Below are 72,089 nucleotides of genomic sequence, written 5' to 3'. Positions count from 1 at the left end.
GGAAAGTGGTCAGGAGGCTAGGAGGAACTGGGGTGTCAGTGTTGAGAGCGCTGAGTCTTGATATAGGGGGGGGGGGAGAATGTGGCACGGGGAGTAGCTTATATCATGGTGGATTTCGTGTACATATCGTGGGGAATGAGAGGGGTGGATAATGGGGAGACGAGGAAACGAGTTTTGGCGAGTTTTTTTTGTAGGACAATGAATAGGAATCGGGAAATTTATGGGAGGGAGATTTCACTGAGGGTTATAGGTCCATCACTGTTGGGGAGTTGCTAGAGTTGTGAGGGGGGGGAAGTGGGTTTAAATTATGTAAAGCATTCGATAAAAGGGGGGGGGGTACCAAACGGGCTTGCCAAACGAAAGATGTTGGTTTGGTGTGCATGTGCGTGGGTGAGTGATAAGTGCAAGAGAGAAGGATTTTTTTTATATTTTATTAAAAAAGCACAATACATATTCATATGTATACTATGCATACGTTACATAAACTAAGACATGTTATCCATTAAATATGAAACAACAATTCCACATTCCCTATCCCAGCTCTTAACCTATACTTAATAGTCACACTTCAATTTAACATGATTACCATCCCCAAAAATTCAATCATACATGTGACTACACAAAAGGCAACCCACACCCAAACATACAGTAAGGTTTAATAAATTCAAATACAGTTTCTTACTCACAAAAGACTATATAATCCAAAGAAAATCACACGTAGTACATTATACATAAAAGGCTATATACAAAGTCATACCCATATAATCGGTTCCTTACCCCCTCATTTTAACAACGAATACAAGAACGTATAAGTGATTAATAAAAAGAACTATACTGAATATTATCAAAATTCCTCTACCACACATTCCAGAACTTAAATAACACGTTACCCTTAGGTGAATTACCACCATTTACAAACCCCTTTTTAACAAATTAATAAACCAGTGCATACAAAAAATATTTTCATGCACCGTTTTGACAAAAAAAAAACCCTCAAGTAACCTAACAATCAAAATACATAATAACACAGATATGTACATTATGTTACTACACGGACACACTTGTATAATTGGAAGAATATACATCCACAATATTCCATAACAATAATAAAAAAAAAACAACAACCATGAAAATCAGAACATCATTGTATAACATGTGTTTTACACATAAATTAGAGGATACACTTCTTTAAACAACCTATGTACATATTTAATATAAACCATATCAAATGGGTTCTCACAAGGACGGGGCAAACTTGTTAATGACTAAACAAAATTCTAATCTCCCTATCTGAAACACAATTAAACCTCCTTGACTAAGTCATATTCTTCACATTCTCTTGTGCCAAGGTATTACAATCCTTCTTTTATAAAGAAGTACCGTTATAAAGGAAATACTTGTATACTAATTATCTAAAGAAAAACTAATCAAGGGTAATATGGAAAGTACTTGCAGCTACACGTTAAAACTACTAAAAAAACTTGACTACAGTTGTTACTTGCTTTATTTTATATTTTAAAACCCCTTCTCAACGTTAATAAAAACACATACTATAATTCACTGGTAAATCATTTTTTCACGTGTTCAGTACTACTTGGCCTAAAAAGCCATAACAGCCACTTAAACCACCTCTCCTCGATAGTGAGTGCAATAATATACCCAACCAATATGTACTGCCAGGCATTCCAATTATGACAATGTATCCAAGGTACTGATCGCCAATATCAAATATCTCTACAGGAACATAGCCATTTCATAAATATATGCCCTCACTATCTCACCCTCACACCACCTTCCACACTGCTATCCTAACCTTACACCCCCCCCTCACAAAAAAGACCCTACCCTTACCCCCCCCCCTGTTCCCTTAGAAGCTGTGCTACAGAAAAATTACGATAACCTATCGAAAAACTTGAATCCCATCTCCCCCCATATATTAACCTATTCCTACACCTTGTCCTATAAAACCTCGCTGCTAACGCTTTTATCCTCAACTGCCCTACAATCTGCCTCATACCCCAAGAAACATGCAAATAATCTGCCATGACATACATCAAAGCCCTACCCACCTCACTTGCTACCCCACTAACATCCATTGACAACGATCTAAGAAAAGACCAACTCCCCCCCCCAACAGCCTAATAACCCCCGCCATCCAGACTCTCACCACTTCCAAAGATGAACAAAAATATACCACATGATATGCCGTCTCCTCCTCCCCACAGAATAAACATGTTGCCTCTCTAACAAACCCCATCTTATGCAACATATACTTAGATGCCACCACACCCATTAGAAAACGATACACCAACTCCCTAACCCTTGCTGGTATCCGAAGCGTCCTGAACTCCCTCCATATGACCCTCCAGTTATACATGGGGTAAACTGTGACCCCCTGCAATGCACCCCTTCCCCACACCACACCCACCACTGCTTTTACCTTCAACCTTTTTACCTGCCCCACTGCCAACATGAATCTTATTACATCTTCACACTTTCTCAAATCCCTACCACTCCACCAGTTTCTAGCATCCCTCATCACCCTATCCACCCTAACACCCCTCTCCCCCCCCCACCCTTAAATACCTCTGCTTAATATATAAAACCATTACCCTAGACCCTAAGTCCAACAAACCTAGACCCCCCCTTTTCACCTCCGTCATGACCACATCTTTGGACAACCAGGCCCTCCCAAACCCCCACACAAACCTCAACACCCTCCTCTGTATTTCCTGTATATCCTGCACCCTCAAAGGGAACACCTCCGCTACACCCCAGACCTTGCTATACACCACCGAATTAATTACCAACACCCTCTGCTGTAACGCCACTTCACTGGCCCTCAAACCTTTTAACTTGCCTATAACCCTACTCGTGACTGCTTCTGAGTTAATCCTCCTACATTCCTGCAATTGCTTCATATACCATATCCCACACACCTTAATTCTATCACAAACCGTCCATCCCATCTCCTCCCCCAATCTCCCCCCAACCCATGTTCCTACTTCTAATAACCTAGACTTTGCTAAATTAACTACCATTCCTGAAACATACCCAAAGCTCCTAATGACCTCTCCCACCCTACGTAAAGCCTCCCCACTCGTAACTAACACAGTTGTATCATCCACATAACCTACTATGCCCCCCATACTTCCCCCCCCACCTCCCCCAATTCCTCGTCCACAGCCTCAAAGAAAGGATGTTGCACGCATGCAAAAAGCAACTGTGACAGCGGGCAACCCTGCCTTAATCCCTGTTCCATCATCACCGCCCCTCCCAGCTTACCATTAACTTGCACCCTCATTACAGCCCCCTCATACAGCGTGCGCACCCACCTCACTACCCCCCCTCCAAAACCCAATTTCTCCAAACATCCCCACAAAAAGTCCCTCTTCACACAGTCATATGCCTGAGCCCAATCCAAGCCAAGGACGCCCCCTCCCTGACAGTTCTCTATAAAATCCCTTATCGCACTATGCCCATTCTTCATGGTCCTTCCCGGAATCCCATACTGTCCCTCATGTACTCTACTCCCAATTACCTTCTTTAACCTGTTCCCCAATACCTTCGCAAAAATTTTGTAATCCGTACACATTAACGACAACGGACGATAATCTCCCAAACCCTTCTCCTCTCCTCCCTTCTTTGGCACCAAGACAACGACCCCAGTTCTCTGTGTTTGCGCCATTCTGCCCCATTTCAACATATAATTCAGAACCTCCACTAGGCACTCCCTCAGAACCTCCCAGTGCGCTTTGTAAAAATCATTAGATAACCCATCTATTCCCGGTGCCTTCCCCTGACTCAACCCATTCACCACTTCCCCCACCTCCTCCCCCGTAATGCCTCCCTCCAACTCCCTATCCCTCTTCCCCATACCCTGCGGTACCCTAATCCCACTAAATGTTTCTATCCCACCTACCCCTCCCCTTCTCTTCCATTTCTCCGTAAACCAATCATCAGCATACCTACTGATAGAATAAGTGTCAGTGAGACCCTGTCCCCTCACATAACCCTCCCCACCCTCCACAACAATATGCGCCACGGTAGTCCTCAACTGTCTGTCCTTGAATTTTCTGAGAACATACCCGGTTGGCTTATCACCCTTTAGTACGTCCTCCAATCCTGCCCTGACCCTGAGTGCATCAAAACGTTCATTATGCATCTCTACTAAACGACTCCTAAGTTCCCCCATAACTCCTTCCCCTCCCTCCCTACTCCCCCCCGCATAACAATCATTCAACTGACCCTCTAAATAATTCTGCAATCCAAACCTCCAACGTGCCCTTTCCCTGCCCCTCTTCCTAAAAAATTCTACAATTTTCACCTTTGCCTGCAACTCCCACCAATCTAACAAATCCACCTCCTCATCCCTAGCCTCCCAAAAGCCCTTCCACCATGACTGAAAAGACCGACCTTGATCCTCCTCCTGTAAAAGCCTCACATTTAATTTCCAATAGCCCTGATATATTCTCGGAATACCATCCACCCTAAGATCAGCCAACACTGCTCTGTGGTCTGAAAAACCCACGTCTACTGTTCTAACTCTCTCCACTCCTATCCCCTGCCTCACATAAATCCTATCCAACCTTGCCTCATAACTCCCCTGTACATAGGTATACTCAACCTGATACCCCCCCCTGCCAACCACATCTACCACCCCGACATCACCCAATGCATCCCTTAAAACACCCAACACACACCCCGCCCCCCTAGGAACTACGTCTACATGCCTAATCAAACAATTCCAATCACCTCCAATTATCGCTATGGCAGGTAAACCCCTGAGATGATATAACAAAACGTCACGAACAAAATCTGATTTTATCCTTACGTTACCAATCGCAGGCATATAAACTCCCACAAAACATACCCTACTCTCCCCCCACCACCCATCCACCCGAACAACCCTCCCCCCACCCCCCTCCTCCCACCCCATGACTCGCAAGGGACTGGTCTCCTTTACTAAAACAGCCACTCCGCCCTTTAAAAGCGTTGCCATGCTCACAAACAACTTATATCCTCTCAATCTCAACTCACTACCTGACTTATAGTTATGCTCCTGTAGGAAACCAACATCAACATCGTACCTTTTAAGGAACCACTCCAACCACACCCTTTTAACCTCAGTTTTTAAGCCATTAGCATTTATCGTTACACACCTGAATGGTCAAGGAGAGGTGGCTTACCCCTATGCCGCTGTGGCTTGCTCACACTTCCCTTCAAGCTGCTTACACTTTCCTTATTACTCTTTTTAATAGAACTTCCTACCCCCCCTTGTCTCTCCCCCGATTTTCCCTGTACTCCCCCCCCTGTAGGGGAATTGCGGACCACCTCCGCCCAATTATTATTATTATTATAATCAAAAAGAAGCGCTAAGCCACAAGGGCTATACAGCGCTGCAGGGTAGGGAAGGAAGCAAGGGAATTGGATGGCAGGAGGGAGGGGGGATGATCAGCAGGTTACAGAAAACAGCGGGGCAGGGGATAGTACGGGGGTAGAGGGTAGCAAGAGATACAAGTAGAAAGGGCTGAAAGTATCAGAATTTGTGAAGTAAGTCAGTCGTTGTCAAAAAGTCAATAAGAGAGTCCGGATGAAAGGTGGGTCCATCAGCGAGAAGGGAAGGTAAAGAGAGAGCAGCGGGGCGAAGACGACGACAGAGGTAAATTCTGCGTGCTCGTTGATAAAGTGGGCAGTCCAACAGAATGTGGCTGACTGATAATGGAGCTTGGCAATTCTCACAGAGAGGAGCAAGACGCCTCTCCATGAGATATCCATGAGTAAGACGAGTATGGCCAATGCGAAGACGGGAGAGAGTAGTCTCCCAACCTCGACACTGGTGATAAGAAGACGGCCAGTAACCTATACTCGGTTTAATAGACTGAAGTTTGTTGCCGAGCATAGTAGACCAACGTTGTTGCCAACGGGTGTGAAGGTGGGAAGATATTACAGCAAAATAGTCCGTACATGGAATACCTCTATAAGAAACTGGTAGGTCATGTACTGCTGACCGCGCAGCAGTGTCTGCCTGTTCATTGCCCTGTACGTCAACATGACCAGGGACCCAACAAAAAACAATATCTTTATGCTTAGTAAAGATGCGGCGTAGCCAAAGTTGGATACGGAGGACTAAGGGGTGAGGTGTATCAAATTTTTGTATAGCCTGTAAAGCACTAAGGGAGTCTGAGACAACCACAAATGATGACACAGGCATAGATGCAATACGGATAAGTGCTGTAAGGATGGCATATAATTCAGCAGTAAAAATACTAGCTGAAGATAGTAAATGCCCTTGTACGACGCTGTCCGGAAACACTGCTGCGAATCCTACGCCGTCAGAAGACTTAGAGCCATCTGTGTACACAGCAATGGCATGAGAATGAGAGTGAAAGTGGTCAAGAAAAAGAGAGCGGGAAGCGACCGTAGACAGTTGGGCTTTCGAGCAAGGGAGGGAGAAAGAACAGACTCGAACAGCTGGAACTTCCCAGGGGGGTAGGGAAAAGTGAGATGCTACATGTACATAGAAAGGTGGTAGTTGAAGAGAAGACAAGAGCGAATGAAGGCGAAGAGAGAAGGGACGGAGTAAGCAGGGGCGGCGAACAAATAAAGAATGTCTACTAATATCAGTGACCATTCTATAAATGGAAGGATTGCGGAGATCATGAGAGCGTACATAGTAGCGCAGGCAATGGGCATCACGGCGATCGGACAAGGATGGAACGTTCGCTTCTGCATAGAGGCTTTCGACAGGGGAAGAGCGAAAAGCACCAAGGCATAAACGTAATCCTTGGTGATGAATGGGGTTAAGGCTAGAGAGAGTAGCAGGAGATGCCGCTGAATAGATCTGGTCACCATAATCAAGTTTCGATAAAATAAGGGTGGAATGTAGGTGAAGGAGGGTTCGACGATCAGCTCCCCACGAAAGATGAGCAAGGGTTTTAAGAAGGTTCAGCCGGCTGTGACAAGTTGCCTTCAGAGAGGTAATGTGAGGTTTCCAGGATAACCTACGATCAAAGAGGAGGCCCAGAAACTTGACTGTATCACGTTCAGGGATACGTGAGCCATAGAGGTACAAAGGATGATCAGAGATGACAGAGCGTCTAGTGAAAGTGATTTGGTGGGTTTTAGTGCTGGAAAATTTAAACCCATGTGTGGTGGCCCAATTGGAAACACGGTCGACTGCATGCTGGAGAGAAACTGTAAGGAGGTGACAGTCAGCGCCTGCACAGGCAATAGCGAAGTCATCAACATAGAGTGATGACCAAATATTTGATGGAAGACTAGAGGCCAAATCATTAATAGCAAGGAGAAAAAGTGTTGTGCTCAGAACACATCCCTGGGGGACACCTTCAGCTTGGACAAAGTCCGGGGAGAGCACATTATTAACCCGAACACGGAAATGCCTGTCAGTTAAAAAGTTCTTAAGGAAGGATGGTAGATTGCCTCGAAGGCCTAAGGAGTGGACTTGGGCTAAAATATTATACCTCCAAGTTGTGTCATATGCCTTCTCAAGGTCAAAAAATATGGCAATAACTGAGTGGTTATTCGCAAAGGCATTACGAACATATGTATCCAAGCGCAGTAAGGGGTCTATGGTAGAACGTCCCTTACGAAAGCCCTATTGACGAGTGGAGAGACTGTTGTGTGTCTCTAAATACCACACTAAACGTCTATTTACTAGACGTTCCATTACTTTGCAAACTGCACTGGTAAGAGCAATGGGACGATAGTGGGAGGTTTCATGTCCCGTAGTGCCTGGTTTGCGGAAAGGGAGAACAATGGCGGATTTCCACAGCTGTGGAAGAACTCCTTGTGACCAAATAAGATTGTAAAGGCGTAATAAGACTGCAAGGGCTGACTGATGTAAATGTTGTAGCATACGAATATGAATGTCGTCGGGCCCAGCTGCCGATGATCGACAAGCTGAGAGTGTTGCCTCCAGTTCTTGAAGTGTAAAAGGCACATTATACTGTTCTTCTCTGAGAGAAGAAAAGTCCAAGGGTGCTAACTCTCTGGCAGACTTTGAGGAAAGAAATGAGGGGCATAGATGGAGTCCCTGAGAAATACGGACCAGATGATTGCCAATTTCATTGGCAACATCTAGTGGGTTTGCTATATCAACACCGGCAACTCGCAGAACAGGAGCCGGGTCAGGAGAATATTTACCACTCAGTTTTCGTACTTTTTTCCAGACTGCACTCATAGAGGAAGCAGAGGTGATGGTGGAGACATAATCTCGCCAGCAAGTGCGTTTAGCGTCACGGATGACACGGCGAGCGATCGCACGCTTCTGTTTAAAATCAAGGAGTCGCTCTGTGGTTCTATTGTACCGGTACCTGCCCCATGCAGCGCGTTTCAAACGTACTGCACGAGCACAAGCAGGAGACCACCAAGGCACGCATTTCTGAGAATGCCTGCCCGAAGTTTGGGGTATAGAATGAGAAGCTGCGGTGAAAACGGAGGACGAGAAGAGGTGTAAAAGCTCATCGATGGAGGACGAAGAAGGAACCTCTTTAAAAACAGTCAGGTGTGAGTAAAGGTTCCAATTTGCCCGATTAAATTGCCAGCGTGGGGTGCGAAGAGGTGGCGAATATGAAGGGGAAGAAAGAATGATTGGGAAATGATCACTGTCATGTAAGTCCGGGAGAACAGACCAAGTAAAGTCTAATGCGGCGGAGGAAGAGCAAACTGAGAGATCGATGCAAGAGAGAGTATGAGTCCGAGGATCAAAATGGGTGTGAGTACCTGTATTTAAAACATGGAGGGGGTGGGTGGCAAGAAAAGCCTCTAACTGAATTCCACGGGAATCACAGTGAGACCCTCCCCAGAGGAAATGGTGGGCATTAAAATCACCAAGTAACAGAATCGGTGGCGGTAATGACGAAACAAGGAAGGCAAAATCCGGAATAGATAATGCCCGAGAAGGAGAGAGATATAAAGAACAGAGCGTATACCACCTATGTAAGTGGATACGGGCTGCTGTGTAATGCAGCGAAGTATGAATAAATAGCTGATGGTACGGAATATCAGTGCGGAGAAGAAGGGCACTTTCATTAAAGGTCCCATCAGGAAAAGGATCTGAAGAATACAATAAATTATAGCCTGAGATGTGAGAAATAACAGCAGAGTGTAATTTTGGTTCCTGTAAGCAAACACCAACAGGGGCAAACTGGGAGAGTAACATCTGAAGCTCACCCCGATTACCCCTGAGGCCGCGTATATTCCACTGTAAAAAGGCCATGATTGGCAATGATAAAGATACTTGAAATCCGCAGGTAAGGGTTCCTACGGACTAGAAGGGTTAGAAAAGTCCACATGCGGAGGCAGTGGAAAATGTTCAAGCAGCGAAGGAACGGTGCGCTGTGAAGAAAGGAGTTGCGCAGATGGAGCAGAGGAGAGAGAAAGAGCGGAAGGTGGATCAGTGTCCATTGACGGTTTGGTCTCTGCAATATATTCAGAGATTGCTTCAAGTGTTTCAGAATTCAGAGATGTCGTATGGGAGACAATATTGGGAATGGTAGGGGGAGGATGAGTAAAGATTGGAACTGTATTGGACTGTACCAAGGTAGGGGGGGGGGCGAAAGGGTGGAGGGAACTGGAGAAGCGTGGCAGGGGACAGAAGAGACAGGAACCTGGGAGGTGGCAGAAGAGGAAGAAACTTGGGAGGGAACAGGGGAGGAAGGTACATTACGAGGAGGAGGGTGAACCTCTGCACTTGTAACTGAGCCAGTGAGAGGGGAAGAACTAGGGACAGAGACAGGGAGGGTAAAATGAGGAGGTGGAAGATGGGTAGGAGGTGTTACCGGACCTTTTTTTGACTTTTGAGAAGTAGAGGGACGATTGGGAAGAGGTGTCGTACGAGGTCTCGTCGATACTGAGGCTTGTAAGAGAGAACTCGAAGAAGCGAGATTAGACTGAGGCGTTGAAGTAGGGACGTCTGAGCCGAGGACAGCAAAAGGATTAGATACAGGAGTGATTATGGGAGAGGTAACCACAGAGGTGGGTGTAGAAGATGGGATACCAGAAGTGGGGGGACGTTTTGAAACACGGGAATAAGAAACACGTGGGAGTCTCCCTTGGAGGCGGAGATGAGAAACTGCCATGGCATAAGGGAGACCTTCTGTCTCTTTGAGGTAACGGATTTCCCGCTCGTTTAAATAGACCTGACAACGGCGAGAGTACGAAGGGTGAGCCTCATGACAGTTAAGGCAAGAGGGAGATCGATTGCAAGACGTATTAGAATGGTCATCGGCACCACAGACTGGGCATTCGGCGATAGATCTGCAATATTTCGCTGGATGGCCAAATCGCCAGCAATTTCTACACTGTTGTGGTGTAGGGATCACCTTTCGAACTTGTAACCGATGTCCTGCTATATAAACGGAGGATGGGAGTTCTCGGCTGTCAAAAGTTAAACGAGCCACATTGCTAGGGTATCGTCTCCGCCCACGGGCAGGAAGAACGTAAGTGTCTACCTTGAGGATTGGGAGATCTTGGAGTTCCAGCTGTTCTAGAATGTCGGTGCCACATGTCTGGAAATTTTGTTGAACTATGGTATGGGGCAGAATAACGGTACCACTACAAGAATTGAGGGAATGATGTTTTTCAAGGGTGACAGGAACAGTATCTATATGGGAAAGACGAGAGAGCTCACGAGCCTGGGTAGCATTCTGTACGGTAATGATGCGCGTACCGCTCTTAAGAGCATGAAAAGAAATATCTTTACCAACATGGCGTAGGAGTGCCTTGCCAATACTATGGTCAGAAAGATAGGCAGTAGAGGAAGTTGGTCGTAAAGTGAAGAATTTAGTCCACTGTTCAGTCTGAAACTGAGCGTGGAAAGGTAGTGAAGGACGTGTCGATCGTTTCTGAGAAGAACGAGAAGGTGAAGGTGGAGAAGTATCATCAGCAGGTAATTGTCGTTGACGTTTAGGCGTGGGACCAGAGTTGGTCCAACGTGGAATGGGTCGGCGATTTGAAAATTGCCGCACCGTAGAGGGAGAGGCCGGAAGCATAGTCAGAGGAGAGCGAAGGTCTGATAAATCGAAGGAGTCAGTCGAGGCCTCAGTACCTGAAGCGGGTGAGGAAACAGCACCGGCAATAGGTACAGAGGCATGAGGAATGTCTGAAGAGTGGTCCAAAGACGAGGCGGGGTCAGAACGGGGTGCGGTATCAAGAAGGGGCCCCGGGGGTACCAGGTTCATGGACTAGGGCTGCCATGGTTAGGTTACTTCTTTCTTTTTGTTTTTAAGAAAAAAAAAGAAAGAAGAAAAGAAAATAAAAATAAAAAAAAGAAAAAAAAGGGGGGACCGGGGAGGGATAGTTCCTAGGAGGAATGAAAGGGCCAGAAATCTCCCTCCGCACCCAAGAGGACTCGACACCGCTAGTAGCGCAGATGCAGCATGGAACCCGTGCCATACCCTACCCTTCATGCCAGTAAACCAGCAATCTGGGATAGCAACCTCACATCTGCCGAGCTACCTCGGTGGACAAAAGAGAGGGCGGCCGGATATCCGCCACAAAGCATACCTCCTTCAGCCACCACCCCCGGAATCCGAAAGGTGGCTTCCAGAGATACACCCGTCGCCCAAAAGACACCCAAAGCTACTCCGGGATACCGGAGAGGGATCGGGACATCCCTAGGCAATCCAGATACTACGCCACCGCCAAGAAACCTCAACGGAATGGGATGGACCCCGGTGTCCTTTCCCCTACCTAGGAACTAGCGCGCCTGTGGGAGAAATCACGAAGGCTAAAAAGAGGAAGGGCAAAAGGGAGGGGTGAGGAGGAGGAGGAGGAATGGAAAAAAGGGAGGATGGGGAGGATGGGATAGGGGAGGGGAGAATGGGGGGTAATTAGGTTCGGTCTGAGGAAGAAGACCGACAGGGCTAATTCCTCAGACCAAGAGCCTCTTCACCACACCAAGGAGCCCCCCTTGAAGAGGACCTCCGCCCAAACCTTCTTACCTGGTCTTTGCCCAGGTGTTAAAACATCATCTAATTCAGTCAGCCCCGCTGGTCTCTTCCTAGAGCTGCCTCCCAAAGCCACCTCTTCCTCAGGTACATCCTCCCTGTGTACCTCTGCCACTACAAGTGTATCCTTTCCAGTGTTCCCTACTACTTCCGACTTCTCACTCAGGCCTTGCAATTGCTGCTTTTCACTGATCCGTTCATCCATGTCCCCTCCTACCAAGGCCTCCTCCAAGAATTCCTGGAGCACTGACTCCAAGGACACCTCCTGTGTCGTCTCCACCACTTCCTCCACCACCTCAGATGTTGGAGAAGGAACTTCCTCCTCCACCGGGAGTGTGACACACGTCCCCATCTGTTCACCCTCCTTCTCCACCTCCTCACTCCATAGAGTAGTCCCATTCTTCGCCGCCGCCACCACATTCGCCTGCTGGATGTCCTCCACCGGGACTGACACCCCCGGGGCAACTCTACGTGCACATTGTGCCGCTATATGGTCAAAAGAGCCACAAAGACGACACGTTCTCCTCTGCCCCACATACGACACATATACCTGATTTCTGGTGCCTGGCAACATTACATACGAAGGTATAGGCGTCTTTAAAGTCATCTTGATATTGTATGACCCTTCCGGGAGGCCCACATATGGTCCATCCCGCCAAACCCCACCTCTGGCTTCATGAATGACACCATACTTGCGAAAAACTTCCTGTATACCAAACTGCGTTGCCTCGAAGGGTACATTCCTCACTCGTACCCACGTGTAGAATGTAGATACGTCATGCAAGCACACATCCATCGTCGAGTTGAGACACATTCGCCGTTCCTGATACTCCTCCACCACACTGCTGTAGTAGCTATTCCTCAGGAACTTTACAAATACTCGTTTCATCCCATTAAGGGCCACACCATACAGTTCCTCATTAGGGATACCATATAAATCCCTAATAATTGCAGGTAGAAAGACGTTCATAGTAGCAGGGCTCAGAGAACCCCTCAACAGCTCAATGCAAACTGTATTTATCCTCCTGCCGGTGTACTCCGCCATGTCTGAACAGTGAAAACTGCGCAGAAACCAGTTGTAGTGGGAGCTACTGCACAGTGCGTCCGCACGGCCCAACAGCGATGCGAACAATGAAGGATTGTGTGTAATTGGGATGTGCATGGGAGTGCTGAGTTCATGCGTTCTTAGTGTTATTTAATATTTGTTAATTAATGCCTTCTGCAGAAGGCCTTCGTAGTAGCGTATAATAGTAGAAGTCTGAGAATGCTGCATGGGACAGCAATAAAGATAGGATTTGACTCCCATTGTAAACTAATTCAGGTATGATATCATGGTACTCGGGGTTATGTTAATTTTATGGAAAGTCCAAACATCTTGTGATCCTGGCTTGTGCAACAATTGCGGGGATGTCCAGAGGGAAGGGTATAGCAGGGAGGGGGAGGGGAGGGAGTAACATGATTGAGGTCATGTTGAGAGGGAAAAATTAAGTAATATGCAAGGTGAGGGCTTGGGTACATGTCGGGTTTATAATGGTATGACTGGGTATGCATTTGTGTTCTTGTGGTATAACATACCCATGTTTTAGGTGTTGTGGGGTATGTATGAAATAGCCGTTGTGTCGTTTTGGCATAGTGTGTAGGAGGGGAAATAATCAATTATTAGGTAAGAGTTTGTAATCTGTTTAGGTCAGTGGGAAAGGTAGGTGTAAGTCACTATACAGCATGATGTTCTTTTCTTTGTTTTAACAGATGCACGCATGTATGTACATATTAAATTGCTCTAGTTAAACATATGTTTATGTCCTGATGTAGTGTCAGGCCAAGTTACTGGTTAGTACCACATACACTGTCCCTTTTTTGTGCACCTAGCCATATAGGTACACGTTTAGTAAGTGCTGTTCAAAGGCAAAGTTCATAATATGGTCAGGGATGTGTATATTAATGTATTGTATTTTTGGTGTAGGCGATTCTTTTATAACCTATGTTCAGTTATATGTATTCCTAGTGTGTATCCGTTAGCTTTTGTCTGTCATATGTAATGGGTTATAGGTATACTGTGTAGGCCGGTATGGTGCAATATTGTATGTTCTATGTTTTAATTATTTTTTACCCTTGGTTACGGGGTTCATTGTTGTAATGAAGTGTATTTTCAATAAAATATAAAAAAAAAAATGGGTGAACAAGGACAGCAGGTGTCTTACGGAAACACGTCCCTAATGTTTTCCAGCCGTACCGGAGGAGATTCGAAACCCGGACCTCAGTGCTGAAGTAATTAGATTTATAATAATGAGGTAGTACGAAACGCATCACAATAAGTAAATTTATTGATGGGAATTAGTCTAGGCATGAGAGACTGTTTCTATTAAAGCTTGTATATTGGGAGAGTTTCTTAGGCTAAGGGCGAACTTAAGATTTATTAGGCAGTAGATATATTAGGAATTTTATGTTTACAGTCATTTGGACAAGTTTATTCGGGTACAACATAAATACAGCTACATAAATAATCATACATATCATATGTAGATTACCCAGGATAACCCAAAAAAATCAGACCGATTTATTTCCATTTGGGTCCTTTTAATACCTTATTATACTATAAAAGGAGATAATATCTTAATATACTATAAAGGAACAAGGTAAAATGAGTTATTTATATTTACACGTGTTAGCCATTATAAAGAAATAAATAATTATCCATTTCTGAAACTACATTTATTAGGTACCTTTAGCTGGTCTTCAATGGCCGCCTGACATGTGCAGGCTTCCCACTAAAACCGTTAAGGAATTATCCAATTATCCGCAGAATAGACAAATGGAGCTGGCTGAAATTAAGCCGATGACAGGTGCCCCTACTGCAGTGTGACCAGCAGGCAAAGTAGACTTAAGACAAACGTCCCATAGAGAACGGAGGAAAATTGTCAGGGGGATACAGCCACGCTCGACGAAGGTTGGCGCAGTCGTCACACGTTGTTAGATTTGTAAAGGCCAATAGCTGCTTTCTTCTTATCGAGCTTCCCCCCCCCCCCAAGGGAGGTTCCTTGATGGTGAGGGGCTCTTGATCTAGGGAATTGGATCTGTGCTCCGGTTCCCTGAATTGAGCCTGAATACCTTCCATCCCCCCCATATGCACTGTATAATCCTACGGGTTTAGCGCTTCGCTGTGATTATAATAATTCTTATCGAGCCTTGCTCACCGGTGTAAATTTATTTCGGTACTGGTGTACATACAAACAAACCCCCTCAAATAAAAAGTTAGGCCGTGTAATAAAAGAACACCAGTCTTCTTTCTTAAACAGAAACAAACCAAAAGTTCCTCAGTTTACCCGAAATGCACCGCATGCTAGTGGTTTTTTTGTGCTTCATTACATGTAAACCACACTTTTTATACTGCAGAAAAGAAAATGATGTATTGCAAGGTGGACCATCCTTCCTCTCGCCAAGCCCCAGCAGAGCGGGACGGCTCCCGCCCCCTCACACAGACCAAGTGTAATCGACAAATGCCTATGATAAAATGGTAACCAACACTTGCCCTAGGTCAGCAACCGGCTTCCCACCAAAACCATTTAAGAATTATCCACAGAGCGGAGAAATAGAACTGCTTAAAATTGAGCCGATGACAGGTGCCCCACCTGTAACGTGCCCAGCAGGCAAATTAAGACGAGGACAAGCGTCCCAGAGAGATTATTATTATAATCAAAAAGAAGCGCTAAGCCACAAGGGCTATACGTCCCAGAGAGAACGGGGAAACATTTGTGCCTGATGCTCAGACGAGAGCGAGACGTCCACACTGCTTAGGCATGGCACTTATGTCTCGCAAAACAGTTACCACAGAGCTTACGTACAGCTATACTATTTAATAACCATGATTAAGCTCTAGAATCTTAAATCCAATGGCTAATAAAAAAAAAAACTTTAGGAAGGTGCCTTTATGCAGGTGATGTGCTCTTGATACAAGGAATTTTAGCTATCCTGCCTTTCCCTTTAATCTGAAAGAGCCCTACGCAGCTAGAGCTCCTCCCACAAAATATATGCATAAGCTATGGCGCTTTTGCTCGCTATCTGTCAATCAGCTGATGGGATCAAGACTGCAAACTCCGCAACCTTGCTTCATGTCCAGTGAAGAAGTACTGCCAGAAAATGTTTACTGAAAGTGAACACAGTTCCTTTTAACAAATGGAGAAACAAGTATCCATTTAGGTTAGGCTAGATGGATCCCCTTGCCTAAGCTACAGCGTGACTTTCTCCACCAGTTAGTTAATGGCTTTCTTCTAAAACATCCAGAGCAGAAGAAAATGGAGCTATGCAATGGTGTCCTGACCTTTCATGTACACAGCAGGCACTTATGCCCAAGGGTTATATTTAGCGGAAATAAGCATGTAGGAATGAGTGGTCACAGCGCCTGCAGAGATTCAGGTTCTGTCCAAGGAAAACCAATCTATGAAGCAAGAGAATCTCACAAGCGTCAAGGACCCTCCCTTCAGGATACCAACTCAAACCAGCAGAATCAATAAGAGATGAACGGGACCATCTATCAGAATGAAGTTAGAAGAGTCCTCTGGGTGAAGGTGAAGAATGATTTTCAGGACAGAAAGCCTAGTGCAAGACAAATTTAGTTTTATTCTTAAACTGTTTGGGACTTAAAGGGGACCAAACGGATCGACGTCAGGCTGAGGGACTGATTACCTCACTCCTAGTCTTTCACCGGACTGCAAAACCCGCTGGGTTCTGCAGTCCACAGGATGAGCGTGAAGATTAGTGCAATGCAGCAGAATAAGAATGAAAAAAAAATCAGTTTAATTTGAAGCTTTAATAAGGTTACAACCAATTTCCATAGCCATACTCTAGCAACGTTGATAACTAAGTTAAATACATTTGATTGCAATAATTAAGTATTTTAGATTATTCTTCGATATGCCTCTTGGGAACTAGGCTGCCATTCGACTTTAGAGACCACGCCATCTTGGAGTTACAGCAATTACTTTGATAAACGAACTCATTCGGCATCTCAATTGCCGGATCCTATTTCAAGTCTGATATGGTGTCTTGCGAACGTCTACAACTTCCTATTCTTCCTTCTCCCAGGATGGCTAGAGTACAGGAACAAATTAAATGAAATCAATAGCCCTACAGTGCTGGGCTACGAGGAATCAGCTTACAATAAGCAGGACGGTGCTTTGACCATAGACAAATTCTGAAAACTAATCTTCAATTTGAAATATTTAGTGCTGATAATAAAACCTTCATATATACCCAGATTATTATTATTATTATAATCAAGGGGGAAGCGCTAAACCCGGAGGATTATACAGCGCCTGGGGGGGGGGGATGTGGAAGGCATTCAGGCTTAATTCGGGGAACTGGAGCACAGATCCAATTCTCTAAATCAAGAGCCCCTCACCAACATCAAGGAACCTTCCTTGAGGGGGTATATACCCAGAACATAAGAAATAAGTCTTTACTTGTGTGTGCAAGACCAAGACTGACTTTCACCAAGGTCCCGGCAATCTTAGAGGTGGAGGGAAGTTTGAGTAGCTCACCAACATTTAATATTCCCCGCATAGTGACTGATATATGGCGTGTAGTGTGGAGGGCCAGGCTCAGACTTAATCTAGTTATGGTCACGTCCTCCGGAGGAACGTATTTCACAGGAACTGTACACCAGTTTCTAACAGAAGCAGCAGCTAAGGAAATCTGAAAAGAAAAATATTTTCATTATCTCTAATACACATATGCAGGGCGGGGGAAATACTTCCCCCTCCCCCCACACAAAAAAAAAACTTACTATATGGGCTAAGGAGAGCTCCGCAGAGGAAACATGAGGATAGAGCCAGTTGTGTGCAATACGGTAGAAGCGACGACTAGTCTTCAGTGCCAGAGCTGAGGTTTTCACAGCTAAACTGCCATCAGAACCATCTGTACGAAATTTTTTTACGTAATTAAAACTTACAAATGCAGTAAAATATTCATATTCCAAAAAAATAATTGCTTAGTTTCACTGTCAGTCTGGAGGAAAGGTGTTAAAAATACCACCATTTTGACCAAAGTTATTAATGAGGAAGACACCCTGGGAGGCTAACCTCACAGGGGTCCCTAATCTTTGGCACAATATTAACAGCATTAAGGACTAGCCTTCACTAAACGCCAATATTTTAATGCAGTACTTGCCAAATTGTTTCAAGTCATCTTCGGTTGGGGGAAGGAGATCGTCAACCAAGCCGTGGGCTTTGTCTAACAGAACACTAGCAAAGTTCACAGCAGTACGACCACCTTTATAATCTTTTAACAGTGAAACCTAAGTAAGAGAAAGAATTTATCAGAAACTATAATTTCGTAAGTGTTAGGAAAATGCTATCTTCCCCCCTTAATTTTATTTACCGTGTGTTGTGCTCTGGCAGCAACATTATTATTATTATTATAATCAAGGGGGAAGCGCTAAACCCGGAGGATTATACAGCGCCTGGGGGGGGGGATGTGGAAGGCATTCAGGCTTAATTCGGGGAACTGGAGCTCAGATCCAATTCCCTAAATCAAGAGCCCCTCACCAACATCAAGGAACCTTCCTTGAGGGGCTGGCAGCAACAGCTCCCGTCAGAGAACCAGTGGCAACATCGTCCCCAGCCACAAACTCTAGGACCTTCCCTTTAATTTCACCTACCACCTGAAATTAAAACCCTCCGGGTTAATGAGCTGAATAAATCCTTGACAGCTTCAATGTATTAATTCACTGAGCTTCACCACTTACTTCTGCAGTAGGTTTATTGACAATTGGCGCTATAGTTTGTAGCTTGTCTAGAGCCTTACATGCCCACAGGTCCACTGTTCGCCAGCCACCCACAGGACGCAACAGCGGGGTAGCCAAGGGTAACATCACTGTTGCTGCCAGCACACTGCCTTCTGCTACTCTGAGTGCCAAGCCCACACCTCTGTACCCCTGCAGAAAATTAGGGTTTATCTTTCCTAAAAAGGACAGCTATTACAGTAAACTGAAAGTTTTAAATCAAAGCTCGTAACTCTTAGCGAAATAGCAGTAAGCATTTGATCTGAGAAAGAAAGCAACTCATTAAGAGAATTTAGTCAACTAGCAACATTACGTTAGTCTGTGTTGCAAAGGTGAACTATTAGGAAAAGTTTGGTAAAGTGATGAATCAGGTTTACTTAATATTTTTTAAATTTTTTTTTCACTAGCATGGGTTCAAAGAAATTTTACCCAGATTTTAAGTTAGGCTTATGGGTCACTTGCAGTTTTAACCTGTCCAAGTCTGGTTTGAAAAAAAAAAAAGGAACCAAGTATTTTTTTTTGGATTTTCATTGTGCAGAGGATAGAACGTCCTGGTTGAATGCATGGAAAAGGTCGTCAATCTTAACTATCAGGTAATGAGGGACGTTCCACATTTTTATACACAAATTTAATGACAGTTTTTCCAAGTAATATTAGAGAATAGTGAAGATTCAGTAAAAAAAAAAAAAAGCATGAAGAAAACTTAAACATTAAAACACTTTCCATTTTAATTTTCTATTCAGATTTGGAGGGGGAAAAAAAGGTAAATTAGACAGACCTGCGTCTTTTTATAGACATCTGTAGCTGTATTTAAAATGTCTTTCACAATTGGCAACTTCCTCAATCTTGCCAGGATAGAGTTGTGAGGATCTTCTGCACTTACACTGTGAGCCATGTTTGTATCCCGAGCCAGTGTGTCCTGAGGGGGGGGGGAAACAATTAACTTCTTTAACCGGTAAAAAAAATCTACCAGCAGTGTTAATTTAACCCAAGTGGAAGTTTATAAGTTATAGCTAGTTACAATATTAAAAACTGGCGAGATATAAAATGAAGTTACAGTGGTATTTATCAGCCAGTGAATACTTGTGTATAAATGCTAAAATATTTTGTGTGTAAGGATTGGCTTTCGAGGGTACAAGTCCTGTGTCGATGGTACTTAACACCGAGGAAAAAAAAAGTATTCCCTGGAGTATTTATCTGTTTCGGGGTGAGCGCCCCCGTGGCCCGGTCCATGATCAGGCCTCGCGGTGAATCAGGGCTTTATCAACCAGGCTGTACTGCTGGTATCATGCAAATTTGTATGCGAACCACAACCCGGGTGGTCAGGTACTGACTTAAGGTATCTGTCCAGCTCCCTCTTAAAGAGCCAGGGGTCCATTGGTAATCCCCTTTATGTATGCTGGGAGGCAGTTGAACAATCTTGGGGCCTCTGACACTTATTGTATTTTCTCTTATGGCGCCCCTGCTTTCCATTAATGTTAAAAAAAATTATACGACAGAAACTGAAACAGATCCTAATAAAATGAAAAGACGGAATTTTGGCAAGAAATTCCAGACAAGTACCAGTACCTCGGGTTATTTTTTTTATACATTACAATCGTGGGAACAATAAATCCATAAGGTTTAACGTTCCTACGAACGTGGGAATACGAGGCATTCAGGTTCGATCCAAGGGGAAGAAAAGCCCGTTTCCTTCGATCAAGAGCCCCTCACCGGCATCAAGGAACATCCCTTGAGGGAGGTTCCTTGATGCTGATGGTAGGGAGTGTCACATTATTATTATAATCAAGGGGGAAGCGCTAAACCCGGAAGATTATACAGCGCCTGGGGGGGGGATGTGGAAGGCATTCAGGCTTAATTCGGGGAACTGGAGCACAGATCCAATTCCCTAAATCAAGAGCCCCTCACCAACATCAAGGATTATTATTATAATCAAAAAGAAGCGCTAAGCCACAAGGGCTATACAGCGCTGCAGGGTAGGGAAGGAAGCAAGGGAATTGGATGGCAGAAGGGAGGGGGGATGATCAGCAGGTTACAGAAAACAGCGGGGCAGGGGATAGTACGGGGGTAGAGGGTAGCAAGAGATACAAGTAGAAAGGGCTGAAAGTATCAAAATTTGTGGAGTAAGTCAGTCGTTGTCAAAAAGTCAATGAGAGAGTCCGGATGAAAGGTGGGTCCATCAGCGAGAAGGGAAGGTAAAGAGAGAGCAGCGGGGCGAAGACGACGACAGAGGTAAATTCTGCGTGCTCGTTGATAAAGTGGGCAGTCCAACAGAATGTGGCTGACTGATAATGGAGCTTGGCAATTCTCACAGAGAGGAGCAAGACGCCTCTCCATGAGATATCCATGAGTAAGACGAGTATGGCCAATGCGAAGACGGGAGAGAGTAGTCTCCCAACCTCGACACTGGTGATAAGAAGACGGCCAGTAACCTATACTCGGTTTAATAGACTGAAGTTTGTTGCCGAGCATAGTAGACCAACGTTGTTGCCAACGGGTGTGAAGGTGGGAAGATATTACAGCAAAATAGTCCGTACATGGAATACCTCTATAAGAAACTGGTAGGTCATGTACTGCTGACCGCGCAGCAGTGTCTGCCTGTTCATTGCCCTGTACGTCAACATGACCAGGGACCCAACAAAAAACAATATCTTTATGCTTAGTAAAGATGCGGCGTAGCCAAAGTTGGATACGGAGGACTAAGGGGTGAGGTGTATCAAATTTTTGTATAGCCTGTAAAGCACTAAGGGAGTCTGAGACAACCACAAATGATGACACAGGCATAGATGCAATACGGATAAGTGCTGTAAGGATGGCATATAATTCAGCAGTAAAAATACTAGCTGAAGATAGTAAATGCCCTTGTACGACGCTGTCCGGAAACACTGCTGCGAATCCTACGCCGTCAGAAGACTTAGAGCCATCTGTGTACACAGCAATGGCATGAGAATGAGAGTGAAAGTGGTCAAGAAAAAGAGAGCGGGAAGCGACCGTAGACAGTTGGGCTTTCGAGCAAGGGAGGGAGAAAGAACAGACTCGAACAGCTGGAACTTCCCAGGGGGGTAGGGAAAAGTGTGATGCTACATGTACATAGAAAGGTGGTAGTTGAAGAGAAGACAAGAGCGAATGAAGGCGAAGAGAGAAGGGACGGAGTAAGCAGGGGCGGCGAACAAATAAAGAATGTCTACTAATATCAGTGACCATTCTATAAATGGAAGGATTGCGGAGATCATGAGAGCGTACATAGTAGCGCAGGCAATGGGCATCACGGCGATCGGATAAGGATGGAACGTTCGCTTCTGCATAGAGGCTTTCGACAGGGGAAGAGCGAAAAGCACCAAGGCATAAACGTAATCCTTGGTGATGAATGGGGTTAAGGCTAGAGAGAGTAGCAGGAGATGCCGCTGAATAGATCTGGTCACCATAATCAAGTTTCGATAAAATAAGGGTGGAATGTAGGTGAAGGAGGGTTCGACGATCAGCTCCCCACGAAAGATGAGCAAGGGTTTTAAGAAGGTTCAGCCGGCTGTGACAAGTTGCCTTCAGAGAGGTAATGTGAGGTTTCCAGGATAACCTACGATCAAAGAGGAGGCCCAGAAACTTGACTGTATCACGTTCAGGGATACGTGAGCCATAGAGGTACAAAGGATGATCAGAGATGACAGAGCGTCTAGTGAAAGTGATTTGGTGGGTTTTAGTGCTGGAAAATTTAAACCCATGTGTGGTGGCCCAATTGGAAACACGGTCGACTGCATGCTGGAGAGAAACTGTAAGGAGGTGACAGTCAGCGCCTGCACAGGCAATAGCGAAGTCATCAACATAGAGTGATGACCAAATATTTGATGGAAGACTAGAGGCCAAATCATTAATAGCAAGGAGAAAAAGTGTTGTGCTCAGAACACATCCCTGGGGGACACCTTCAGCTTGGATAAAGTCCGGGGAGAGCACATTATTAACCCGAACACGGAAATGCCTGTCAGTTAAAAAGTTCTTAAGGAAGGATGGTAGATTGCCTCGAAGGCCTAAGGAGTGGGCTTGGGCTAAAATATTATACCTCCAAGTTGTGTCATATGCCTTCTCAAGATCAAAAAATATGGCAATAACTGAGTGGTTATTCGCAAAGGCATTACGAACATACGTATCCAAGCGCAGTAAGGGGTCTATGGTAGAACGTCCCTTACGAAAGCCATATTGACGAGTGGAGAGACTGTTGTGTGTCTCTAAATACCACACTAAACGTCTATTTACTAGACGTTCCATTACTTTGCAAACTGCACTGGTAAGAGCAATGGGACGATAGTGGGAGGTTTCATGTCCCGTAGTGCCTGGTTTGCGGAAAGGGAGAACAATGGCGGATTTCCACAGCTGTGGAAGAACTCCTTGTGACCAAATAAGATTGTAAAGGCGTAATAGGACTGCAAGGGCTGACTGATGTAAATGTTGTAGCATACGAATATGAATGTCGTCGGGCCCAGCTGCCGATGATCGACAAGCTGAGAGTGTTGCCTCCAGTTCTTGAAGTGTAAAAGGCACATTATACTGTTCTTCTCTGAGAGAAGAAAAGTCCAAGGGTGCTAACTCTCTGGCAGACTTTGAGGAAAGAAATGAGGGGCATAGATGGAGTCCCTGAGAAATACGGACCAGATGATTGCCAATTTCATTGGCAACATCTAGTGGGTTTGCTATATCAACACCGGCAACCCGCAGAACAGGAGCCGGGTCAGGAGAATATTTACCACTCAGTTTTCGTACTTTTTTCCAGACTGCACTCATAGAGGAAGCAGAGGTGATGGTGGAGACATAATCTCGCCAGCAAGTGCGTTTAGCGTCACGGATGACACGGCGAGCGATCGCACGCTTCTGTTTAAAATCAAGGAGTCGCTCTGTGGTTCTATTGTACCGGTACCTGCCCCATGCAGCGCGTTTCAAACGTACTGCACGAGCACAAGCAGGAGACCACCAAGGCACGCATTTCTGAGAATGCCTGCTCGAAGTTTGGGGTATAGAATGAGAAGCTGCGGTGAAAACGGAGGATGAGAAGAGGTGTAAAAGCTCATCGATGGAGGACGAAGAAGGAACCTCTTTAAAAACAGTCAGGTGTGAGTAAAGGTTCCAATTTGCCCGATTAAATTGCCAGCGTGGGGTGCGAAGAGGTGGCGAATATGAAGGGGAAGTAAGAATGATTGGGAAATGATCACTGTCATGTAAGTCCGGGAGAACAGACCAAGTAAAGTCTAATGCGGCGGAGGAAGAGCAAACTGAGAGATCGATGCAAGAGAGAGTATGAGTCCGAGGATCAAAATGGGTGTGAGTACCTGTATTTAAAACATGGAGGGGGTGGGTGGCAAGAAAAGCCTCTAACTGAATTCCACGGGAATCACAGTGAGACCCTCCCCAGAGGAAATGGTGGGCATTAAAATCACCAAGTAACAGAATTGGTGGCGGTAATGACGAAACAAGGAAGGCAAAATCCGGAATAGATAATGCCCGAGAAGGAGAGAGATATAAAGAACAGAGCGTATACCACCTATGTAAGTGGATACGGGCTGCTGTGTAATGCAGCGAAGTATGAACAAATAGCTGATGGTACGGAATATCAGTGCGGAGAAGAAGGGCACTTTCATTAAAGGTCCCATCAGGAAAAGGATCTGAAGAATACAATAAATTATAGCCTGAGATGTGAGAAATAACAGCAGAGTGTAATTTTGGTTCCTGTAAGCAAACACCAACAGGGGCAAACTGGGAGAGTAACATCTGAAGCTCACCCCGATTACCCCTGAGGCCACGTATATTCCACTGTAAAAAGGCCATGAATGGCAATGATAAAGATACTTGAAATCCGCAGGTAAGGGTTCCTACGGACTAGGAGGGTTAGAAAAGTCCACATGCGGAGGCAGTGGAAAATGTTCAAGCAGCGAAGGAACGGTGCGCTGTGAAGAAAGGAGTTGCGCAGATGGAGCAGAGGAGAGAGAAAGAGCGGAAGGTGGATCAGTGTCCATTGATGGTTTGGTCTCTGCAATATATTCAGAGATTGCTTCAAGTGTTTCAGAATTCAGAGATGTCGTATGGGAGACAATATTGGGAATGGTAGGGGGAGGATGAGTAAAGATTGGAACTGTATTGGACTGTACCAAGGTAGGGGGGGGCGAAAGGGTGGAGGGAACTGGAGAAGCGTGGCAGGGGACAGAAGAGACAGGAACCTGGGAGGTGGCAGAAGAGGAAGAAACTTGGGAGGGAACAGGGGAGGAAGGTACATTACGAGGAGGAGGGTGAACCTCTGCACTTGTAACTGAGCCAGTGAGAGGGGAAGAACTAGGGACAGAGACAGGGAGGGTAAAATGAGGAGGTGGAAGATGGGTAGGAGGTGTTACCGGACCTTTTTTTGACTTTTGAGAAGTAGAGGGACGATTGGGAAGAGGTGTCGTACGAGGTCTCGTCGATACTGAGGCTTGTAAGAGAGAACTCGAAGAAGCGAGATTAGACTGAGGCGTTGAAGTAGGGACGTCTGAGCCGAGGACAGCAAAAGGATTAGATACAGGAGTGATTATGGGAGAGGTAACCACAGAGGTGGGTGTAGAAGATGGGATACCAGAAGTGGGGGGACGTTTTGAAACACGGGAATAAGAAACACGTGGGAGTCTCCCTTGGAGGCGGAGATGAGAAACTGCCATGGCATAAGGGAGACCTTCTGTCTCTTTGAGGTAACGGATTTCCCGCTCGTTTAAATAGACCTGACAACGGCGAGAGTACGAAGGGTGAGCCTCATGACAGTTAAGGCAAGAGGGAGATCGATTGCAAGACGTATTAGAATGGTCATCGGCACCACAGACTGGGCATTCGGCGATAGATCTGCAATATTTCGCTGGATGGCCAAATCGCCAGCAATTTCTACACTGTTGTGGTGTAGGGATCACCTTTCGAACTTGTAACCGATGTCCTGCTATATAAACTGAGGATGGGAGTTCTCGGCTGTCAAAAGTTAAACGAGCCACATTGCTAGGGTATCGTCTCCGCCCACGGGCAGGAAGAACGTAAGTGTCTACCTTGAGGATTGGGAGATCTTGGAGTTCCAGCTGTTCTAGAATGTCGGTGCCACATGTCTGGAAATTTTGTTGAACTATGGTATGGGGCAGAATAACGGTACCACTACAAGAATTGAGGGAATGATGTTTTTCAAGGGTGACAGGAACAGTATCTATATGGGAAAGACGAGAGAGCTCACGAGCCTGGGTAGCATTCTGTACGGTAATGATGCGCGTACCGCTCTTAAGAGCATGAAAAGAAATATCTTTACCAACATGGCGTAGGAGTGCCTTGCCAATACTATGGTCAGAAAGATAGGCAGTAGAGGAAGTTGGTCGTAAAGTGAAGAATTTAGTCCACTGTTCAGTCTGAAACTGAGCGTGGAAAGGTAGTGAAGGACGTGTCGATCTTTTCTGAGAAGAACGAGAAGGTGAAGGTGGAGAAGTATCATCAGCAGGTAATTGTCGTTGACGTTTAGGCGTGGGACCAGAGTTGGTCCGACGTGGAACGGGTCGGCGATTTGAAAATTGCCGCACCGTAGAGGGAGAGGCCGGAAGCATAGTCAGAGGAGAGCGAAGGTCTGATAAATCGAAGGAGTCAGTCGAGGCCTCAGTACCTGAAGCAGGTGAGGAAACAGCACCGGCAATAGGTACAGAGGCATGAGGAATGTCTGAAGAGTGGTCCAAAGACGAGGCGGGGTCAGAACGGGGTGCGGTATCAAGAAGGGGCCCGGGGGTAAAAGGTTCATGGACTAGGGCTGCCATGGTTAGGTTACTTCTTTCTTTTTGTTTTTAAGAAAAAAAAAGAAAGAAGAAAAGAAAATAAAAATAAAAAAAAAGAAAAAAAAAGGGGGGACCGGGGAGGGATAGTTCCTAGGAGGAATGAAAGGGCCAGAAATCTCCCTCCGCGCCCAAGAGGACTCGACACCGCTAGTAGCGCAGATGCAGCATGGAACCCGTGCCATACCCTACCCTTCATGCCAGTAAACCAGCAATCTGGGATAGCAACCTCACATCTGCCGAGCTACCTCGGTGGACAAAAGAGAGGGCGGCCGGATATCCGCCACAAAGCATACCTCCTTCAGCCACCACCCCCGGAATCCGAAAGGTGGCTTCCAGAGATACACCCGTCGCCCAAAAGACACCCAAAGCTACTCCGGGATACCGGAGAGGGATCGGGACATCCCTAGGCAATCCAGATTCCACGGCAAACTACGCCACCGCCAAGAAACCTCAACGGAATGGGATCGACCCCGGTGTCCTTTCCTCTACCTAGGAACTAGCGTGCCTGTGGGAGAAATCCCAAAGGACAAAAAGAGGAAGGGCAAAAGGGAGGAGTGGGGAGGAGGAGGAGGAAAGGAAAAAGGGGAGGATGGGGAGGATGGGATAGGGGAGGGGAGATTGGGGGGTAATTAGGTTCGGTCTGAGGAAGAAGACCGATAGGTCTAATTCCTCAGACCAAGAGCCTCTTCACCACGCCAAGGAGCCCCCCTTGAAGAGGCCAACATCTTTCATGAAGAGCCATTCACTGGCATCAAGGAATCTTCCTTGAGCAGCTTAATTGACAGTTAACGCTTTTAGCAGGAGAGAAAAAAAGCGAAAACTGTCAGAGCTGTATAAAAAAAAAAAAGGCCACAAAGTTAGTGTTATCAGCAATAATGATATTTTTCTATAAAACCAGGATTATCAATTCAAGTTTATTCTCTATAAGGGTTACAATGTGGGGTTTTACAGGTTTTGGGTATTTTTTTTTTTATATTTTATTTAAAAAACACAATACACATATACATATATGCTATTCATACGTCACATAACCAAAGACATGTTAACCATTAAATACTATAAAACAAATCAAATCCACGTACTTAAATAACACTATAGCTGAAGCCATATTACCACCAGCTACACATCCAACAACATGTCCTACAAAACTCCTCCTCTTACAATAATTAATAAAGCCAGTGCAGACAAAAATTATTTACATGCACCGTTCTAAGAAATACCTTAAGGATCCTAACAATTAGGGTTATACCCTCACCTCATTAAACCCTCATGAGTAATTACCAGAAGTTGGTAATGCAAAAACAAAACAAATCACAAAAATATAAAAGTACATAGGCAAACAAATATGGACATTACATTGCTATACACACCTGTATAAGCGGAAGGATATACACCCACAATTTTTAATATCAATAATAATAAAGCATCACCCATGAACTTCAAACTGTCATTACATTGCATAACATGGAGTTTACTCGTAAAATATAAGAGAATACATTACATGCTGGCTCCATTTAGAAAATAGCTTATATAAGTATTAAATATAATCCCAGACTAGAATTATCATATTGAAACATTCCTCTACAACTAACTAAATCCTGGCTTAAGATCAAACTTGCATAAAATCCTATCCCTATCTGACACACAAATTAAACATCCTTGACATTGTAAATTCACTACATGAATGTGTGAAAAGTATTACAAACTTCTTCTATATAGGAGTACAATTTGAAAGGAAAGTACTTTTTTATCATGAAAGTGTTTAAAACTACAAATAAACAAGCATCATCCTATACTAACGTACTCTTGACGTACAGTGTTTCCTTGCTTTATTTTAATTTTTTAACACATCTCATATCAATAAAGAGGCAGTACTGACAGTACCATTTTTGTACATGTTTAGTACTGCCTGACATAAAACACCATAACAGCTGCGTAAGCCACCTATCCTTGACAATGAGTGCAATAATATCCCCAAACCAAAAAATGTAATTGTATGACGTTCCAGGTGTTATTGAATGAAACCATGGTACTGAACGCAAATCCAAATAAACCTCAGGAACATAACCAGTTCACGAATGTACGCACTCACTAGCTCACTCTCTCATCACCTTCCACACTACTAGCACAACCTTACACCGCCCCCCTCACATTAAAGGAGACCCGTCCCTTGCCCCCCCCCCCTGTTCCCTGAGAAGTTGTGCTACAGTGAGATTACGATAACCTACCGAAAAACTTGATTCCCATCTTCCCCCATATATTAATCTATTCCTACACCTTGTCCTAAAGAACCTTGCTGCTAACGCTTTTATCCTCAACTGCCCTGTAATCTGCCTCATACCCCAAGAAACGTGCAAATAATCTGCCATAACATACATCAAAGCCCTCCCCACGTCACTTTCAACCCCACTAACATCCATCGACAAAGACCTAAGAAAAGACCAACTCCCCCCCCCCCAACAACCTAATAACCCCCGCCATCCAGACTCTCACCACGCCCAAAGATGAACAAAAATATACCACATGATAGGCAGTTTCCTCCTCCCCACAGAATAAACATGTTGCCTCTCTCACCAACCCCATCTTATGCAACATGTGCTTAGATGCAACCACACCCATGAGAAAACGGTATACCATCTCCCTAACCCGTGCTGGTATCCTAATCTTCCTGAACTCCCCCCATATGACCCTCCAGTTATACATGGGGTATACTGCGACCCCCTGCAATACACCCCTTCCCCACACCACACCCACCACCGTGTTTACCTTCAAACTTTTAACCTGCCCCACTGTCAACATGAATCTTATTACATCTTCACACTTTCTCAAATCCCTACCACACCACCAGTTTCTAGCATCCCTCATCACCCTATCCACCCTAACACCCCTCTCCCCCCCCACTCTTAGATACCTCTGCTTGATATATATTGCCATTACCCTAGGCCCTAAGGCCAACAATCCTAGACCCCCCCGTTTCACCTCCGTCATGACCACATCCTTGGACAACCAGGCCCTCCCAAACCCCCACACAAACCTCAACACCCTCCTCTGTATTTCCTGTATATCCTGCACCCTCAAAGGGAACACCTCCGCCACACCCCAGACCTTACTATACACCACCGAGTTAATTACCAACGCCCTCTGCTGTAACGCCACTTCACTGACCCTCAAACCTTTTAACTTACCTATAACCCTATTCGTGACTGTTTCTGAGTTAAGCCTCCTACATTCCTGCAACTGCTTCATATACCATATCCCACACACCCTAATTCTGTCACAAATCATCCATCCCATCTCCTCCCCCAATCTCCCCCCAACCCATGTTCCTACTTCCAATAACCTAGACTTTGCTAAATTAACTGCCATTCCTGAAAGCTTCCCAAAACTCCTTATCACCTCACCCACCCTTCTTAAAGCCTCCCCACTCGTAACTAACACAGTTGTGTCGTCTACATAACCTACTATTCCCCCCATTCTTCCCCCCCCTACCCCCTGCAATTCTGCCTCCACAGCCTCAAAAAAAGGATGTTGCACACATGCAAAGAGCAACTGCGACAGCGGGCAACCCTGCCTTAATCCCTGTTCCATCATCACCTCCCCCCCCAGCTTACCATTAACCTGCACCCTCATGACAGCCCCCTCATACAGAGTGCGCACCCACCTCACTACCCCCCCTCCAAAACCCAATTTCTCCAAACAACCCCACAAAAAGTCCCTCTTCACACAGTCATAGGCCTGAGCCCAATCCAATCCAAGGACGCCCCCTCCCTGGCAGTTCTCTATAAAATCCCTTATCACACTGTGCCCATTCTTCATAGTCCGTCCCGGTATCCCATACTGCCCCTCATGTACGCTACTCCCAATTACCTTCTTTAATCTGTTACCCAATACCTTCGCAAAAATTTTGTAATCCGTACACATTAACGACAACGGACGATAATCTCCCAAACCCTTCTCCTCTCCCCCCTTCTTTGGCACCAAAACAACAACCCCAGTTCTCTGTGTTTTCGCCATTCTACCACTTTTCATCATATAATTCAAAACCGCCACTAGGCACTCCCTGAGATCCTCCCAATGTGCTCTGTAAAAATCATTAGATAACCCATCTATTCCCGGTGCCTTCCCCTGACTCAACCCATTCACCACCTCCCCCACCTCTGCCCCCGTAATGCCTCCCTCCAACAAAACCCGATCCCCCTGCCCCACACCCTGCTGAACCCCTATAGCTCTAAATGATTCTAACCCAACCACCCCTCCCCTTCTCTTCCATTTCTCCTTAAACCAAAAATCAGCATACCTACTGATAAACTCTGTGTCAGAGAGACCCTGTCCCTGCACATAACCCTCCCCTCCCTCCACGACAATATGTGCCACCGTATTCCTCAACTGTCTGTCTCTGAATTTTCGGAGTACATACCCGGTTGGTCTATCACCCTTTAGTACATCCTCCAATCCTGCCCTAACCCTGAGTGCATCAAAACGTTCATTATGCATCTCCACTAAACGACTTCTAAGTTCCCCCATAACTCCTCCCACACCCTCCCTCCCCCCCCCATAACAATCATTCAACTGGCCCTCTAAATAAGTCTGCAATCCAAACCTCCATCGGGCCCGGTCCCTGCCCCTCGTCTTAAAAAATCCCGCAATCTGCACCTTTGCTTGCAACTCCCACCAATCTAGCAAATCCACCTCCTCATCCCTAGCCTCCCAAAACCCTTTCCACCATGTCTGAAAGGACCAACCTTGATCTTCCTCCTGTAAAAGCCTCACATTTAATTTCCAATAACTCTGAAAGATTCTCGGAATGCCATCCACCCGAAGGTCAGCCAACACTGCTCTGTGGTCAGATAAACCCACGTCTACTGTTCTAACCCTCTCCACCCCTATCCCCTGCCTCACATAAATCCTATCCAACCTTGCCTCATAACTCCCCTGTACATAGGTGTGCTCGACCTGAAACCCCCCCCTGCCGACCACATCTACAACCCCGACATCACGCAATGCATCCCGTAAGACACCCAACACGCACCCCGCCCCCCTAGGTATGACGTCTGCATGCCTAATCACACAATTCCAATCACCTCCAATTATCGCGATAGCAGGTAAACCCCTGAGATAGTATAACAATACATCCCGAACAAAGTCTGTTTTTATCCGCACGTTACCAATCGCTGGCATATAAACTCCCACAAAACATACCCTGCTCTCCCCCCACCACCCGAACAACCCTCCCCCCTCCCCCCTCCTCCCACCCCATGACTCGCAATGGACTGGTCTCCTTTACTAAAACAGCCACTCCTCCCTTTAAAAGCATTGCCATGCTTACAAACAACTTATAGCCTCTCAATCGCAACTCACTACCTGACTTATGGTTATGCTCCTGTAAGAAACAAACATCCACGTCATACCTTTTGAGGAACCACTCCAACCATACCCTTTTTACTTCAGTCTTTAGGCCATTAGCATTTAACGTTAAACACCTGAATGGTCAAGGAAAGGCGGCTTACCTCTGTGCCGCTGTGGCTTGCTTACACTCCCCTTCAAGCTGCTCACACTTTCCTTATTACATTTTTTAATAAGACCCCCTACCCCCCCTTGTCTCTCCCCCCCCGATTTTTCCTGAACTCCCCCCCCTGTAGGGGATTTGCGAACCACCTCTGCCCATGCCTTCTTACCTGGTCTTTGCCCAGGTGTTAAAACGTCATCTAATTCAGTCAACCCCGCTGGCCGCTTCCTAGAGCTGCCTCCCACAGCCATCTCTTCCTCAGGTACATCCTCCCTGTGCACCTCTGCCACTACAAGTGTATCCTTTCTATTATTCCCTGCTACTTCCGTCTTCTCACTCTGCCCTTGCGATTGCTGCTTTTCACTGGTCCGTCCACCCATGTCCTCTCCAACCAAAGCCTCCTCCAAGAATTCCTGGAGCACTGACTCCAAGGACACCTCCTGTGTCGACTCCACCACTTCCGCCACCACCACAGGCGTTGGAGTAGGATCTCCATCCTCCACCGGGAGAGTGACACACGTCCCCATCTGTTCACCCTCCTTCTCCACCTCCTCACTCCATAGAGGAGTCCCAGACTTCGCCGCCTCCACCACACTCGCTTGCTGGACCTCCTCTACCGGGGCTGACACCCCTGGGGCAACTCTACGTGCACATTGCGCCGCTATATGGTCATAAGAGCCACAAAGACGACACGTTCTCCTCTGCCCCACATACGAGACATATACCTGATTTCTGGTACCCGTCAACATGACATACGAAGGTATAGGCGTCTTCAGGGTCATCTTGATGTTGTATGACCCTTCCGGAAGGCCCTCATATGGTCCATCCCGCCATACCCCTCCTCTAGCTTCATGAATGACTCCATATTTTCTAAAAACTTCCACTATACTAAACTTAGTTGCCTCAAAGGGTACATTCCTCACTCGTACCCACGTGTAGTAAGTAGACACGTCATGCATGCATACATCCAACGTCGAGTTGAGGCACATTCGGCGTTCCTGATACTCCTCCACCACACTGCTGTAGTAACTAGTCCTCAGGAACTTCACAAAAACTCGTCTCATCCCATTAAGAGCCACACCATACAGCTCCTCATTAGGGATTCCATATAAATCCCTAATAATCGCAGGAAGAAGGACGTTCGTCGAATCAGGGCTCAGAGAACCCTTCAACAGCTCAATGCAGACTGTATTAATTCTCCTGCCGGTGTACTCCGCCATGTCTGAACAGTGAAAATGCGCAGTAACCAGGTGTAGTAGGAGCTACTGCGCAGTGCGTCCGCACGGCCCAACAGCGATGCGAACAATGTTTTGGGTATTGTGTGGTTTACAGGTTATAAAATACTAATTACAGAGGGGGGCCACTAGGACACCTAGCATGGCTAGGCATTTCGAGCAGACTTAGATTAATTCTTAACATTAAATCCTTACAGATTATGGTATTAAGGCTAAGTGACTACATCATAATTTGCGAGTTTAGCAATGTAAATGCTTTTGTTTTGGCATAATACAAGGTGTCTATATTGGAGTATCATAGGCAAACTTATGACTAGTTAGGATTTATTATTTTAAGATTAGTATTTCTGTGTTGACGTGTACTTAGCAGTGTTGACGTGTACTTAGCTCTGTGAAGACCAGTTTGCGCGCTGTCTACGAACTGAAGCAAGATGCCCTCCATCGAGCAACTTTACCAACAGCTTAAAGAAGAATTTTTTTTATATTTTATTTAAAACAATACAATACATTAAATAGATAAAAGAACACATTATCAGGTCTTACACAGAATTATAAATTTCATTAACAAAGCACACAGACATTTAACTTTGTGCTAACACAAACTGTCCCTCATCGCCAATGCATTTTATTTTATTTAAAAGTACATCACAGCACATAAAAAATAACAAACAGGCTTTATCTGCCAACAAATGTAATAAACTTTCCATGGCCATATAATACCACATACAGATATAATTATCCATCATGTAACAAAAATTATCTAATGAAAACACCAACAGTAACCAAAGTAAGGAGAGAATTGATACATACTTCCGTACTAAAAAAGAAGAATTGAGGTTGGCGAAGGTGGAGATTGGCGACTGACCGAGGAAAACAAGATGATTCGTAGTAGTCCTCCTGTTTTGAGTCCTCAGGTCAAGAAGGGAAACTGGTCAGTGGCTGGACAGCAGGGAACGAAGTTGACGGTCAAGAAGACGAATGGAAAGGTAGAAACGATGAAGAAAGAGACTGCCGTGGAAACTGTTGTGGAAACATCTAATACATTCTCAGTGCTACCCGACGAATGTGAGTCGACTACTGGGAACATCACGACGAACGACACCAAGGAAGGTAAGAATATTGTTGTTGTTGGGGATAGCCAAGTTAGGTATATGGATAGAGCGTTCTGCTTGAAGGACAGAAGTAGGAGACAGTTTGCTTTCCTGGGGCTGGGATGGAGGATATTGTTAGCCGTCTGGATGACATGAGAGGTAATGGGAGCAGTCCTATTATCTGTCTCAGTGTCTGCAATGATGTTGGCAGACGTAGGAGTGAAGACCTGATTAGCAGGTATAGGTCAGCAATAGAAATAATTAGGAGTAAGGGTTGGGAACCCTGTCATATGTGGTATTTTGCCAAGGAGAGGAGTTGGAAATGAATGGTTGTCCAGGGCAATTGGTGTCAATTGCTGGCTGGACAAATACTGTAAGGAAAATGCGGTAACATTCATTGACAACTGGGACCTCTTCCATGGCAGAAATGACATGTATGCCAGGGATGGGGTTCACTTATCTAGGTCTGGGGTGGTAGCACTGGCAACTGCAGTGGAGGGAGCAGCTAGGACTTTAAAACTAGGAATAGTTAGTGGTATGGGTTTTGGCAGGAAAACAGTGAAGTCCCAGTGTAGTAATATTTTTTTTTTTTATATTTTATTTAGAACAATACAATACAAGAGATAGATAAAGACAAAAACAGGTCTTACACAGATAAATCATTAACAACCACACAAACATGAACTTGAGATAACACAAATAACCCTCCACACCCATACATGAAAACCCCTACACCTATGATAACCAATAAACGACTAATTCCAATTGCATTGGTATATGATTAACAAAACACACCATAATATGCATATATTGTCACTTTGTAAATGATAAAGTAGGACACCGTATACGTTAAATACAATTAACGTAATGTATTGAGAATAAGGTAAAAACAATATGTTCATCAAACACAGAATATATTAATAAACAAGGATCCAACACACTGACACCTCTACAAGCATCTAACAACATGCATATGAGTAACATATATAGAACAATGTCCTACTGCAAAATCAAACACATATATTGAGTATACTCGTCACAGACCATGAATACACATCATACGCCCAAGTTCATACACATTCACCCGCTACATACCAGGAGGCGACCCCGTTTTCACCCCTGACAGCCCATCAACATAACACATTGTACCATCCCTACCCTGCCCCACCCACCTAATTTACAAATTTAATAAAATCTCTAATGTAAGGTCTCTATATCCCTCAGAGAAATCCCGCTCCCACCTCCTCCCATAAAGTTCTCTATTACGGCACAACGTTTTAGAAAACGTAACAGCCAATACCCTCCTCTTCACCTCACTTACCCCTTTCCCCCTCATTCCCCACATAATGTAGACATAATCTACCATAATGTACCCCACAGCCCTAATAATACTTTCATCCATACCCCCCACATCAAGACTCAATGCCCGCAGAACAGAGAAGTATTGACCACTTATCTTATGCAACACCCTGCTCAACCAACCCCTGACGCTCCCCAACCCCTCACAAAAATACACTACATGGAATGCAGAATCCTCCCCTCCACATATTCCACATACCCCCCCCCTCAACCACCCGTCTAGCTCGTAAGACCACTCCCGATGGTAAAATCCCATGCAAAACCGATACATCACCTCACGTCCACGGGGTTGTAACCTTAACCTACCAAACCGTCTCCATATACATCCCCAGTCATACATGGGGAAAATCCCCTCCACCGGAGCCACAACCCTTTCCGCCGACATCCTACACAGCCTACTTATTTTTACCTTACCCAGATCCCTAACCATCACCACTGCCCTCAAAATAGTTTCACACTCCCTCAACTCCGTCCCAGAAAACATGCGTTTCAATTTATTGTGTACCTTAACCAACCCCCCCCCCCACTCACACCCTCCCTCATCACCTCCCTTTTAATAAAGATACATTTGACCCTCCTCTTTAAGTTCATTAAACCCAACCCCCCCTGACGCACAGGTAACATTACTACATCCCTTCTAAGCCAATCACAACCTGAACCCCACAAAAATTTAAAAACCCCTCTAAGTATAGTTGCAATTGCCGTCCCCGTTAAAGGGAACACGGCAGCCACATGCCAAACCTAAGTGTAGTAATATTACGAGTTCTAGGGGAACTAATAATAAGCAGAATGAGGTAGATATTGAAAAGCCAGGGACTTTGGGTGATAAGGACAGTAATAGGTTTAGTAGAAAAACAGAAATGAGCAGGAAGGGTAAAGAGAAAGGAGAGTCTTTCAATGTTTATTATGCTAATTGCCGTAGTGCTAGGAATAAGATGGACGAGTTGAGATTAGTTGCTAGTGCAGGTAACATTGATGTATTTGCCTTAACCGAGACGTGGTTTAATTCAAAAAGTCGGGACATGCCTGTGGAATGACATTCAGGGTTTTAAATTGTTCCAAGTAGATAGAAGTATCGGGAAGGGGGTTGGGGTGGCATTGTATGTCAGAGATCGCTTGAACTGTTGCATAAAAACGGGTATTAAGTCTGAAGTAACACATACAGAGTCTGTTTGGATAGAATTTTCAGAGGGGCATGAAAAATTAATTTTAGGTGTGATATACTGTCCCCCAAATTTAGATAGGGACTAAGGGAGACTACTATGAGAGGAAATTGTTAAGGCCACAAGGCACAATAATGTAGTAATTCTAGGAGACTAACTTTAGTCATATTGATTGGAATTTCTTGACTGGGAATTTAGAATCATACGACTTCTTAGAAGTAGTTCAAGATTGTTTTTTGAAGCAGTTTGTGACAGAACCTACAAGGGGAAATAACCTGCTTGACTTAGTTATGGCAAACAATGAATCCCTTGTTAATAATTTAGAAATTTCAGAGGAACTGGGTGCTAGCGACCACAAATCAATTACATTTAGCATTGAATGGAAGTACGATAGTAGCGATAACTCAGTAACAGTCCCAGATTTTCGCTTAGCAGATTACGATGGGCTTAGAGAACACTTATCTGTTGACTGGGGTAACGAAGTGAGCTATCAATATGACAGTTTTCTGAACACTATACATGCTGCTCAAAGAACGTTTATCCCTTATAAAGAAATTAGATCAAATAGAAATGACCCAAAATGGATGAATAATAGGCTCAAATATCTACTAGGGCATAAGAAAGGAATTTATAGGCGTATCAAAAGAGGTGAGGGTCATCTTATGAATCAGTATATTGACATTAAGAGGGACATTAAAAAGGGGATAAGAAAAGCTAAAAGGGACTATGAAATTAAAGTTGCTAGGGATTCTAAAACTAACCGAAAAAGTTTTTTCCGGGTCTATAGAACAAAAGTAAGAGATAAGATAGGTCCCCTTAAAAATAACTATGGGCACCTTACTGACAAAGAGAATGAAATGTGCTCGATTTTTAATAATTTTTTTCTCTCAGTTTTTACACAGGAAGACACTAACAATATTCCAGTAATTAATTTTTATAGTGGGCTAGAAGAAAAATTATGTAACATCACAGTCACTAGTGAAATGGTTGTGAAGCAGATAGACTGAAGCAAAATAAGTCGCCGGGTCCTGATGTTTTTTTCAAGGGTTCTTAAGGAATGCAAAATGAAACTCTGTGAACCATTAACTAATATTTTTAATTTATCTCTTCAAACAGGTGTAGTGTCTGATATGTGGAACATGGCTAATGTAATTCATATTTTTAAAACAGGGGACAAGTCGTTACCGTCAAATTACCGCCCAATAAGCCTGACCTCAATTGTAGGCAAATTACTAGTCAATTATAGCTGAGATTATAAGAAGCCATCTCGATAAGCATAGCTTGATTAATGATACTCAGCATGGATTCACAAGAGGCCGGTCTTGTCTAACTAATTTATTAACTTTCTTCAGTAAAGCTTTTGAGGCTGTTGACCACGATAAAGAATTTGATATTTACTTAGATTTTAGTAAGGCTTTTGATAGAGTTCCGCCCCATAGACTGTTAAAGAAAGTGGCAGCTCATGGCATTGGGGGAAAAGTGCTCTCGTGGATCGAGTCATGGCTCACTGACAGGAAGCAGAGAGTGTCCATAAATGGGGTTAAATCCGAGTGGGGATCTGTAACAAGTGGCGTTCAACAGGGATCAGTCTTGGGCCCGTTGTTGTTTATAATATATCAATGATCTTGATGAGGGAATTACTAGTGATATGAGCAAATTCGCCGATGACACAAAGATAGGTAGGATAATTGATTCAAACGTAGATGTTATGGAACTTCAGGAGGATTTAAACAAACTCTATTCTTGGTCAGAAAAGTGGCAGATGCAGTTCAATGTAGATAAATGCAAGGTTCTGAAGCTTGGGAGTGTCCATAACCCTAGTACTTATAAGTTAAATGATGTAGAACTTAGCCATACAGATTGCGAAAAGGACTTGGGGGTTATGGTGAGCAGCAACCTTAAACCAAGACAGCAATGCCTAAGCGTACGTAATAAGGCAAATAGATTACTGGGATTTATATCAAGAAGTGCAAGCAACAGAAGTCCAGAGGTCATACTGCAGCTTTGTACATCATTAGTAAGGCCTCACCTAGATTATGCAGCTCAGTTCTGGTCTCCATATTACAGAATGGACATAAATTCGTTAGAAAACATTCAGCGTAGGATGACTAAATTAATACATAGCATTAGAAATCTTCCTTATGAAGAAAGATTGAAGACTCTTAAGTTACATTCACTTGTTAGACGAAGAATGAGGGGAGACCTGATCGAAGTGTATAAGTGGAAGATAGGTATTAATAAAGGGGATATTAATAAGGTCTTGAGGATGTCTCTCCATGAGAGAGCCCGCAGTAATGGATTTAAATTAGATAAGTTTAGATTTAGAAAGGACATAGGAAAGTATTGGTTTGGAAATAGGGTAGTAGATGAGTGGAACAGTCTACCTAGTTGGGTTATTGAGGCTGGGACTTTGGGTAGTTTCAAATTTAGGTTGGATAAGTACATGAGTGGGAGGGGTTGGATTTGAGTGGGACTTTCACATCAGAGCTTATTTCTTGGGTGGCATTGAAAATTGGGTTGGGCAAATGTTTTGTTAGTGGGATGAATTGTGAAGGACCTGCCTAGTATGGGTCAACAGGCCTCCTGCAGTGTTCCTCCTTTCTTATGTTCTTATGTTTATAATCAGCGGATGAGTAATTGTGAACCACCAGGTGGTTATGTAGTTGACAGGGTGTATCAGGGAGATAAGATGTTTTCTAACTGTAGTTTTGAAAGTGATGAATGTGTCTGCAGTTATAGAGTTTTCAGGTAGGGTGTTCCAGATTTTAGGTCCTTTGAAATACATTGAATTTTTGTAAAGGTTTAGTCGAACACGGGGAATGTCAGAGAGGTTTGTGTCTGGTGTTATGCCTGTGGATCCTGTCAACTATCAAGACATTGTCCTCTTCGCTTTCGGGCTGAGTGGACGCACTGCGCAAACAGCTCCTGCTTTCTCTGGTGCGCAACTTCCTGTTTTCACCAAGATGGCTGCCAGCTACCGCAGGAGGAGCAACACCGTGTGTGTTGACCTTGTTAAAGGGGCAATTTACCCTACGAATGCCCCTGTTTTATTACCAACGATTATTCGGGACACGTTTGGCATTGAAGTTGAAGAATTGCACGGAGTAGCACTTAATGGATCATCACGAATCTTCATAAAGTTCTGCACAGTGGAGGCATATGAAAGGACGGTGACTCAGTACCAGGAGAAGAACATCACCGTATCGTCTGGTCTGGAGGTACGCCTGCGAGATGCCTCAAAATACTACACCTGGGTGAGGATCCGCAACGTTCCTTTCGAGGCAGACGATGTGGATATCCGAGAGACATTTCAAAGATATGGTGAGGTGCATGGTATAACTTTGGTTCGATGGACAGAGGGTATCTATGAAGGGTTGCCGGCTGGATCTTACACCGTCAAGATGTCTTTAAGAAGACCTATTCCATCGTATGTTGTCCTGGAGGATTTTAGGACACAGCTGTACGTGACCTACGCGGGACAACGAAAGACGTGTCGCCTGTGCGGCGCTTTTGACCACATGGCGGCCGGATGTGGTAAAGCAGCAGCGCCGCGGCCTTGGGAACGGCAAGTAGACACAGAGTCTCAGGCGGAACCTCTGCCGAAGTCTTTGAGTGCAGCAGGCAAAGGTAATTGGGCGGATGAAGTGGAGGGCGAGTTAGAGAATTGTGTGACACTACCAGTGGCTTCGGATGCTCCCCCGCAAGCGGGCCCGGGAGTTGAGCAGCAGCCTGTGGGGGTGGGAGAGACCGGTGATCCACAGGAGTTATCTACGCCCCTACAGGAGATGATTAAGTCTTTCCTGGACGTGCCTGCGGAGGAGAACCCAACTACAAACAGGAGAATTCTGATGGTAGAGAAGGACTTGATTGAGCAGATTCCAGAGCCTCTGGGGTCAGAGCCTGGCATGTTGCAGTTGCTACAGGTGGAAGCTGAGGTGCACAAGGGCAATGGAAATACTGATATGGAAATTGAGGGCACATCTAGAAAGAGGGCTGGAGGCTCGTCAGATGAGGATGTTATAACACCAGCTCAGCGTACAGGGAAGAAGACGTGGGCAGGAGTGATTAAGAAGGGGCAGGGTAGTGCACAGGGGGGGGGGGGGGTACAGGTGGGAAAGAGTGCACGGGAAAAGACAGAAGCAGCAAAGAGTGGAACAGACAGGACACAGAGACATAGAGGAAAGCCACCCTTTCTGAATCTTTAAGTGTCTAACGATAAACGTGAATGGCCTTAGAGCTGACGGTAAACGAGTATGGTTGGAGGATGTTTTGCGGCGTTTTAACATTGATGTGTGTTTTATTCAAGAACACAATTTCAAGTATGGCAGAGAGTTGAGGCTGAACGGTTTTAGGATGTATGTTGGTAGTTCAGGGAAATTAAAGGGTGGGGTGGCAGTGGCAGTGAGGGAATCCAGCCCATTCCACGTGCTCAAGTGGGAAGAGGGAGGGGAGGGGAGGGTGGTGAGGGTGGAAGGGATATGGGGTGAGATTAGAGTATGTTTTCTGGGGATATATATGCCGGCAGATAGTAACATACGGGTAAAGGTGCATTTTGTAAGGGAGGTTTTGCTTTTCTACATGCGGGGTTTACCAATGGTTTCTATAATAGGTGGGGATTGGAATTGTGTAATCAGGAATAAGGATGTGGAGCCGAGAGGGGCAGGGTGTGTACTTGGAGTATTGAGGGATTTGTTGAGGGATGCAGGGGTTTATGACATAGTCAGGGGCGATGGGTGGAAAGTAGAGCACACGTTTATGCGGAGGGGTTATGCTGCCAGGTTGGATCGTATATATATAACTCGAGATATAACAGTAGAACGTGTAACGACGATAGATTTAGGTTTTTCGGACCATCGTGCCGTTTTGGCAGAGATGGCATGGGAAGGGATGGTTCGTAGGTATGTGGGTTATTGGAAAATGAATGTGAGGCTACTTCAGGGAGAGGGGGAGGGGTTGTTTTTTAGGGAATGGTGGAAGCAACTATGGGAGGCTCGCAACGAAGAGGAGGATGTCTTGGAATGGTGGGAGAAGCACGCTAAATTGCAGATTAGGGAGTATTACCAGTATAGAGGAAGGGATGAGGCGAGGTGGAGGTATGGGTTACAGAAATATTTAGAGGGGCAGCTAAATGATTGTTATGAAGGGGGAGGGGGGGCTAGACATGGAGAAATAGAGGTTTTAAGGGGAAGATTGAGGGATATACAAAATTCTCGTTTTGATGCGATACGTGTGAGGGAAGGTTTAGAGGAGGTTCTATGGGGTGACAAACCGTCAGGATGTGTTTTGAGGAGATTTAGGAATAGGCAACAGATGACCACGATTATGGGATTAGAGGTGTGTAAAGGGGTGGGGGGATATAGGGTGGGGCAGGTACTTAGTACCACGGATGGAATGAGCAATTATGCTGATTATTGGTTTAGGGAGAATTTTAAGCAGAGGGAGGGAGGAGAGAGGGAGGGAGAGATTCTGGGAGAAGGAATTCGAGGTATTTTAGGGGAGAAGGAGAGTGCGGTAATAGAGGGTAGGATCAGTGAGGAGGAGGTGGAGGAGGCGATAATGGGCATGAGTAGGGGAAAAGCGCCGGGCATTGATGGAATTCCTAATGATTTCTATATTACACATTGGGATTGTATGAAGGAATGTCTGGTCCGGTTGTTTAACTGTATGAAGGAAAGGGGAGTGTTGGGGGAATCGCAGGGCACGGGGGTAGTAGTTTTGGTCTATAAGGGAGGGGGGGGGAAGACCTTGGGAGCTTTTAGGGCGATCTCCCTCATGTGTGCAGATTATAAAGTTTTTGCGAAGGTTTTAGGTAACCGTATGAAAAAGGTGCTTGACCGAGTCCTACATAGAGGACAGTGTGGGATTCCAGGTCGAAGTATGCGTGAGGGGCATGGAAGAATTAAGGATTTTGTGGAGGGTAGACAACGGGGGGGGATCTTGGGGATTGATTGGGAGCAGGCTTATGACAGTGTAGATAGACATATGTTGTGGTGTATTTTAAAAAAACAGGGTTTTGGTGATGAGATTGTGCGCTGGGCGACTACTTTGTATACGCCTGCAACGGTCAGGGTACAGGTTAATGGAAAGTTAGGGTTGCCGGTGCAGATGGGGATGGGTTTGCGACAGGGTTGCCCCTTGTCTCAAATCCTCTTTGCATGCATGCAGGACCCTTTTTATAGGCTTATAGAGGAAGGAGTGTGGGAACAGGGAGAGGTGGGTCCTGGGAGATGTGGTATTGTGGGGTATGTGGATGACACCACAGTTTTGGTAGGAGGGGAAATAGGATTGGGGAATGTGGGACGTATAATAGAGATTTTTGGTGGGGCGACAGGGATGAGGGTTAATGGAGCAAAGTCAAAGTTATTAGAAGTAGGCACGTGGGTGGGGGGAGGGTTGGGGGAACAGTATGGGTGGAACGTAGTGGATAGAATTAAGATATGTGGGGTTGTGTATATGGCGGACGCTGGGGAGGCACAGAGAATAAATTCCAAGGAAGTAGTGAGTAGAGCGATGGGTAGGATGCGCGGGTGGAGGGCTGGGGATGTAACATTGCAGCAGAGGGTGGTGGTAGTAAATACACTTGTGTACAGTAAAGTGTGGGGCGTGGCAGAAATATATCCCCTGAGGTCGTGTGATATTCAGGAACTGGAGAGGGTGGTTTTGAGGTATGTGTGGGGTTATGGGAAGCCATGGCTACGGAAGGAGGTGGTGATGATGGGCGTGCGGCAGGGTGGGCTGGGTCTTATACCTTTGGACACACGAGTGAAGGCAGTGTATGTGAAGCAGCGATACTTGAGGGTGGGAGGGGAGAGGGGTAGAAGGGTGGGAGAGGTCATGAAGGATGTGCAAAAATGGTGGAAGGGAAAGGCACTACTGGAGTGTGAAGATATGGTGCGAAATTTGTTGGCAGTAAGGGAAGCAAGAAAAGTAAGGGTAAGTAGGCTTGGGAGGACAGGTTGGCAGGGTACAGTGATACAGGGAGTAGCTACATACCCAATGTATGATTGGAGGGGCATTTGGGAAGACTTTCGGAAGATCAGATTAAAGCCAAGGGTTCGTGAAGTGGTTTATAGATTCTTTATGGAATTTTTAGCTACAAGGTCAGTGCTATATAGAATGGGTTATGTAGGCGCTGGCACTTGTTTGCATTGTGAGGAAGAGGAGACGGCTTTTCATGCCATATATTTTTGTGAAAACTTGGGTTTAGTAAGGGCATGGTTAGCGAGAGTTCTGGGTATAGTGGCAGGAGGGGGGAGAAACATATCGACTTTGAGGGCTTTGCATTTTGATGTGGGAGGGGTTTCCAAGGACATTCGGAGGGCAGTGATGTATGTTGTGGCAGATTTTTTGTATGTGTCTTGGTGCATGCGGGAGGTGGGGGGTGAATGTAGGGTGCGGGCGCTTGCGGCGAGTGTGTATCGTACAGTATGCAGAAATAGGCTACTATATGGGAGGTTGTGGGTAAATAGTTTTCCCTTGGGTTATCGTAATCTGTCGGTAGGTGTAATGTTAGGGTTGGGTGTAGTTTAGAGCTGGATTGGGCTGGTTCTCCCTAAACTGGCATTCTTGTTTTTTTTTTTTTGAGACTAGTGGAGGATGGAAGGTGGAATAAAAGTGTGTGGTAGTGGAGCATATGGGTGTAAAGTCGTTAGGAATAAGGGGGGGCGTAGGGGGGGTGAACTGGTGACATTTGGTTAAGAGACAGGGGTTTTATGACTTTCGACGTCAGGTACGAACTTGAGCATGGAAGGGAACGTGAGTATGTGTTTTTTTTTAATACAGATAGCATGGGGTCATGGGATGGCAGGGGGTGGCTTTCTGAAGTGTCTTTTGCCAGGTTGGTTTTGTTAATGATTGAGGTAGTACTGCCCGGTACATGTTTTATTAGGAGCTATAAGTTATATTGTGTAACTTAGTGCGTGACAGAGTAAGTCTGATATTGCTCTGGAACATTGTTAATAAATATATATATCTTGAACATAATACATAAAAAAATGGGAATATGTATTAGTGAGAAAAAATAAAAAAGTATCTGGAGTTGTTAGGAGGATAGAAGTTATTTGTAGTGTAGATGTAAATTTTTTATTGTCTCAGGACTTGAATATGTTAATTTTTTTTAGTCAATGTAAATGGAAAAGTTTATTATTAATAATAATATTGATGTGTCAGAATGGTGAAAATGTCTAATAAGCTCAGACGGTGAAGATGGGGTTCTCCTTTTGATACTAAATGTGTATTTTGCGTTGAAATGTAATTTATAAGTAGGTTCAAATTTACTTAGTACGTCTTTTTGTTATTCTGTAATAGTATGTTGGTGTGATCATGTAATTATTAGTTATTTCTTCTTATGTATCCTTTGCTGCGCCAGAAGTGTGGCACTCAGTCAGTCCAGCAAAGGAGGTGGGGTAGGGATTGCTATATAAAAATCAAAAGTATAATAGGATGCAATAGAAATACTGTTAAAAAAAAATGTGAAGGTAATGTTCTTGAAATGTAATCTGTTTGTTTTTTGTCCTATTGTCTTATGTATGGTTTTAAATAACATATAAGTAAAAGTTCTTAAGTGTTATGTAACACTTCATTAAATATCTAAGTTAGTACTGATAGTTCTGGTATACTTACCGTTATTATTATGTAATGTACGTCGTAAGTGACAATATTATGGTTAGGAAGCCTCGAGTGTAAGGCATTTTGGGGATGGTCAAGGTGGTGTTTAGTGGTGCACTGTATATAACAGACACATGTAAAGTAGGATGGTTGGGTTAGAAGGTTCACTGGACCTCGTGTATTATCATGATGTCAGAGTTACCATATATGGGAAATGTTTAGTTCAGGTATAAGGATGCATGTTTGCATGGTAATTATATGGGGTACTGTGATTATGAATTATATGGTGTACTGTGATTATGAATTATATTTTGGATACCTGTTTGTTAAGGGATTGTGGTCTTCTATATATTTATTCTTTTATGTTGTAATACAACGTTTTAAATAAAATATAAAAAAAAAAAACTATCAAGAAAACATTTTAGGTCAAGGTTAATATTGGAATTTAAGGTCCTGTAGATATAGATTGCACAGTAGTAAGTGTGGATGTTCTGAACAGGGAGTAAGTTTAGATCTATGAAGAGTGGGGGGGGGGGGGGCGTTGCCAGGGATGGGATTTAGTGATTATTCTTACTGCAGCTTTTTGTTGGGTTATTATTGGCTTTAGGAGTGTTGCTGCAGTTGAACCCCAAGCACAGATAGCATAAGTGAGGTATGGATATACAAGTTAATGGTATAGTGTGAGAAGGGCAGTTTGCGGCACGTAGTATCGTATCTTGGAGAGGATCCCCACCGTTTTGGATACTTTTTTTGTTGTGTGTTGGATATGGGTGCTGAAATTTAGATTGTTGTCGAGGTATAGGCCAAGGAATTTGCCCTCATGTCTGGCAGTTAGAGAGCTGTCGATCTTAATGTTAAGTTGCGCAACTCCTGCTCTGCTACCAAACATAATATAGTAGGGTTTGCCATTGTTAAGTGTAAGTATTGGCTGTCATCCAAGTCGATATTTTGAGCAGCTCCTCGTTAACAATGGTGTTGAGGGTGGCAAGATTAGGGTGGGAGATGACATAAGTCGTGTCGTCAGCAAAGAGAATGGGTTTCAGGTGTTGGGATATGTTTGGAAGATCATCGATGTAAATGAGGAAGAGCAGGGGTCCAAGGACACTTCCCTGCGGAACTCCAGTATCAAGTGGCCGTATTGATGAGGCTGTGTCTTTAATGGTGACATACTGATACCTATTAGAAAGGTAAGATTTATAATATGCAAGCGCATGGCCTCTTATACCATAGTGGTCAAGTTTGTGGAGTAGGATGCCGTGGTCTGTGCCAAACGCTTTTCTTAGGTCAATAAAAATTCCTAGTGGATATTCCTTATTTTCCAATGCTGTGTAAAGCAGGTCTAGCATTTTTATAATTGCATCATTAGTGCTCTTATTTTTCCCCGAATCCAAATTGGCAGGGGTTGAGTATGTTTTGTGACGTTATAAATGAATATAGTCTCCTGTGCACGAGTTTCTCGAAGATTTTTGGATAGCAATGGTAAGTTTGATATTGGCCTATAGTTGTTTACGTCTGTAGGGTCACCACCTTTATGTATTGGTGTAACCCTTGCTGTCTTGAGTAGTGTCAGGAAAGTGCTAGTTTCTAGTGACTTGTTAAAAAGTAATGTAATAGCATGCGAACATTGTTTTCATCGCTTCCGGGCCGTGTGGACGTGCTGTGCAGACGCTCCCGATTCAGTTGATTTTCTGCGCAGTTTGCCTGTTTTGAGCAATCAACATGGCGGATAGACATGGCAGACTTGTGAATACTGTGTGTGGAACTGGTATGTGGTGCCCTAAGCAGTTCTACAATGCAGGTGCTACTCCCTACGATTATTCGTGATGTGTATGGGATACCCAATGAAGAGCTGGTGCGGAGTTACGAGGATTTTCATCAAATTTATAAATGCTGGATTTTACTCAAGCATAGTTGACAAGTACCACGAGAAGAGGATGGCCGTGAATACAGCAGTGGAGGTATGTCTACATGATGTGTCCAGCTATGTGACATACGTAAAAGTCAGGAATGTGCCCTTTGAAGCTACAGAGTATGATGTGGTTGCGGTCTTCCGCCGTTATGACAAGATTCATGCGGCGGAATTGGGAGTGTGGAAGGATGGGCCTTATGTGGGCCTGCCCGAGGGATCCTTCAATCTGAAGATGACGTTACGGCAATCAATTCCTTCGTATGTTTTACTGGAAGAGTTCTGAACGCAGGTCTACATATACTATGCAGGACAGAGGCAAACTTTTAGGCTGTACGGTTCATTTGACCATATGGCAGTCCAATGCCATAAGAAACCAGGACGAAGGGAACAGATGCCAACACCCGTGGATCAGCAGTTGGGTCCTGTGGTGCAGGAGACAGATGCGGCCAAAAGGCAGGCATCGTGCAGTTAGAGTGAGGAAGTGGATAAAGCAGAGGCGGAGACCGACTCATGTGCTATGTTACCTGTGGGGACGGGGCCTGAGCAGACGACGACGATGAACGATGACGGTGAGCCTGTAATGCAACAGGATGGAATGCTGGATGAGGTTTTGAATACCTTCCTGAGTGAGGTGGAGGGGAGTCTGGATGATGAGCAGCGTGGACGCTCATTGGAGGAGACTACAGTCTCATCTGGACGTGGGAAGACCGTGTGCAAGGAGGGGAAGAAACACACGGTAGTGGCTGAGGTGCACAGAGCGTGCATGGAAGAGGTGGTTACATGTGGAGATGGAGGTTCACGCAAGAGAACAGCTGGGACGTCTGATATGGATGACGTCTTAACGCCAGGGCAGAGACCTGGGAAGAAGTCTTGGAAGCCCAGGTTGGATCTCCCGGAGAGTGGGTGTAGCGGTGCTGAAGTACTGAAAGGTTCAAAGGATAAGGGGGAGGGTTGGAGGACTGGACAGACAAGGTGACAAACGGGGCTCTAGTCAGCAGCCAGGTCATGCGGGTGCCATTCCAAGGCAGAGGGGCAAGCCACCTTTACTGCCATAATTCAAGGTTGTAACGATCAATGTTAATGGCCTGAGAGCCGAGGTTAAAAGAGTATGGGTGGAATGGTTTTTAAAGAGATTTAATGTAGATATATGTTTCATTCAGGAGCACAATTATAAGTTTGGTTGTGAGTTGTCTTTGAAAGGATATAAGTTTTATGCGAGTGGCTCTTTGAGGTTGAAAGGTCGGGTTGCTGTGGTTGTAAAGGAAACCAGTCCATTGCGTATTTTGGGGTGGGAGGAGGGTCATGCAGGTGGAGGGAGAATGGGGTGCAATGAGGGTTTGTTTTATAGGAGTGTATATGCCGGCAGATGGCAACGCACGAGTCAAGGAGAACTTTGTGAGGGAATTTTTGATGTACTATTTAAGGGGTTTACCTTTAGTCACTCATAGGGGGAGATTGGAATTGTGTTATTAGGGGTGGGGATGTGGAACCGAGGGGAGCGGGGTGTATGTTGGGCATGTTACGCAATGTGTTTGGAGACTTGGGGGTTTTGGATGTTGTGGGGAGGGGTGGTTGGCAGGTTGAGTATACGTTTGTCAGACGGGATTATGCTGCAAGATTAGATAGGATCTATGCAACGGAAGCTGTACGTGTGTTGGGAGTCAGGACTTTTGATGTGGGGTTTTCTGATCATAGGGCAGTTATGGCAGATCTTGATTGGGAAGGTATGGTTAGGATACAATCGGGTTTTTGGAAATTAAATGCAAGTCTCGTGAGGAGTGAGGAGGCGAGTATGGCTTTTGGGGAATGGTGGCAAACTTTTTGGGATTCTAGAGAGGTGGAGTCGTGTGTCTTAGAATGGTGGGAAAGGCACACTAAGCCGGGTATAGCAGGTTTTTACAAAAGGAAGGGAAGGGAAGAGGCAGGGTGAAGGTATAGGTTGCAAAATTTTGAATATCAGCTAAATGGGTGTTATGAGGAAGGGGGGGGCGGCAGTACGGAAACATGGTGCAACTCAAGGACAGGTTGGCAGAGTTGCATAATGGTAGATTTGATGTGGCACGTGTAAGGGCGGGAATGGAGGCAGTGCTGTGGGGTGATAAACCTTCGGGAAGTGTTTTGCGAGGTTTTAGGGTAAGGCAGAAGAATTCAACTAATTTTAAACTTGGAGGTAAGTGAGGATATGGGTGGTTATCATAAGGGACAGGTACTGAATACTACAGAAGGCATGAGCAATTATGCTGATTTCTGGTTCCAAAAGAAGTGGGGGAAGGGGGAGGAGGGCAATGCTATTGAGGTGTGGGGGGGGAGAGGTTTAGGGTCATGTGGAGAGGAGGGCATGGGGATGGGAGGTGAGATTAGCATGGGGGAAGTTGAGGAGGCTGTGTTCAACATGAGTACTGGCAAGGCGCCGGGTATAGATGGGATATCAAATGTTTATAGAATTCAATGGGAGCACATTAAGTACGGTCTGGTGAGGGTCATGAATTGTATGTGATGGGAGGGACAGTTAGGACAGACTCAGCGAATGGGTGTAGTCGTATTAGTACGCATAAAGCAAGAGGGAAGAGTATTGAGCGAGTACAGAGCTATTTCGCTAATGTGTGCCGACTACAAGATTTTCGCGAAGATACTGGGCAATAGGATGAAGAAGGTGTTAGGTGGGGTTATTCATAAGGGGCAGATGGGTATTCTGGGCAGAAGCATGAGAGATGGGCATGGCCGCATTAGGGATTTTTTGGAGGGTTGCAACGGGGATGGGGGGCTTTTGGGCATTGATTGGGAAAATGCATATGACTGTGTAGATAGAAACTTTCCGAGGGCTAGTTTGTTGCATCTCTGTTTTGGCATGGGAGCGGTGAGGTGGGTTGATACAATGTATTCATCTGCAATGGTGCGAGTACAAATTAATGGCAGGTTGGGAAGGCCTGTAAGGATGGAGGGGGGTTTGAGACAGGGGTGTCCCGTCTCAAATATTGCTTGCGTGTATGCAGCATTCATTTTATGGGCTCGTTGAGGGGAGGGGGATTTTAAATGGGGAGAAGGATGGGTGTATAGATGTGGTGGAGTATGTGGATGATACCACTGTTCTGATAGCCGGAGTGGAGGGATTGCATACGGTGGAAAGTGTGTTGGAGCTTTTCGGGAGGGCATCTGGCATGCAGGTGAACAGAGGAAAATCAAGTTTGCTGGAGGTGGGTGCCTGGGTGGGGGGGGGGCTTGGGGTTGGAGTTTGGGTGGGAAGTAGTGGCTAGGCTAAAAAATTGTGGAGTTATATACATGACAGATCCGCGGGAGGCCAGGCAGGTGAATTCGGAGGTGGTGGTGGAGAAGGCAGTAAAAAGGTTAAGGAGTTTACTGGCGGGGGACGTCACCTTACAACAGCGGATGATAATCGTAAATTCGTTAGTTTATAGTAAAGTGTGGGGTATGGCTGTGGTGTATCCACTGCGGACTCCAGACGTACACGAGATTCAGAGGAGGGCATTACGTTATGTTTGGGGTTTCGGGAGGGCATGGCTAAGCAAGGAGGTGGTGATGTCGAATATACGCAGTGGAGGAGTAGGCCTTTTAGCGTTGGGGCCGAGAGTAAAGGCCTTATATGTGAAACAGAGGTTCGTTAGGGAGGGGGGGGGAAAGAGGGGTTAGAGTGGGGAAAGTGATGGAGGACATGCGGAGATGGTGGAGCGGAAAGGAATTAATTGAATGCGAGGATATGCTAAGGTTATTGTTATTGATTAGGGAGGTGGAAAAACTTAGGGTGGGGCATTTGGTGACTATGAGCAGAAGGCCGGAAATCATACAAGGGGTATCGGTTTATCCCTTGTATGATTGGGGTACATGGAATGACTTTCGAAAGCTTAAGTTAATGCCGAGAGTAAGGGAGTTTGTATATAGGTTTATAATGGGGATATTAGCATCGAAAGCTGTTTTGTGTTCAATGGGATTGGTGAGGGAACAGACCTGCGATCACTGTGGAGAACAGGAAACAGCTTATCATGCGGTTTATTTCTGTGAAGAGTTGAGGGAGGCGAGGGTGTGGTTAGCGAAGGTTTTTAGGTTGATGGGTGGGGGTAATGTAGAGACCCTGCAAGCCTTAACATTAGAAGTACGCGGGGTCTCCAGAGAAGTGAAAAGGGCGATTATGTATGTAGTGGTGGATTTTCTGTATATTTCCTGGGGGATGAGGGACACGGGAGGGGAAAGAATTAGGATTAGGGCAATTGCGGCGGCATATAAGAACGGTTTGCAGAAATAAACTTATTTACGGGGGACAGTGGAGGGCACGTTTTCTAGAGACCTACTGCAAACTTACGGTCAATGGCCTCATTCAGTTGGCGAGCTAATTATACGTAAAGGACTGGTTTCCTTTATAAGCGGGTTGCCATTAGTTTTTCGGAGGGAGAGTGTATGAGGTAAAGGACTTGCGAAGGAATGTGAGGGTCGGGAAGGTATGTACTGCGTGGTGCTGTGTTGACATGTAAGTTTTGTGTGCAAGATTTTGATTAGTCCAAGATTTGTATAAAATATGTCCTTGAGATTAAAAGGGAGTTATAGAAGTCACTGTCCATGTTGGTCTACCAGTTTGTGCAAAGATAATTTTTCTGGTATGTATTTTCGCAGTATTTATTGTAATTTTGTAGGGAATTTCTTTCCTCTTAGATGGCTTTTATATTTGTTTTTACATAATTTGTTTTCCATCACTTTTGTAATGTTATTAAGTTTCGTTGCTGATGCAACGTATGCTGTAAAAATCTTGCAGTTGTTGTTGCTTTATACGCTTATGTAATTTTGTGTAATGATTATTTTTATTATGGAGTAATGTTTACGGATAATTACCAGACTGTTAAGTTAAATCTCAAACAGTTGCATGTATATATAAAGTTACAAATATTTATGTTTGATCACTGCTGTGATCAATACGTGTATGAATGATGTGGGTGTATTTATTGAAGAGTTTTCATGGGGGGGGGGTCCCCCCTCCAACAGTTTTGTGTGTATGTGTCAGATATATTTCATTTTGTATAATGTGGGTCAGTGAATGGTGTGTATGGATTTTGTGTTTCAAAATTTTTTCTCTTGCACTTGTGATATAATTCTTCGTAATCTTGTCCAGATCGTGTATTATTGTGGTATTTAATATTTTATACTACCTTGTAATTTATGATGTTTTAAATATAAAAAAAAAAAAAACAACATGCGAAAGGACATGGGCCGCTCGCTTGTACTATAATAATGGTGGGAGGCGAGAGATTCCCCGAGTTATTTTAAAGTGACTCGGATCGCGGTGACTTCCGTGGGCTCAGTTGGTACAAGATAGAAGGAATTTGGGAAATTCCCATCTAGGTAGTCCCTGGCACAGGCATTGGTACGTGGGATTTTACTGGCGAGATTAGATCCTATGTTTGAGAAGTTGTTTATCTTGTTAATTGTATCAGTGGTGTTTCATGAGGTGTAGTTAGAAAAATATTCTTGTTTTTTTCTTTCAGTTTGTGGGTCCCCAGAATCTGGGAAAGTGTTTTCCAGGTCTTTTTACATCTCCTCTTGTGTCAGTGAATCTGTTGGAGTAGTACAGTTGTTTGGCTTTCTTTATTAATTTGGTGAGAACTGTTGAATATTGTTTAAGAATATCATTGTGCATTAAGCCCTGTCTATATTGCTTTTCATATTGGTGTTTCTTATCAATGGATTTCAGAATGCTGCTGGTTAGCCATGGGCAACCAAGCCGTTTATTCGTGATCCGTTTCGTTTTTATAGGACAATGTTTTATTGTATAGTCTATGTATTTTAAGAAAAATGTCTGTCCAATCGTCAATGGCATTGGAGAATTCAGTAGCCTAGTCAACAGTTTCTAGGTCTGCTGTGATATTCCTTATTGAGGCCTCGTCATGGAGTCTAAATGAAACTTTGTTGTATTCGAGTGGTGGCTTACTAATGTTTGTTAAGAGGAAGGTTGGGTAGTGGTCAGTAGTGCTGTCTGTGATTATCCCTGATTTAAGGGGGGCTAGTATATTGGTCCATATGTGGTCTATTATGGTTGCACTTGTCTCAGTCAGCCTGGTTGGTTTATTGTTGGTATGAGGAGTGTGTTGTTCATATTGTTGATGAAATCAGTTACAGTCTGATCATCTGGTAGGCCAAGGTTGATATTGAAGTCTCCAGCTAAGAGAAGGTGGTGCTTGTTCATTTGTCTGTTTGTTATTAGTGACTTTAAATTCTCACTGAAGTTTGGGATGTTTGTGTGGGGTATCCGGTATATGGCACAGATTGTTATAGTCGTCGAGTTTTTTTTTTACAGTAAAATTAGCAAAAATGTATTCCCCATATTCATCACTAAAGCAATTAGTGCTAATACAAGATAGTTGGTTAGAGTAATAGATTGCAGTACCACCCCCAACTTGGTATGGTGTGCAGTTGTGGATTGCTGTGTATCCTGGTAGTGGGTAGATATCAATTGTGTCCTGCTTAAGCCAGGTCCCAGTAAGAATAGTGCAGGAGAAGGGTGTCTTTAGTGACTCAAGGAGTGACAGGAGGCCATCATAGTGTTTGCTTAAGGACCTGATATTGTAGTTAAGAACTGATAGACTTTGAGCAGTGTTCAGGATAGTGCTGGCTTGTGATGCTGTGTAATAAAGGCAGTTACTTTCCAATAAGTTTTGATTGCGTGTTAGATTATGGAGGAAAAAAACTCGTGCATTAATAAAACATCAAACGCTTAAATAAACAATTACCTACTCCGCATACAATGCTTACCACTAAACCAGTGAGAGGAAAACAATACCAAGGGTATTACTGGTAGAGTCGCTCTTACCTGACTGATCCACCACCTCCGCTCTTACCTGACTGATCCACCACCTCCGCTCTTACCTGACTGATCCACCACCTCCGCTCTTACCTGACTGATCCACCACCTCCGCTCTTACCTGACTGATCCACCACCTCCGCTCTTACCTGACTGATCCACCACCTCCGCTCTTACCTGACTGATCCACCACCTCCGCTCTTACCTGACTGACCCACCACCTCCACAACACTCCACTTTCTCACTTCTCTCCGTCGCTAATCAGTATGAAGTCCATTTTTACTATTACTGCAAAAAACAGTGCAATTTTATTGTTCATGTGATGTGCCATGGATGAGAATGTAATAGGGATTTTAAAAGGGAATTTAAGTAATGTGGATAATGTGGTACTTGATAACTGGAGGAACAGACAAGACTAAACTGCAGGAAGGAGTAGTATTCTGGTTGTCAATTACCGGATAATTGCCATTCTTCATATTTTGGAATGTACTGATAGTGTACATATATCAAGAGATGTATACTTTAGTGTAGATACACTGAAAGGTTTTATCACAGTGTATATACACTATGCATATATATTTGAGCGTATGTACTCAGATGTTTGTGTATATATAATTTGTTTACTGTTGATACACTGATATAAACTTTGGTAACATAACGACTAAGTGATTGATGTTTTTCATTATAAATATGTCTTAGTGTTTGTACTTGTCTTTTTAAACCCCAATGAAATTATTTCAGTGAGAATATCAGTGACACAAGTATTTTTAACATTAGCATAAAGGTGATCGCAGCCTTAATGACCATTGTTGTCCGTATTTCTTAAAGGTAACTGCTGCTCAGGCCTTAAGCCACATTGTTTTTGTTTTGCTTTATTAAGACCATTTAATACAAACAATTTACACAGCTACTCAAATCAATATGCACAATATTTATTTTTTTTCATTATAATTATTCATTTTTTTAAGGAAAAATGGAAGTTTCACAAATAAAGGTAAAAATGAGAGGGTTATAGAGTCAACAACAGCCGGTTGCACGGCTTCTCACCAGAACCTGTCGACCACAGCAGTCCTAAGTCTACAGCTCTCACATATCACGATTATTAACGACAGGTCCGTCCGATGCCTACAGCTCCGGAGGAGGGTGTGGGGCCAGAGGAAAGACAGGTATACTCAAGTAATATACAAATAACCTGCACATAGGAGAGAGAGGAGCTTACGACGTCGTAAGGCAGGTATTTCCCCCACCCAGATCGTCCACCGTCAGTCCCAGTAGGCAGCGTGTAACTCTCAGATCCTCGTCAAGAGTGCTCTTATGATCAATCGAAACTATACTCCAGGCGAAGTCCCAGGACACCACATCAGAAGCAACTCGACTGACCAACAACTCCAGGAAAGCAGCCAACCTTCAGTTAGCGCCCTGCAACCACCATCTCCAGCAAGCGCCCTGTAACCAACCTCCTGCACGCGAGAAAAAGGCAACAGCTAATACCTAGTACCAACTCAGCAGCATGCATATATGTAACTTGTATAGATGTGTGCCATTGACTGGTAGAGTGGTATATACCCCACCCTATGTATCTCCTGAATGACGTTACACAAACACACACACACACACACACATAAAATAACAGAAGTAAGACACGAGAGAGAGGGGTGGGTTGATTGCATCTTCTTGGACTGCAAGAAGGCCTTTGACACAGTTCCTCACAAGAGATTAGTGCAGAAGCTAGAGCATAAGGCGCATATAACAGGAAGGGCACTGCAATGGATCAGAGAATACCTGACAGGGAGGCAACAACGAGTCATGGTACGTAATGATGTATCACAGTGGGCACCTGTGACGAGCGGGGTCCCACAGGGGTCGGTCCTAGGACCAGTGCTATTTTTGGTATATGTGAACGACATGATGGAAGGGTTAGACTCAGAAGTGTCCCTGTTTGCAGATGATGTGAAGTTAATGAGGAGAATTAAATCTGATGAGGACCAGGCAGGACTTCAAAGAGACCTGGACAGACTGGACACCTGGTCCAGCAAATGGCTTCTCGAATTTAATCCTGCCAAATGCAAAGTCATGAAGATAGGGGAAGGGCACAGAAGACCACAGACAGAGTATAGGCTAGGTGGCCAAAGACTGCAAACCTCACTCAAGGAGAAAGATCTTGGGGTGAGTATAACACCGAGCATGTCTCCGGAAGCACACATCAATCAGATAACTGCTGCAGCATATGGGCGCCTGGCAAACCTGAGAACAGCATTCCGATACCTTAGTAAGGAATCGTTCAAGACACTGTACACCGTGTATGTCAGGCCCATACTGGAGTATGCAGCACCTGTTTGGAACCCGCACTTGATAAAGCACGTCAAGAAACTAAAGAAAGTACAAAGGTTTGCCACAAGGTTAGTTCCAGAGCTAAGGGGAATGTCCTATGAAGAAAGATTAAGGGAAATCGGCCTGACGACACTGGAGGACAGGAGGGTCAGGGGAGACATGATAACGACATATAAAATACTGCATGGAATAGACAAGGTGGACAAAGACAGGATGTTCCAGGGAGGGGACACAGAAACAAGAGGCCACAATTGGAAGTTGAAGACACAAATGAGTCAGAGATATTAGGAAGCATTTCTTCAGTCATAGAGTTGTAAGGCAGTGGAATAGCCTAGAAAATGACGTAGTGGAGGCAGGAACCATACACAGTTTTAAGACGAGGTTTGATAAAGCTCATGGAGCGGGGAGAGAGAGGGCCCAGTAGCAACCGGTGAAGAGGCGGGGCCAGGAGCTAAGACTCGACCCCTGCAACCACAAATAGGTGAGTACACACACACACACACTTATTAAAATGCACCAAAGTGGTTAGGTCACTTACCTCTAACACCCCCATCTCCTGGTCCCTCCTCACCTTTTTCCCATATTCCATCCTTACTTATCCTTCTTCCACAGCCGTCCGCCTGGCACGCTTCTGCTGCAGTCCAATATTCATTCGTCTTTCAACCTGTGGGCTGGGAGGATGCATTCTGAGCCTGCTCCTGCATACACCTGGTGGCAGCTCATGTACTACAATCCACAAGATGGCGGACCGTCAAGGTCGGAGAGTAAACACGATTTGTGTTGAGTTCACCCGAGGCTCCCTCAGTGGTGCTACAATGCATGCATTAATGCCGTGCATTATTCGTGATGTCTACGGCATTCCCAATGAGGAATTATATGGCATAGCTCTAAATGGGATGTCGAGATTGTGCAAACTTTTCAAGAAAGGAGAATGGTGGTGAATTCCGCTGTAGAGGTATGTCTACATGACGTGTCCACATATGTCACCTGGGTCAAGGTGAGGAATGTACCTTTCAAGGCTGAGGAGTACAATCTGCAGAAAGTTTTTGGCAGATACGGAAAGGTGCATGCAGCGACCAAGGGAGTGTGGAGAGAGGACCCATATGAGGGGCTCCCAGAGGGCTCCTTCACCATCAAGATGATGCTACACCAGCCAATTCCCTCGTACGTATGTCTGGAGACATATAGAACCCAGGTGTTTGTTCATTATGCAGGCCAACGAAAGAAATGCAGATTATGCAACTCGTATGACCATATGGCTGCTCAGTGCTCCCGTTGTCTGGTTGTCCGCTCCCGGGACCCTTCACCTGTGGGCCTACAAACTGAGGCCTTCGAGCCTGAGTCTGGTCCCTCAGCTGGGCAAGGTTCCAAGCTTTGGAGTGAAGAGATGCAACAAGAGAAAAGGCAGTCTACGATGTGTGCCACCCTGTCGGTGGATGCCACGACCGTGCCCACACTTTCTGTGGAACCTGCGAGGCCTGGGGATTTGACACAGGAGAGGTTGCTGGAGGACGTGCTGCATGACCTCCTGGATGGGGCAGTGTGTGGTCCTGTTGTTTCACCGGTGTGTCGTGAGTTAACAGCAGAGGAATCACCAAATGTGTAGGTGCAGGACAAAACCACGTTGGTACGGACGCATGGGGTGGTGGTGGAGGTCCACCAGGAGGCTTCGTCTGGCGAGGAGATGTATGTGGATGGCAGCTCCCGCAAACGATCGGCAGGAGCATCGGACATGGATGAGGTATTAACAGCAGGACAGAGTCCGGGGAAGAAATCGTGGACGAAAGTGGCTGAGGCGCCTCTCACAGAAGGGGTAGTTGTAGAGCATGGGGGGAGGGGGGTTCTCGAGAAGTCGAATGCCAAAGAAGGTCAGTCTAATGTACGTGTGGGAACGGGAAAGACCCACAGGCATAGAGGAAAACCACCTTTTATGTAAATTCAAGTGTGTCACCATCAATGCCAATGGCCTGAGGGTGGAAGTTAAACAAGTATGGATGGAGTGGTTTTTGTGATGTTATGCTGTGGATGCATGTTTTATACAAGAACACAATTACAAGTTTGGTAGAGAGTTACGGTTGAAAGGCTACCGAATGTATGTGAGTAATTCTTTAAAATTTAAGGGTGGGGTGGCTATAGTGGTGAAGGAGTCCAGCTCTTGGCATGTCTTGGGATGGGAGGAGGGGGGAGGTGGAAGGGTGGTAAGGGTGGATGGGCATTGGGGTGGGGTTAGTTTGTTTTATTGGAGTTTATATGCCTGTGGAAAGTAACTCTAAAGTTAAAATAGATATTGTGAGGGAGGTTTTAATGTTTCACACTCGGGGATTGCCTTTAATTTCGGTCATGGGTGGAGATTGGAATTGCGTTATCTGCCATGGTGATGTTGAGCCGAGGGGGACGGGGTGTGTTTTACCTGTCCTAAGAAATCTGCTGGGGGATGCAGGGGTTCATGATGTGGTGGAGCAGGGTGGGTGGGGGTGGAGCACACGTTCGCTCGCAGAGGCTATGCGGCCCGTCTGGATAGTCTTTATGTAACACAAGGAATTCGAGTTGGGTGCGTACAGACCTTCGATGTGGGGTTTTCAGACCACTGTGCAGTGCTAGCGGACTTGGACTGGGATGGAATGATACGGATTTATCTAGGTTATTGGAAACTGATCGTGCGGATTTTGGAGGGGGAGGGGTTTGGGTCTACTTGCTCTTCATGGTACTCTGCCTTGACAAAAAAGCTGAAAGATAGACTGCAAATCACCCAAAACAAAATCATAAGATTCATCCTGGGGCTGGGACCAAGAGAACATGTAGGCCAGGATGAATTTTTTTTTTTTTTTTTTTTTTTTTATTTAAAAAACACAATACACATCATACATTTGTGCTATATTTAGGTTACATAAACAAAGAAACATAATCCATTAAATAATAAAAACAAACAACTTCACATTCCTTATCCCAGCACTAAACTTATACATAAGAAAAACACGTTCAACTGTAAATGCTTAATTCCCCCTCCAAAGTGCCCAACCAGCACACACAACATACATGTAACTAAAAACAGCCCACACCTGAACATACAGGTGGGTTTATTATATCCATAAAATACAGCCAGTATCTTATAACACAAAAGGTAATATTATCCTAAGAATGTCACACTTATTTACATTATATATGAAACTTTATATACAAAGACATTCTCATATAATCCAATTCGTTGCACACTCATTAGTATTGTATATTAAACTTTATACACAAAGACATAATACTAAACACCTCAAAAATTACAATATAATAAAGGTGACAAAATAGCCATTTCCACACCTTACCACAGAGAAACTAAACACACTATTAAAATAACAAAGATACACACTCATGTTACATAGCACATTATTATTAGTGTGTTAACAATGCTTTGAGTGTTCCTTCTTGTAGTTGTCTCACTGACAAAGATCATTTACCTTATTAAAACTATGATCATCAATGACCTCTTGTCTTTCAACACATGGTTAAACTAAAACATTCACACACAAGAAAACTCTACAATTATACCACATCTGACATGTCATCCCTCCCATACAACTCTCATGACAATCCTACCACATTTACATATCCTTCATTATGGTCATAACTCGCTCTAGAAAAGGAAAATGGTCCCTTAGTACTTAAGTAGCCAAATTACTGAGTCCCCTTACCGTTATATTTCTATATGCCTCCGGGAACGCAGTCGCCCACCTGTTACCATAAATGAGTTTATTTCTGCATACCGTGCGATAAATTCCTGCCGCAATAGCCCTTACCCTAATCCCCCCGCCTTTTTCCTTCAAGCCCCAGGAATAAAACAAGAAATCTGTCACAATGTACAGAATGGCTCTCTTTACAACCTCAGACACCCCCCTTACCTCTAAAGTTAGGGCACGCAGGATCTCTACATTGCCCCCACCCATTAACTTGAAGACTCTAGCCAGCCACACCCGTACTTGCCCCAACTCCCTACAAAAATATACGGCATGAAAAGCTGTTTCCGATTCCTCACAATGTTCGCATTTCGCTTCCTTTACCAAACCCATCACACACAAAGCCTGCTTTGACGCTAAAATCCCCATTACAAACCTATAAACTAACTCCCTTACCCTAGGCATTAATCTAAGTTTCTGGAAATCATGCCAAATCGTACCCCAATCATACAAAGGGTATACCGCCACCCCTTGCATCACTTCTGGTTTCCTACTCATCTCTACTAACCTTCCCACCTTGAGCTTGTTTACCTCACCTATTACTAACATAACCCTTAGCATATTCTCACATTCCATCAAGTCCTTTCCTCCCCACCAACGTCGTACATCCCTCATTACCCTCCCAACCCTCACCCCTTTTACCCCCCCCTCCCTTACGTACTTTTGTTTAACATACATGGCCTTTACCCTCGGCCCTAGCATCAAAAGCCCTACTCCCCCTCGGCGCACATTCGTCATAACCACCTCTTTACTTAGCCATGCTCGTCCAAAACCCCATATATAACGAAGCACCCTTCTCTGTATCTCCTTTATCTCCTGTTCCCGTAAAGGATACACCACTGCCACGTTCCACACTTTACTATAAACCAATGAATTTATTATTATTGCCCTTTGCATTAGAGTAACATCCTTCGCTCTTAGGTTCCTAATCCGTTGTACAACTTTCTCTCCCACCAATTCTGAATTCCTCCGTCTAGCCTCTTGCTCATTTTCCATATAGATAATCCCACAAATTTTCAGCTGTTCAGTCACATCCCATCCAAACTCCACCCCCATTCTACCCCCCACCCAATCTCCTATCTCTAATAATTTCGATTTAGCCCTGTTGACACGCATGCCTGACGCCTCTCCAAAAAACCTCATTACTCTCTCCACCTTTCGCAAACCTTCGACATCATTGATCAGTATTGTTGTGTCATCTACATAACCAACTACCTCTGTGATCCCCGACCCCTCCTCCTGTAACGTTGTTGCTTCCTCAACCATTCCATAAAACGGGTGTTGCATACATGCAAACAGAATTTGAGACATAGGACACCCTTGTCTCAAACCTTTCTCCATTTTCAACACGCTACCCAACCTACCATTAATTTGCACCTGAATCGTAGCTTCTGCATACAAGGTCTTCACCCATTTTACTATTCCCTCCCCAAAACCCATAAGCCTTAAAGTGTCAACCATGTACTCTCTATTCACACCGTCATAAGCATTCTCCCAATCAATGCCCAAAATTCCACCTCCCTTACAACCCTGCAAAAATTCCCTAATACGACTATGTCCATCCCTCATACTACGACCCGGAATTCCCAACTGACCCTTGTGCACCATACCACCTATTACCTTCTTCATCCTGTTCCCTAAAATCTTCGCAAAAATCTTATAATCCGTACACATTAAAGATATGGCCCTGTACGTGCTCAGTGTTCTCCCCTCGCTTTTTTTCTTTACAAGCACGACCACACCCGTCCTCTGTGACGTTCCCAATTTCCCTTCCTTCAGCATACAATTCAATATCTGAACCAAACAAACATTTATGGTTTCCCAATGCACTCTGTAAAAATCATTGGAAAGCCCATCAATTCCCGGTGCTTTCCCCTTACTTAAATTGAACACTGCCTCTTTCACTTCTTCCATACTTATTATTCCCTCCAATCCCCCTCTGTCCTCCCCACCTTTCCCCAAGACCTTCACCCCTCCTCTTTCTTTATTAACTATCTCCAAATTACCTTTTTCCCATTTCCTTTTAAACCAATAGTCCGCATAATTACTTATCCCCTCAGTTGTCACCAACATTTGCCCCTTAGTATAACCTTCCAAATCGTCACTAACCTCTAAAAGTATTATAGTGGACTTCTGTTGTCTAATGCGAAAACTTCTTAACACACTACCCGACGGTTTATCTCCCCATAGCACGGCATCCATACCTGCCCTTACCCTTAATTCATCAAATCTTTCATTATGTATGTCCCTTAGTCTCCCTCTTAGCCCTGATATTTCTTCAAAAGACTTCTCCTCATCTCTTGCGTAACACTCATTGAGCTGCTGTTCCAAATAATTCTGTAAACCGTACCTCCACCTCGCCTCCTCCCTTCCTTTATATTTATAAAACCCCGCGATACCAGGTTTAGCCCTATTTTCCCACCAATCCAAAATACTCCCTACCCCATCCCTTGCCCTCCACAATTGTCCCCACCAGTCTCTAAACTCTGCGTTCACCACCTCACTCCTCACCAACCTCGCATTTAACTTCCAGAAACTTGAATATACCTTTACCACTCCCTCCCAATCCAGTTCTACCAAAACTGCCCTATGATCCGAAAACCCTACGTCCACTGTTTTTACCCCTCCTACCCTAACTGCCTCCGTTATATAAATCCTATCTAACCTCGCTGAATAATTTCTCCTAACAAAAGTGTAATCCACTCTCCAAGCCCCACTCCCCTCCACGTCCCTCACCCCTGCATCCTGTAAAACATTGCGTAACGACCCTAATACACAACCCGCCCCCCTTGGCTCCACGTCCCCCCCCCCCTTATAACACAGTTCCAGTCCCCCCCAATTACAGTTACTAGAGGTAAACCCCTTAAAAAATACACTAAAACGTCTCTCACAAAATCCTCTTTTACTTTGATTATATTCTCTGCAGGCATATAAACCCCAATGAAACATACTCTAGATGCTCCCCACTCACCATCCACCCTCACTACCCTCCCCCCCCCCTTCTTCCCACTTTATAATACGTAAGGGACTATTTTCCTTCACAGCCACTGCCACTCCCCCTTTTAACCTAACAGACCCACTTACATACAATTTATAACCCTTTAATGCCAAAGCACAGCCTATCTTATAATTATGTTCTTGTATAAAGCATACATCCACATTATATCTCCTCAAAAACCATTCCATCCATACTCGTTTCACTTCATTCTTCAATCCATTTACATTTACAGTTACTATCGTGAATTATTTTAAAAGTGGTGGTTTACCCTTTCTTCTTGGCACACACCCTCCTATACCGTCCTGCTGTATGGCATCTTTCTTGACAGCTTGCTTATTCACCCCCCCCTATCCCTTCATTATCCCTAGAACCATTAAACCCTACATTACCCCTTCCCTCTTTCCCCTTATGACATACATCCTTTCTCCAAGATTTTACTCCTGTTCTTTGTCCTGGAGTAAGAACATCGTCCATCTCAGACGTTCCTGCAGTTCTCTTACGAGAACTCCCCTCCCCACACACCTCGTCACCTGTCTTTTCTGCCCTATGGACCTCTGCCACAACGTTGTGCACATTAACATTAGTGCACACAGTATTCCTAACCTCCTGATCTTGCTGCACAGTTGCCTGCACCAGGTTACACCCTTCATCCACCTGTCCCTCTTCAACGTCATGCAAAAAGGAACTAAGTACTTCCTCCAGCAAGCCATCCTGTTGGCCCGTACCCTCCTCATCAGACGTCGATGTCGTCTGTCCCTTATCAACTGATAGTGTTACACTTTCTTCCATAGTCGCCTCAGCCCTGTCCACTTCGTCACTCCATCGGCAAGGAATCTTGTTTGGCCTTACTCCTTCCTCCGACACCTCCAGAGCATTCCTCTGATGTAAGATCACTGGTTCCTGTTCCCTCCGTCCAGCTTTTTTATAGCATTGGGCCGCCATATGTTCAAAAGAACCACATAATCTGCAAGTCTTCCGCTGCCCTGAGTAGTACACGTAGACCTGCGTTCGGAAGACCTCCATAAATACGTATGATGGAATTGACTGCCTCAACGTCATTTTCAGCGTAAATGAACCTTCAGGTAGCCCCTCATAAGGTCCATTTTGCCACACCCCCATCACTGCTGAGTGGATTTTCCCATAGCTGCTAAACACCGCCGTCACATCATGCTACGTCGCCTCAAAAGGCACGTTTCGTACTTTCACCCACGTCACATAGCTGGACACATCATGTAAGCAGACTTCCACCATAGTGTTCACTGCCAGCCTCTTCTCTTGATATTTGTTGACTATGCTTGTGTAGAATCCTGCATCTTTAAACTTGATGAAAATTCTCGACACACCATTGACTGCTACTCCATATAATTCTTCGGTCGGTATTCCATATACCTCACTGATGATGGCATGCAGTAACACGTGCATGGTTGTTCCTGTAAGCGTGCCACGCACCAATTCCACGCAAACAGTGCTCACCCGGCGTCCAATGCGATCCGCCATGTTGTATGCACAAAACAGGAAAACTGCGCAGTAAACCAGTTGTATCAGGAGCCACTGCGCAGCCTGTCCGCACGGCACAATAGCGATGCGAACAATGATCCAGGATGAATTACAGCAGTTGGATATGCTGAATGTTGAAGACAGAGTAAAACAACTGAAGCTAAATCATGTTTATAAAATTGCTCACAGTGTCCAGAATATCTTGCTGCCAATTTTGTCAAGGTTGGGAACCAAAGCAATCATAGTACTAGGGGGAGAGAGCACAACTTTGTAGTACCCACAGTCAGTGGCCAGGCTTCAAACACCTTTTATTGTACAGAAATAAAGGAATGGAACAGACTACCCGCACATGTCAAAGCCAGTCATAGCATGAACCAGTTCAAGAAGAGTGCCAAAAGGTGTCTGATGAATGTAGCTACAGAAAGGGAGGGGAATGATTTTCTATTTTTTAGCTAATATACATGTAAATTTGACCTTATTCCTAGTAATGACCCTCGTATTGTAGATAGTCTTAATGGCCCTCGTGTAGTAGATAGTCTTTTTAGTATGATAATAAGATGTTATCTTCATTATATAATAATAAGAAAATATTATAACCTTTATATTATAATAATAAGGTTAAAGGACCCCAATAGAAATAAGTTACTCTGACTTTTTTGGGTTATCCCAGGTTCTCTACACATATGCTGCTATGTATGATAATTCTATGTAATTGTATTTGTGTATACCTGAATAAACTTACTTACTTTTCAGGATTGGTGAAAGAATCTCTGGGAAATGCGGAGGGAAGATGAATGTTTGTTGGAATGGTGGGAAACGTGCCCCAAACCCGGGATAGCAAGTTATTATAGGAATCGGGGTAAGGAGGAGGCAAGGTGGAGGTATGGGCTACAAAATTACCTGGAGGGGCAACTGAACGATTATTATGTTCGGGGTGGAAGTAGTAGGTATGAAGACATTGAACATCTCTGCAATCAACTTGCCGAAATTCACAATGAATGTTTCACTGCGGTTAGAATCAGGGCGGGCATGGAAGAGGTGCTATGGGGTGACAAACCTTCGGATTGTGTTCTGTGGAAATTTAGGGTTAGACAACAGGCAACATCCCTCCTGCATTTGGAAGTATGCACTGGTTTGGGTGGATACCTACCTGGTCAGTTGCTCTCTAATACGGACGGCAAGTGTTTTTATACTGATCTTTGGTTTGAGAAAAAGCTCTGGCGGAGAGCAGTGGGGTTCATGAGGGTGGTCTGATGGGGGGATATTCAGAAAGGTCATAAGTGAAAGGGATTGGAGGGTACTAGAGAGTAGGATTCGTGTGGAGGAGGTCGAGGAGGCGATTTTTAGGATGAGTAAAGAGAAAGCACCAGGTATAGATGGCATATCAAATGAATTTTATAGGACACATTGGAGAAGCATTAAACAATGCTTGGTTGAGATGTTGAATTGCATGCTCATAGAGGGGAGGTTGGGTACGTCACAGAGTACAGGGGTAGTTGTGTTGGTGCCTAGAAAGGGAGGGAAGGAGTCTGAGTGCATATAGGGCTATCTCTCTTATGTGTTCAGACTATAAAATCTTTGCAAAGGTCCTAGGTAACATGATGAGAAAAGTCATGGAATCGATTATTCATAGGGGACAGCTAGGCATACCAGGTAGGAGCATGAGCATGAGGGAAGGACATGGGCGTATTAGGAAGTTTTTTGAGGAATGTCAATGGGGGGTGTCCTCGGGCTTGACTGGCAAAATGCTTAAGACTTTGTTGACAGGAATTTATTAAGGTTTATTTAAGGGACTAGTACCGAACTTGCACACGAAAATCACTCACTACGAAAGCAAAAGACTTAGCAGACGATGCAACATCCCCCCAATGAAAAGCAGGGGTGTCACTAGCACGTTAAGAGACCATACAATAAGTGTCAGGGGCCCGAGACTGTTCAACTGCCTCCCAGCATACATAAGGGGGATTACCAACAGACCCCTGGCAGTCTTCAAGCTGGCACTGGACAAGCACCTAAAGTCGGTTCCTGACCAGCCGGGCTGTGGCTCGTACGTTGGTTTGCATGCAGCCAGCAGCAACAGCCTGGTTGATCAGGCTCTGATCCACCAGGAGGCCTGGTCACAGACCGGGCCGCGGGGGCGTTGACCCCCGGAACTCCAGGTAAACTCCAGGTGAAGCAGGGTTTTGGGGAGGGGATAGTACGATGGGTTGACACTTTGTATGCCTCAGCAATGGTATGAGTGAACGGTAAGTTAGGGCAGCCTGTACGTATGGAACGGGGTTTGAGGCAAGGGTGCCCCCTCTCTCAGGCGCTTTTTGCCTGTGTGCAAAGTCCATTTTATGAACTGGTGGATGGTGGTTTGGGGTGTGGGGTACTGGGTAGTAACCATGCAGCGAGTGTAGTCGGTTACGTGGATGATACCACGATTTTGTTGAAAGGGGAGGAGGACTTGCAGATCGTGGGTAGGGTTGTTGAGTTTTTTGGGGGCAGTGACTGGTACGTGCGTCAACAGGGCGAAATCAAAATTATTGGAGGTGGGTACGTGGGTGAGGGGGGTTTGGGAGAAAGGTATGGGTGGTCAGTCATGGAGCAACTTAAAATATGTAGGATCATGTACATGGCGGAAGAGAGGGAGGGTTGAAGGGTAAATTCTGAATTGGTGGTAAAAAAGGCTTTAGACTGTCTCAGAGGATTAAGAGCTGGGGATGTCTCCTTGCAACAGAGGGCAGTGGTGGTTAACTCTCTTGTTTACAGTAAGGTATGGGGTGTGGCCGAGGCATACCTATTACGGGACGTGGATATTCAGGAGCTGCAGAGAAGGGTCTTACGTTATGTTTGGGGTTACAGGAGAGCTTGGTTGAGTAGGGAGGTTGTCATGATGCATGTCCGTCTTGGGGGTTTAGGTCTCTTGGCATTGGGGCCACAGGCGAAAGCCCTATATGTAAAGCAGTGGTTCCTTTGGTAGGGCAGGGAGAGGGAAGTCTGGGTGTGTCGGGTAATGGTAGATATACGCAAATGGTGGAGTGGCAGAGGATTAATGGAGTGTGAGGACATGTTGCGTTTGTTGAAGTTGAAAAATTTTCAAAGGATTAGGGCGGGGCAGATGGTATGGATATGTTGCCATAGGGAAATTGTACAGGGTGTGTCTGTATTTCTGCTGTATAATTGGGGGGAAATATGGGATGGTTTTTGTAAGCTTACGTTGGCACAGAGGGTTCACGAATTAGTGTACAGATTCATCATGGGAATTTTAGCATCGAAATCAGTTTTAAGCAGGATGGGTTTGGTAAGGGAGGCGAATTGTTTACTTTTCGGTCTGGAAGAAACCGTTTCATGTGGTTTATTTTTGTGAAACATTGGAAGAGGTTCATACGTGGTTGGGTTTTAGGGTTTCTTAGTGGGGGAAGTATCTCAACTCTATGGGCCTTAACCTTGGAAGTTAGCGGAGTGTCAAGGGAAGTAAGAAGAGCAATACTGTAAGTGGTGGCTGATTTCCTATACATCTCGTGGGGTATGAGGGAAACGGAGGGAGCAGTTAGGGTTAAGGCGATTGCAGCGGGTATTTATAGAACATCTTTTAGTAACAGACTCCTTTATGGTGGGAGGTGGGGTACCGTTTTCCCTGTAAGCTATAGGAGTCTTACAGTACAGCGGTTACTGCAACAGAGGCGGGTAAGGCAGCGAGGGGTTGGACTCGTCCCATGGTAGCACCCTAAGGTATGTTAGGATCTTTAGGGTGGAAGCGGGAGTTAATGAGTTGCGTATTTTATAGTTATGGTAAGTTGTGCATGCTTGAGGGTGTATGGATGTGGCGTTGTGCAACTAATATCTTGATTTGTCAAGTCTGGTCATTACATCTAGCAAGAGAAAATTTTTCGGAATATGCTTTTCCTTTTGTGAAAATGGACCAATTTCCGACCATGGCCGAGTTTGTAACTCTTAATTTGCTGATGTTTTTTGGTGACTGACGTCTGCTGGGTCTTTCCCGGGGTCCTTGTAGGTGTTGTTCTGACAAGTAGTATACAGACATGCTGGTATCAGCACCAATAGCATAGTGATTAAATGCCTTATGGGATTATTTTAAGCATTCTAATTGGTGAGAGAAATATTGTCTTATGTTTATCCTTTTGTACATTATTATTAAAATGAAAAAGAAGCACTAAGCCACAAGGGCTATACAGCACTGCAGGGTAGGGAAGGAAGCGAGGGTATTGGGCGACAGAAGGGAGGAGGGATGATCAGTAGGTTACAAAAAACAGTGGGGCAGGGGATAGTACGGGGGTAGAGGGTAGCAAGAGATTGAAGTAGAAAGGGCTGAAGGTATCAGAATTTGTGAAGTAAGTCAGTTGTTGTCAAAAAGTCAATGAGAGAGTCCGGATGAAAGGAGGGTCCATCAGCGAGAAGGGAAGGTAAAGAGAGAGCAGCGGAGCGAAGACGACGATGGAGGTAAATTCTGCGTGCTCGTTGATAAAGTGGGCAGTCCAACAGAATGTGGCTGACTGATAATGGAGCTTGGCAATTCTCACAGAGAGGAGCAGGGCGCCTCCCCATGAGATATCCATGAGTAAGATGAGTATGGCCAATGCGAAGACGGGAGAGAGTAGTCTCCCAACCTCGACACTGGTGATAAGAAGACGGCCAGTAACCTATACTTGGTTTAATAGATTGAAGTTTGTTGCCGAGCATAGTAGACCAACGGTGTTGCCAACGGGTGTGAAGGTGGGAAGATATTGCAGCAAAATAGTCCGTAAATGGAATACCTCTATGAAACTGGTAGGTCATGTACTGCTGACCGCGCAGCAGTGTCTGCCTGTTCATTGCCCTGTACGTCAACATGACCAGGGACCCAACAAAAAACAATATCTTTATTACCTGGAGTTTACCTGGAGAGTTTCGGGGGTCAACGCCCCCGCGGCCCGGTCTGTGACCAGGCCGCGGTGTAGCCAAAGTTGGATACGGAGGACTAAGGGGTGAGGTGTATCAAATTTCTGTATAGTCTGTAAAGCACTAAGGGAGTCTGAGACAACCACAAATGATGACACAGGCATAGATGCAATACGGATAAGTGCTGCAAGGATGGCATACAATTCATCAGTAAAAATACTAGCCGAAGATAGTAAATGCCCTCGTACGATGCTGTCCGGAAACACTGCTGCGAATCCTACGCCGTCAGAAGACTTAGAGCCATCTGTGTACACAGCAATGGCATTAGAATGAGAGTGAAAGTGGTCAAGAAAAAGAGTGGGAAGCGACCATAGACAATTGGGCTTTCGAGCAAGGGAGAGAGAAAGAACAGACTCGAACAGCTGGAACTTCCCAGGGGGTAGGGAAAAGTGAGATGCTACATGAACATAGAAAGGTGGTAATTGAAGAGAAGACAAGAGCGAATGAAGGTGAAGAGAGAAGGGATGGAGTAAACAGGGGCGGCGAACAAATAAAGAATGTCTACTAATATCAGTGCCATTCTATAAATGGAAGGATTGCAGAGATCATGAGAGCGTACATAGTAGCGAAGGCAATGGGCATAACGGTGATCGGATAAGGATGGAACGTTCGCTTCTGCATAGAGGCTCTCAACAGGGGAAGAGCGAAAAGCACCAAGGCATAAACGTAATCCTTGGTTATGAATGGGGTTAAGGCTAGAGAGAGTAGCAGAAGATGCTGCTGAATAGATCTGGTCACCATAATCAAGTTTCGATAAAATAAGGGTGGAATGTAGGCAAAGGAGGGTTCGACAATCAGCTCCCCATGAAAGATGAGCAAGGGTTTTAAGAAGGTTCAGCTGGCTGTGACAAGTTGCCTTCAGAGAGGTAATGTGAGGTTTCCAGGATAACCTACGATCAAAGAGGTACAAAGGTACAGAGGTACAAAGGATGATCGGAGATGACAGAGCATCTAGTGAAAGTAATTTGGTGGGTTTTAGTGCTGGAAAATTTAAACCCACGTGTGGTGGCCCAATTGGAAGCACGGTCGACTGCATGCTGGAGAGAAACTGTAATGAGGTGACAGTCAGCGCCTGCACAGGCAATAGCGAAGTCATCAACAGAGTGGTGACCAAATATTTGATGGAAGACTAGAGGCCAAATCATTAATATTATTATTATTATTATTATTATAATCAAAAAGAAGCGCTAAGCCACAAGGGCTATACAGCGCTGCAGGGTAGGGAAGGAAGCAAGGGAATTGGATGGCAGGAGGGAGGGGGGATGATCAGCAGGTTACAGAAAACAGCGGGGCAGGGGATAGTACGGGGGTAGAGGGTAGCAAGAGATACAAGTAGAAAGGGCTGAAAGTATCAGAATTTGTGAAGTAAGTCAGTCGTTGTCAAAAAGTCAATAAGAGAGTCCGGATGAAAGGTGGGTCCATCAGCGAGAAGGGAAGGTAAAGAGAGAGCAGCGGGGCGAAGACGACGACAGAGGTAAATTCTGCGTGCTCGTTGATAAAGTGGGCAGTCCAACAGAATGTGGCTGACTGATAATGGAGCTTGGCAATTCTCACAGAGAGGAGCAAGACGCCTCTCCATGAGATATCCATGAGTAAGACGAGTATGGCCAATGCGAAGACGGGAGAGAGTAGTCTCCCAACCTCGACACTGGTGATAAGAAGACGGCCAGTAACCTATACTCGGTTTAATAGACTGAAGTTTGTTGCCGAGCATAGTAGACCAACGTTGTTGCCAACGGGTGTGAAGGTGGGAAGATATTACAGCAAAATAGTCCGTACATGGAATACCTCTGTAAGAAACTGGTAGGTCATGTACTGCTGACCGCGCAGCAGTGTCTGCCTGTTCATTGCCCTGTACGTCAACATGACCAGGGACCCAACAAAAAACAATATCTTTATGCTTAGTAAAGATGCGGCGTAGCCAAAGTTGGATACGGAGGACTAAGGGGTGAGGTGTATCAAATTTTTGTATAGCCTGTAAAGCACTAAGGGAGTCTGAGACAACCACAAATGATGACACAGGCATAGATGCAATACGGATAAGTGCTGTAAGGATGGCATATAATTCAGCAGTAAAAATACTAGCTGAAGATAGTAAATGCCCTTGTACGACGCTGTCCGGAAACACTGCTGCGAATCCTACGCCGTCAGAAGACTTAGAGCCATCTGTGTACACAGCAATGGCATGAGAATGAGAGTGAAAGTGGTCAAGAAAAAGAGAGCGGGAAGCGACCGTAGACAGTTGGGCTTTCGAGCAAGGGAGGGAGAAAGAACAGACTCGAACAGCTGGGACCTCCCAGGGGGGTAGGGAAAAGTGAGATGCTACATGTACATAGAAAGGTGGTAGTTGAAGAGAAGACAAGAGCG

The 72,089-nt window shown here is 44.9% G+C and overlaps 1 protein-coding gene across 1 annotated transcript; it reads right to left on the bottom strand.

The window, feature by feature from the left end:
• Nucleotides 1-16,764: 16,764 nt before the first annotated feature.
• On the bottom strand, nt 16,765-54,567 carry LOC138853407 (perilipin-2-like). The gene is made up of 9 exons (XM_070089806.1): nt 54,433-54,567; nt 19,529-19,669; nt 18,715-18,903; nt 18,529-18,630; nt 18,348-18,404; nt 18,138-18,264; nt 17,755-17,885; nt 17,411-17,663; nt 16,765-17,227 (listed from the first exon to the last, which is right to left on the bottom strand). The coding sequence occupies exons 2-9, from the start codon at nt 19,643-19,645 to the stop codon at nt 17,178-17,180; spliced, it is 1,026 nt and encodes a 341-aa protein (XP_069945907.1). The 5' UTR covers nt 19,646-19,669; nt 54,433-54,567; the 3' UTR covers nt 16,765-17,177.
• Nucleotides 54,568-72,089: the final 17,522 nt, after the last annotated feature.

The sequence above is a fragment of the Cherax quadricarinatus genome, chromosome 29 (assembly GCF_038502225.1).
Source record: "Cherax quadricarinatus isolate ZL_2023a chromosome 29, ASM3850222v1, whole genome shotgun sequence".
NCBI classification, from domain to species: Eukaryota; Metazoa; Arthropoda; class Malacostraca; order Decapoda; family Parastacidae; genus Cherax; species Cherax quadricarinatus.
This window is presented reverse-complemented; position numbering and strand designations above follow the sequence as displayed.

What these genes read in the sequence shown, in the direction of transcription:
- LOC138853407 (XM_070089806.1), bottom strand. Translation starts at nt 19,645, where the DNA reads ATGGCTCACAGTGTAAGTGCAGAAGATCCTCACAACTCTATCCTGGCA. An exon ending in CTGCCAGAGCACAACACACG is followed by an intron (nt 18,265 to 18,347) that starts GTAAATAAAATT and finishes TCTCTTACTTAG; the next exon opens with GTTTCACTGTTAAAAGATTA. An exon ending in TAAAGACTTATTTCTTATGT is followed by an intron (nt 17,228 to 17,410) that starts TCTGGGTATATA and finishes TAATAATAATAA; the next exon opens with TCTGGGTATATATGAAGGTT.